Source organism: Sciurus carolinensis, chromosome X, assembly GCF_902686445.1.
Source record: "Sciurus carolinensis chromosome X, mSciCar1.2, whole genome shotgun sequence".
Classification (NCBI taxonomy): domain Eukaryota; kingdom Metazoa; phylum Chordata; class Mammalia; order Rodentia; family Sciuridae; genus Sciurus; species Sciurus carolinensis.
In genome coordinates, this window is record NC_062232.1 from 63,550,603 (window position 1) to 63,622,691 (window position 72,089).

Here is a 72,089-nt window from a genome sequence, read left to right on the forward strand (position 1 = left end):
CAATATTAATTCTGTCTATCCAAGAGTATGGGAGATCTTTCCATCTCCTAAGGTTCTCTTCATTTTCTTTCTTTAGTGTTCTGTAGTTTTCATTGTACAGGTCCTTCATCTCTTTTGTTTGATTGATTCACAGGTATTTTATTTTTTGGAGGGTATAGATTTCCTAATTTCTCTTGCCATGTATTCATCACTGATGTATAGAAATGCATTTGATTTATGAGTGTTGATTTTTTATCCTGCTAATTTGCTGAATTCATTTTTTGTTGTATAAGTTTTCTGGTAGAATTTTTTTGGAAGTTTTAAAGATAGAATCATGTCATCACCAAGTGTTAATAGTTTGAGTTCTTTTTTCCTATTTGTATTCCTTTAATTTCTTTCATCTGTCTAATTGCTGTAGCTAGATTTCCAAGAACTATGTTGAATAGAAGTTGTGAAAGAGGGCATCCCTGCCTTGTTCCAGTTTTTAGAGGGAAAGCTTGCAATGTTTCTCTATTGAGAAGGACACTGGCCTTGGACTTAGCATAGATAGCTTTTATCCCCCCCCCACACACACAACTCCTTTCTTTATTTTACCCATTCTCAGGTATTCTGTCATAGCAAGAGAAAATAGACTAAGATAGCAGTATTATATATATCCATAAAAATTTCCCAAACCTTCTTCAGTTAAAAAGACTTTGTATTTAAATTATATATCAACAAAAATTGCCTGCTCTAAAAATATCAGAAGAGGGCAAAAGATTCTAGAAGAGAAAATAAATGTTTCTAAGCCTTCTGTAATAGCCTTGGCAAGAGAAAATGAAATTCTGGATTCAGGTACTATGGACCAGAATGGAAAATATCAGATACAGCATATAGCAGGGGACAACATCTAGAGGACTTAGTAGTCAATTCTACCGAGAGGAAAAAAAAACAAAGAATTATGAATATTTTCAAGATATATGGTTTGATACCATAATTTGTGGATAATGGAGTCATTCTACAAGCACATTTTAAAAAGTGGTTAAAAACAAACAAACAAATAAAAAAGTGGTAAATATTAAAAGTTAAAGAATAAAATTATTTTTTATCTATTTAGTTTTTTATTTTACAGATTGCATTTTGATTCATTGTACATGAATGGGGTACAACTTTTCTTTTTCTCTGGTTGTACATGATGTAGAGTCACACCATTTCCATACTCATACATGTACATAGGGTAATGATATTTGTCTCATTCCATCAAATTTCCTTAGTTTTCCCCCCCATTTCTCTCCACAAATACAAACGTTCCTCCATTTTTCCCTTACCTCCACACCCCATTATATATCATCATCCACTTATCAGAGAAAACATTCCACCTTTGATTTTTTGGGATTGGCTTATTTCACTTAGCATGATATTCTCCACCTCCATCCATTTACCTGCAAATGCCATAATTTTATTTTTCTTTATAGCTGAGTAATATTCCATTGTGCATATATGTCACAGTCTCTTTATCCATTCATCTATTGAAAGGCCTCTAGGTTGGTTCCACAATCTAGATATTGTGAATTCAGCTGCTGTACACAATTATGTGCCTGCATTACTGTAGTATGCTGATTTTAAGTCCTTTGGGTATAAACTGAGGAGTGAGATAACTGGGTCAAATGGTGGATCCATTCCAAGTTTCTGAGGAATCTCCGTACTGCTTTCCAGAGTGGCTACAACAATTTGCATTACTACTAGCAATGTATGAGTGTGCCTTTTCCCCCACATCCTCACCAACACCTATTATTGCTTGTATTCTTGATATTAGACTTTCTCGTGGGAGTGAGATAAAATCTTAGGATGGTTTTGATTTGCATTTCTGTAATTACTAGAAATGTTGAACACTTTTTCATGTATTTGTTGATCACATGTGTTTCTTCTTCTGTGAAGTGTCTGTTTAGTTCCTTAGCCCATTTATTGATTCAGTTATTTGTATTTTCGTTGTTAATTTTCTTGAGTTCTTTATATATCTTGGAGATTAGTGCTGTATCTGAAGTGAATGTGGAAATGATTTTCTCTCACTCTGTAAACTCTCTTTTCACATTACCTATTATTTCCTTTGTTGATAAAAAAGTTTTTAGTTTGAATCATCCCATTTATTGATTCTTACTTTCAGTTTTGGAACTTCATGAGGCTGGTCCTAAGCAAACATGATGAAGATTTGGGCCTACATTTTCTTCTATTAGGTGCAAGGTCTTGGGTCTAATTTCTGTGGCCTTGATCCATTTTGAGTTGAGTTTTGTGCAGGGTGAGAGATGGAGGTTTAATTTAATTTTGCTGCATATAGATTTCCAGTTTTCCCAGCACCATTTGATGAAGAGGCTATCTTTTCTACATTGTATATTTTTGTCACCTTTGTCTAGTTTAGATAACTGTGTAATTTTATTGATGTGTTGAGTTGTGTTTATTGATTTCCATAGGTTCAAACAAACTTGTATTCCTGGGATGAACTCCAATTGATGATGGTTCACTGTCTTTGTAATATGTGTTTGTAAGTTATTTGCCAGAATTTTATCAAGAATTTTATCAGGGATCTTGGTCTGATGTTTTCGTTTCTGGATGTGTCTTTGTATGATTTTGTTTTCAGCATGATCCTAGCCTCATAGAATGAGTTTGGAAGGGTTCTGTCCTTTTTATTCTCATGGAATATTTTGAGAACTATTGGTGTTAACTCTTTTTTGAAAGTCTGGTAGAACTCGGCTGAGAATTTGTCTGGTGTTGGGCTATTTTGGGTTGTAAAGCTTCCAGTGGCATCTTCTATTTCATTGCTTGAAATTGATTTGTTTAAATTGTGTATATCCTCCTGATTCAGTTTGGGTGGATCATATGTCTCTAGTTATATGTTGATGTCCTTGAGATTTTCTATTTTATTTGAGTATAAACTTTCAAAATAGTTTCTAATTATGTTTTGTTTCTCAATAGTGTCTATCATGATATTTTGTTTTTCAACATGAATTTTAGTAATTTGGGTTTTCTTTCTCTTTCTCTTCATTAGTGTAGCTATGGGATTATCAATTTTATTTATTTTTTTCAACGAACCAGCTTGTCATTTTGTCAATTTTTGTTGTTTCTTATCATTCAATTTCATTGATTTCAGCTCTGATTTTAATTATTTACTATCTTCTACTGCTTTTGGTCTTGATTTGTTCTTCATTTTCTAAGGTTTTGCGATGTAATATTAAGTCATTTATTTGTTGACTTTTCATTCTTTAAATGAATGAGCTACATGCAATGAACTTTCCACTTTATACTTCCTTCATAGTGTCCCAGCGATTTTTATGTTTTATCAGTGTTCTCATTTACCTCTGAACATTTTAAAAAATTTCCTCCCTGATTTTTCCTGTTATCCATTCATCATTCAATAACATGTTATTACTCTTCAGGTGATGGAGTATCTTCTATTTTTTATTTTACTGTTGATTTCTAGTTTCTATTATGATCTGATAGAATGTGGGGTAGTATTTCTATATTTTTGTATTTGCTAAGAGTTACTTCATGTCACATCATATGGAAAGGATCCATGTGCTGCTGAGAAGAAAGAGTAGTGGCTCAATGATGGATGAAATACACCATATAGGTTCATGAAGTCTGTAGTCTTGATTTTATTATTTAATTCTATAGTTTGTTTATTTTTTGTTTGAAAGCTCTATCTAGTGGTGAGAGTGTTGTGTTAAAGTCAACTAGTATTATTGCATTGTGGTCTATTTGATTCTTGAAATCAAGAAGGGTTTGTTTGATGTACATAGATGCTCCATTGTTTGGGGCATATTTATTTATGATTGTTATACCTTGTTAATGTATGATTCAGGTAAGTAGTATGAAATGTCATTCTTTATCCTGCTGACTAACATTGCCTTGAAGTCCACTTTATTTGCTGTGAGGACGGTAACCCCTGCTTGATTACACAGCCTAGGTGAATGATATGTTTTTTCCTAACCTTTCATCTTCAGTCTTTGGATGTCTTTTTTTAGAAGCTAACTCTCTTGAAGACAGCATAATGTTGGGTCTAGTTTTAAAATCCAATCTGCCAATCTATGTCTTTTGATTAATGAGTTTAAGACATTAACATTCAGGGTTATTACTGAGATATGATTTGTATTTCCAGGCATTATGGTTTATTTTTGGCTTTTAACATGACTTAGTTTCTCCTTTGATTGGCTTTTCCTTTAGTGTAGTTCCTCCCTTTGCTGACTTTCATTGTTGTTTTTCATTTCCTCCTCATGAAATATTTTGCTGAAAATGTTCTGTAGTGCAGACTTTCTATTTGTAAATTCTTTTAACTTTTGTCTATCATGAAAGGTTTTTATGTCATCATTAAATCTGAATGTTAGTTTTGCTGGATATAAGATTCTTGATTGGCACCCATTTTGTTTAAGAGCTTGATATATATTATTCCAGGACCTCCTGGCATTGAGGGTCTGTGTTGAGAAATCAACTGAAATTCAATTTGGTTTGCCCCTATATGTAATTTGATTTTTTTTCTCTCACAGCTTTTAAAATTCGGTCCTTATTCTGTATGTTAGTCATTCTCATTATAATGTGCCTTGGTGTAGGTCTGCTGCAATTTTGTACACTTGGGGTCCTGTAAATCTCTTGTAGTTAATTATCTATTTCATTCTTTACATTTGGGAAATTTTCTGATATTATGTCATTGGAAAGATTGTGCATTCTTTTGGTGTGTATCACCATACCTTCAATTATCCTGATAAATATTAAGTTCAGTCTTTTTATGTTATCCCATATTTCTTGGAAGTTCTCTTCTGTTTTCTTACCATCTTCTCTGTACAGTCAACTTCATTTTCAAGAGTATATGTTTTTGTCTTCTTTGCCTGAGGTTCTGTTTTCCAAAAGGTCTTGTATTTTGTCAATAGTTTTCATTGAATTTTTAATTTGGTTTATTGTTTCCTTCATTTTGAGGATATCTGCTTGTTTCATTTTATAATCTCTTTCTCTTTATTGAAGTGATCTTTTACTTCCTGTATTTTATCCCCGATACCATCCTTTATTTTAAAGATCAGTTTATGTACCAAGCTTACCATTTCTCGAGTTGCCCACTAACTAGTCCTGGTTTTTCAGCTCAAGAGGCCTAGGGTTTATTGCTTGGAGGGTATGGTGTTGTGCCTGTTGGTTGTTTCTATTTTATGCAATAGTTCAGGATGCAGGACTCCAGGCTGTCTCTGTGATTGCTGTGGGTAACCATGTACCACTTCTTTCTATAGGATTCCTTAAAGGTGACATAGAGCTTTGTGTCTCTACAAGCACAGGTTCTATGGCGTGGATTCTCCATGGGTAATCTCTAGTTCAAAAGTATTTCCTCTGACTGATGCAACTCACTGGGGTACTCTCCTTACTACTCAGTAAATAGACTCAGCTGGTTTGCCTGGATTGTAGCTTGTATTGGCTCAGGTTTTGAACTGAAAGCACCAGTTCCCTCTGCTGAATGTGACTGAGGCAGCACCCAATCTGTGTGCAAACAATGCCCAGGCACTCACTGGCTATGGCCATGGGTCAAGTTGGATGCCAATGCTCTTTGCTGCCTTGGATTCCCACAACTGTCTGCCTTGACTGACCTCCCACTGTGCATAATCATGATTTGAATACTTTCTCTTTAAGTTTCTTGGAGCTGAGTCAACTTCTCATTTTGGCCATAATCCAGGTATGATCTTTTTATGTCACCGAAGATTCAAACAGTTTTCCTCTTTGATGGGTCCCCCTCAGATTCCAGCCATGATAACAGTCACTTTGGGCTTCATGGGATTCAGTCCACTTCCCACCTTGCCTCCTGTCACATTATTAGCAGCAGCAATCCTAATGCCTTCCTTTTCTCAGTTTGGAGCAAAAACTGCCTTTCTGGTTGGATCTGAGCTCTCACTTTCTACTAGAGTGAATGATGGGTATTGATTTTGTCTCTGCCTGGGCTGTCATGGAGGCTTCGTGGAGCACTGAGTGAGATTTGCACTTCCCATGATGGGTATGCTCCACACCACTCCCCTTATTTATGGGAAGAGGGAGGAGGCTTCAGCAACTCTTGGTTATTATTGATCTCTCTAAAGATATTTCTAGATGGATTATTAAGTGATTTGACTGAAGGGGTCCCTCTGGTTTTATTTGTTGCTATTTGGAGGTGGGAATATGCTATACTGATTTGAAGAATAATCAGTTTTAGACTCCACAAAATGGCCATGGAGCCTGGCACAGCTTTCTATACATATTTTGGTTTCAAACTGCTCGATCTGATTCAAGGACACCACTGCCCCAGTCATGCTTTAATTTGGTCTGTCTTTATTTGCAGATGTTTTGGGGAGTGTGAGTTTATGTGCTCTTATGCTCCCCCTTTATATTTCTCTCTCTGTTGCCCTTCCCCTATCCCCCAATGTGGTCTGGGTTTTGGTTTAGGAATTCTGAACTTATTTTATATTCCAGTAACTGATCTTCAAGTCTCTCCAGGTCTCATACTTTGTAATATTGGATCTTGGAATATTTATTCTGTCACCCAACTATCAGATCAGCACTTTCTTCAGTGTCTACTTTCTGTGTTGTGGGAGATCTGAAATCACTGCCTATCTGCATTACACCATCTTCTAAGTCCTAAATCAGTAAAAAAATTCTCATTGATTTATGTCTAAAGGCAAATTGCCATTTTTCTCTTGCAGTTTTTAGATTTCTATTCTTATTACTTATGTTAGTCATTTAATTATACTATGTCTTGGAGATGATGTTTTTTGATTTTGTCTATATGGAGTTTTAACTGCCTTTTTTATTTGAATTTCTATTGCATTCCTAAGGTTTGGAAAATTTTCTAATATTATTTAACTGAAAATGTTGTGCATTTCTTTATTTGTACTTTGGTTCCTTCATGTACGCCAATGATTATTACATTTGGTCTCTTGATGTTACCTCAGATTTATTGAATATTCTGGTCCCCTGTTAACATCTTTTCTTTAATATTGAGTTTATTTTTTATGTTTATATCATCTGCCTTTGAGGACTGGAAACCAATCTTCAAAGTAATCTATTTTTTTGATGGTGCTTTCAACTGAATTTTTAATTTGATTTCTTAAGTATTTCATTGCCTGGATTTCAGTTTTGTCCTTTTTTGGAATTGCTACGCTTTTGTTAAAATGTTGTTTCACTTCCTGCTTATTGTCTCTTAGTTGCTTTCTTAGATATTTTTACTTCCTTTATCATTTTAATATTCAAGTTTCTAAATTCTTTTAGAAATTTTCTATACTGTGTTGTCCATGGGACCAGTTGTATTATGAGCTATTTGGAGTGTCTTTTTCTCTTGATTTTTCATATTTTTAGTATTTCTACCCATGTTCTGGGATAATTTCCTATTTTACTTTTATATATGAGACATTTTTGTGAGTTTTTTTCCTCTTTACTCTATGTCCTGGATTTCATGAATGTAAATCTCAATATGTTCACTCAATTAAATTGTTATTGTTTCCAGTATCTAATACCATATTGAGAGGAGATACTAGTCCAATTTATTATAGCTACTTCATAGCAATGCTTTATACTAATAAATCTTTTATAAAATTTATTAACATTATTCTTCAGTCACCCATTAATCTATTGTTCTTGGTCAGAATTTTTTAAAAATTATTTTTTGTAGTTGTAGATGGACACATGTCTTTATTTTGTTTGTTTACTTTTTATGTGGTGCTAAGGCTCAAACCCAGTGTCTCACATGTGCTAAGCAAGCACTCTGCCACTGAGTTACAGCCCCAGACCCTTGGTCAGGTTTTTGATGCAGGATATTTTTTTTTTCTGGGACTCCAGTTATTGTATAGTTCCTTATTGTAAGCTTTGATCCAAAGTTGTCAAACTTGTTAGGGGAGTCTACATGCAGAGTCCTGCTGCAGGGCTTTAGTTCCTGGTTGCCTGGACAACTCTGATGCCCCCTCTTTCTGGAGGTCTCAGACCATTTCCTGGGGTGAGTCACAAGCATCAGCCTATCCTTCAACCCTTTCTAGGCTTGGAAGAGATGACTAAAGGTTCACCGTATTTGATATGAATTTATTGGGCCTCAGTTCCTTCCTCACTCTGCCAGGTTCCTAACTTCAGAGCTCAGATTACTGTTTCAAAATAAAGAGTTCTTTGCTCTTCTCAGTTTTCTAGACTCAATTTGCACAGCTGAATAGCTGATTTGTTTCACTCTTTAGGAGCTGGTATGATGTTGTGGATACCTCTGCACTGCTTCATTCCATTTTCCAAAGGGATAGACACCATGGATTAAATGGGTGTCAAGATATGAATCTTTACGAGTAAAGAATTTGTGGTATGAGGGAAAAAGGAAGTGGAATATTCAAAAGGTGAAAGAAGGAAAGTGGAAGCAAGTTCAGGCATGAAGGGAGAAAGTGAATAAATAGAAGAGAGAGATCAAGACATTTTGCTATAAGAGATAAAGGGGAGAAATGTAAGAGTAATACAACAAGCAAACATGTACATAACAACAGCAACACCTCCAATGTCAAACACTAAATTTAAAAAAATAAGAAAATAAAAACAAACCCAAAAACAAAAAGAAAAAAGTTACCATTTCTCAGGAAAACAGGGATAGTAAAAGTTTACTATAAAGAAATAAGAAAATAATATATATATATATTTATATGCAAATACATGAATCAATCAGCAAAAATAACCATAAAAACAAATAAATATTGAATAACAAAAAAACAAAGAAATTATTAATTAAAAATGCTTAAATTTTGCTATTGAAGTAGCTGAATTTGAATATGTATATCCTATTTCAGACCTTCCATCTTTTCCATAATTCTTGTGCCATGCACCTCCTACAATAAGCCATGGCTTGGTGATTTTAAACCCAACCTGGTTTTGTGATTTTCACCACTATTCCTGCTGGAGTAAATTGGAAGTTTAGATCATTGAAAATGTTCTTAACTTCTCTGTTCACCAGTACAGGGCAGATGGGACTGGAAGTACCTTCTACTGGGATTTTTTTCCCTAGAAATCTTGAATTATTGCTCTTACTGGTTAGAAGTGGTGCAGAGATCTATTTAAGGGAATAAAAATGAGATAGTAGAAAAAAGAGGAAAAATCTAATTACTATATTAAATAAAAATTTAAAATTAGATAAATGTATGAGATAACTAGTAGTAAAAGGAAACCAAATCAACATAGAAGACAATACAGGTGAAAATTAAAAATGTCAAAGCATCTCAAACTTATCCTTGTTAATATGTTTAAGATTAAGAGTCTTCTTTCTTTCTGGTCCTATCAGTTTTGAAATTCACCATTTATCAGTGATGAGACCAATGGCAAAACCTTGGAGGCTATTCACTGACTGATTCTGAGCATAGAGGTGGTAACCAAACCACTTAGTTCTGTATTGGGATGTAGATCTATGTATTAGTTTTTTTCACATGTCTACTTTAGTCTCTTGCTTCAAAAAACTGCATGGATCTCAGGCACCACATTTTTACTTCCTCTTTGCCCAAACTTTCTCTCAGGGGAATCCTGTACACCCAATATTCTGCTGTGGTACTGTGAGCCAGCAAGTCCTCTAGGGATTGTGACAGGGCATCCCTAGCCTGGTGGCCAGATCCTTCCCTGGCTTGGATGGCAGTTATGTTTGGTTCTGGTTATTTTTTTGGAGCACTGGTAAAAGAACTGTGGACCCAGGGTTATTCATAAAGACTTCACTCACACTCAGTATAGACCTATGAGATAAGCGACTAAGGAAGAATGCTCAAATTCAGCAAAGGAGATAGTGAAACCTGGGAAGAATCACAGAACTGGGATGGTAGTATAGAAAATGGATCAAAGCACAATGACAACCACAATAGCAGCTTCCCATCATGAAGACTCCTCTTTGCAATGAGTAAATTTGAGAGTCTAAGGAAACACAGCAGTTTCAATGGGTTTGGTGCAAAACATGAAGAATACTACAAAAGAAGCTTGTAACAGTATTTCCTACATCAAAAATGTATACATAATTCAAATAAATAACTTAGTGATACATCTCAAAGACCTGGAAAAGAAAAGGAAAGCACAGACAAAATAAATAGCATTCAAGAGAACAAAGATCAAAATATAAGTAAACAACTTAGACTAAAAAATAATAAATAGACAAAGAATTGTTACTATTAAATGATGGAAAGGTCAATAAACCTTTAGACTGACTAAGCAAGAATAAAAGAAGAAAAATATAAACTTATAAACCAAAAAATAATTCAAATGATACCATGAAAATAAGAAAGATAATTACATAATACTATTAACAATTATATGCCAAGAAATTAGAATCTGATTTAAATTACCTAAGTACATATATTAATAAACCACAGTGAATCCCACTGATAGGAATATCCATGAGACACTAATTTAAAAAAAAAAACTGTAAGTGAATAGCAAAATGATCAGTAGACTAGAGTGAAGGGAATATGGGGAGGGAAGAGGGGAGGGAAAACAGAAATACTGGGGACTGAATTAGAGCAAATTATATTCCAAGATTTTATAATTATGTCAAAATACATTGTAACATTAGGTATAACTAAAAAGAAGTGATAAAAATAATAATAAAAGGAAAATCTACAAAAATAGATAAATTTCTGGACACAAGAGGCCTGTCAAAACTGAAGCATACAGGTACAGAACATATCTATGAGATAAGTAAAAAATAATGAATTGATTCTCTAATTAAATCTTCCAACAAATAAAGGCCCATTTCTAGATGGCATCACTGCTGAATTCTGCCTAAATATAAGGAAGAACTCAAATTTCAAAATTCATTTTATGAGGCCAACATTGCACTGATATTGAATTTGATAAGAACATAAAAAGCAAAAATGGAAAGAAAAGAAAGAATAAAAGTGAAAAGTAAACTATATGCTAGTATCCCTAATGAAACTGTATGCAAAAATTCTCAGCAAAATATGAGCAAACCAAATCCAATAGCACATCAAAAAGATAACTCAGCTTGATCTGTTGGAATTTAGACAAGGAATAGAAAATTGGTTCAACATACACAAATCAGTAAATGTAATACAACATGTAAACAAAATAAAATACAAAAATCATATGATTTTCTCAATAGATTAAGATAAGGCATTTGATAAAATTCAACATCTCTTCATTGTTATATAGAATAAACATTACTCAATATAATGAAGGCTATATATAATAGACACCATCATCATGAATGGGAAAAAGCTAAAAGCTTGTCTTATAAGATCCAGAATACAGCAAAATGTTCATTCTCACCACTTTTAATAATGGAATACTTATTCAGAGCAACTAGGCAAGAGAAAGGAGTAAAAGTCATACATATGGGAAGGGGGAAATCAAATTATCTCCTTTCGTAGAATATGTGATTTTATCTTGACCTTGTTGGCTTAGGATCAGACTTCCTTAACAGGACACCCATAGCACAAGAAATAAAAGCAAAAATCAATAACTGGGATAGATTCAAACTAAATAGCTTTCTCTCAGCAAAGGAAACTATCAGCAATGTGAAGAGAGAGCCTACAGAGTGGGAGAATATCTTTGCCACTCATAATTCAGATAGAGCACAAATTTCCAGAATATATGTAGAACTCAAAAAACTCTACACCTGGGCTGGGGAGATAGCTCAGCTGGTAGAGTGCTTGCCTTGCAAGCACAAGGCCCTGAGTTCGATTCCCGGTACCGCAAAAAAAAAAAAAAAAAAAAAAAAAAACTCTACACCAAGAATACAAATAACCCAATCAACAAATGGGCTAAGGATATGAACAGACACTTCACAGAAGAAGATCTACAGGCAATCAATAAACATATGAAAAAATGTTCAACATCTTTAGTAATAAGAGAAATGCAAATCAAAACCACACTAAGATTCCATCTCACCCCAATTAGAATGGTGATTATCAAGAATACAAGCAACAATAGGTGTTGGAGAGGATGTAGGGAAAAAGGTACACTCATACATTGCTGGTGGAACTGTAAATTAGTGCAGCCACTCTGGAAAGCAGTGTGGAGATTCCTTAGAAAACTTGGAATGGACCTACCATTTGACCCAGCTATCCCACTCCTTGGCCTATACCCAAAGGACTTAAAATCAGCATACTACAGAGATACAGCCACATCAATGTTCATAGCTGCTCAGTTCACAATAGTCAGACTACGGAACCAACCTAGATGCCCTTCAAATGATGAATGGATAAAGAAACTCTGGTATATATATACAATGGAATATTACTCAGCTATAAAGAATAATAAAATTATGGCATTTGCAGGCAAATGGATGAAATTGGAGAATATCATGTTAAGTGAGATAAGCCAATCTCAAATATCCAAAAGATGAATGATCTCACTGGAAAGCGGATGATGACACATAATGGGGAGTGGGAGGGGGACAAGAATGGAGGAAGGAGGGACTGTATAGAGGGAAAAGAGGGGTGGGAGGGGTGGGGGTGAAGGAAAAAAATAACGGAATGAATCAAACATCATTACTCAATGTAAACGTATGAATATGCAAATGGTATGCTATTACTCCATGTATAAACAGAAACAACATGTATCCCATTTGTTTACAATAAAAATAAATTAAAAAAAATATAATGCCAGTTACAATAAATTTGTCTCCTTAAAAAAAAAAGAATATGTGATTTTATACATAGAAGTCCTACAGACTACTAGAACTAATAAATGATTTAAAGTTGCAGGATATAAAAACAATATACAAAAATCAGTAGCATTTTATACAACCATAATAATATTGCTGAAAAATAATTTTAAAAAATCCATTCACAATATCTAATAAAATAATTAGAATTACATTTAAATAGTGTAGTAAAATAATTCTGCAATAAAAATTACAAAATTTTGAAGAAATATTAAAAAGGACATAAATGGAAATATGTCTTATGTTCATGGATTAGAAGATAATATTGTCCAGAAGGTAATAATATTCAAATTAATATATAGACTCAATGTTATCCCAAATGAAATTCCAAAGACATTCTTGAACAAAAAACAATACCCATCATGCTATTCATATAAAATTTCAAGACACTCTGAATACCCAACCAAACCTTGAAATAAAAATAAATTTGAAGTATTATTATTTCTTTATTTTACAAGTGAAATCCATAGTGATTATGATTTTGAAATTATGGCAAAATGATACACCTACCAACACATATAGTGGAATAGATAACTTACAAATACAACTTCAAGTATGCAATTAAAAGATTTTTAGCAAGGGTGTCAAGATCATTCAATGAACATAAGATGGAATTTCATGAATTTGTACTAAGAAAACTGGATATCAATATAAAAATGATGTTGAACCCCTTCCTTAAGTCAAATACAAATACTAACTAAAATAATCAAAACTATAAATTATGAATTATTTCAAGAAAGTCAAAAGGAATTCTTCATGGCATTGGATTTGCTAAAGATTTCCTGAATATGACACCAAAAGCACAAGCAACAAAGGAAAAATAAATACAATTATCTTCAAGATTTAAAATTAAAAAAAATAGTCAAAAGTCAGATAGTAGAATAGATAGCCCTACTGGTCACCAGCTTCTCAAGGAGATAGAATCAAAACAACTGGAGAGAAGTTACTACCTGATGTTGGTAACTGTGGGAAGTCACTGAAATTTAGATATGAACAAATATGAAGTAAAACAAAGAAATTTGGAACATGAACCAGAGAGTGAAAATGAGTAACTCCACACCAAATTCCCAGTTTCTTGAGGGAAGCAAGGGTAGAAATGAAAAAAGAAAGATGACGAGATCTAGAAAACACATCTATCACCGGTCTCAGTACCATGAAGACAATACAGTTGAAACAGACAGTGGACCTGGAATCTGCATAGCATATGAGAATTAGTGAACTACTGCTTCCCAACATACAATCACTGTGTCGTATCAGTGGGCCATTTTGAGAAAGTTTTATCTGGGTTTACCCCTTTGGGAATTCAAGATCTCTAAATTTTCCTCTGTCTGGGATCCAGTAGCAAATGCCATACACTGATCCAACAGGTGTTGGCCTTGACAGCTAGTTTTGCTATGGGAGAGATTGTTTGAAACAAAACACCTTCAATTATTTTGCAATGGGAATATAATCTGTATCATTTACTGGACAAAGGTTTCTTTCCTCTTAGGAGTTTCTTCTTGGAGAAATATCTTGAGAATAAGACTCTACATGTAATCATCATGTGTAGTAGCTAAGTGTCAGATTCAGAACATCAGATTCAGAACGTCAGAGCACAGAGGAGTGGAGTATATGTGGAATTCACAACTACTCCATTTCAGTGCTGATGGTTGCAATTTCATACCATTTCCCAACCCCTGGAGTATGACAAGGGTCTGCTACAGTGACAGGCATTAGATCTGCCCTAGGAAGTGCAAAGAAAATAAAACCAGAGCAAAACACTACTGGAAAAATATTGCATTTCACCCCAGTCAGTTAAGAGATATTTATTACATCTTTCTCCACCCATAATACACACAATATGGTTGCCAGGAGAGCAATACAAAGAGCATTGTGAATAGCACACAACCTATACACAAAGCCACAAATGGCATAGAATGAAGATATTCTGAATAGAATGAGATAAACCTCTTTTCCTCACAAAAGCATCCTCCTTGCCAGAAAGGACACTAAACTTTTATATTAAGAATTTTTTGTTATTTCTGCTTAGTTCTTGTATTCTCTCTCTCTTCTTCTCCCTTGAATATTTAATATTCTTTTCTTTCTTTCTTTCCCACTCTCTTAGCATCAATAATAAAATCTTTTTTCTTTTCACTCTCTCTCTTTCTGTCTCTCCTTCTTTCTTATCCCCCCTAATTTTCACATATTTTTTCCTATTTTCCCTATTTCATTTGGTATTATTATTTTTAGCATTTTTTTATTTTCTCAAATTCTTATCTTAATTAATAAGTACCTTTCTGACATTTTGGTTCATTCTATTTTTTTTTTTTCAGGCTGAGCCAATGGCACCTTCTATTCATGATTCTGATCCTGACATTGGCTTGGAGGCAGAGAGGGCCCTCCCCTGATCTTCCAAAGTCCCTAAAGAGATAAAGGGACCAGTTGGAGGATGGGCGTTCGGGCACCCAGGGGCGTAAGTGTGTGACAGCCACCCCTATGGAACTCAGCAGGGACCACAAAGTTCCAGCCTCGGTTTTTTCTCAGAGCAAAAAGCATGGCATGGGGCTTGGGGGCTTCAGTCTTGGAGACAAGGGCAGGGTTGCAAGTCTGTCTTCTTGGCCTGGGAATATTTGGGATACCCCAGCTGAGCCATCCAGACACCCTTCTGGAATTGCCAGCTCTTTCCTTTTTCCTCAGTGGAAAGGAGAGTGGGTGGGAGGGCAAATTCACCCAGCAGGAGACACCATCTCCTCTCCGTGGGACACCCAGCCCCTCTCCTGGGCCGGACTCCCAGGGCCACAAAGGTGTATCTAGATCTCCATGTCCACAGGGCGAATGTTGCCCGTTTTGTGCTCTCGGACCCACAGCTCTCTGTCTTTGGCCGGGTCCACTTTTCAAAGCAGTTGGTCCACAGGCTCAACTGTGCTTTGGTTGAACATGTCTGTCTTGTGCTGCAACTATGTATACTGGCACAAATGTTGCCGGATCATCTCCACCCTCTCCACTTCCAGCTGCTCCAGCTCCAAAGCGGTGGTCACCATCTCTTCAAACCACTTGGACTGGGCCTGGTTGTGGAGGTCCACACAGCACGTGAGGTCATCACCAACCTGTGTGGACTTCCTCCATGCCTTCCTGATGTCCTCCTCAGTCTTGTTGCTCAGCTTGATCTCCAGCTGCTGGGTCTTCATCTCCAGGTCTCTCTGCCGCTCTGTGAGGGCTTTCCGGGCCTTCTCCACCGATGCATAGCGGTTGGAGATTTGCTTGCGGAGGTCAGTGATATGGTGGTCACACTTTTTCATGTCTTTCTTGAAGTTCTCACGAAAGTTCATTAGGGGCTTCTCTACCTCGCTGTGAAGCTTGGCGGAGAACTTGAGATGAACTTCTGCTTCATCTGCCAGGCTATTCTTCACCTGGGCCCATGCTTCTCCCAGGGAGCCTTCTACCTGTACAGCCAAGGAGTTCTGAGAGAGCTTAGCCAAGTTTTTTGCATATTCTTCTTCAATCTTTATCCTCTCTTGGATGAATTCAGACATTTCTTTCTGCATTTACTTGCCCTTCAGTTGCTTTTGGAGCAGCAGTTCGAATCCCACCTAGGTGCCATTGCCTTGGAGGTCTTTCTTATCTTCCCAGAAGTAGTCACAGTAGCTCCACTCAGTTGGCTTCAGCAGCTGCTGTTCAGGCATTGTGTCTGGGTGAGGGAACCTCATGCAATTTATTGTCTTCTCTGTGTGGTCACTTTTATTTTCAAAATTATGTACTTTGTCTTCATTGCCCAAGGTTCTGTCTTCCAAGTGGTCTCTGTTGGTGCTACTTTCCTTTGAATTTTTATTTTGGTTTATTGATTCCTTCATTTCAAAGATTTCTTCTCAGGATCTTTATCTCTTTCTTTAAGTTATCTTCCTTCTCCTGAAACATAGCTCTGATTTCACTCTTTATATGCTCCTTAAAGTCATGAAGCAGTTTTACTAAGTATATTCTGAACTCCTTCTCTGACATTTCTTCTACTGTTTTGTCAATGGAGTCTATAATTGGAGCATCCTGGTTTGTTTGGAGTGCTTTATTCTCCCCCTTTTTTTTTCATTTCGTTTGTGTGTCTTCCCATCTAGCCGTGGGGATCTAAGGTAGTACAGTTTCTACCCTGTAAATTTATAGTGTCCCTGAAGGTTTCCAGTACCTCACAAATCTGGGTTTCAGTTTCCATAGGCTTCGCCATGCCACAGTCCCAAGATTGCTCTTGGATTGCAGATGATCAATTAACTCTCATTCTATTTTTGACCATCTTTTTTCTATTGTTTTTTTGTGTCACAGTAGTATTTGCTTTTACTTGGTTATTTACATACTGGTTTTATTATTTTTAAATTATCACTTTGTTAATGTTGTTTTTTCTTTCTTAATGTTGCTGGGATTAAAAGTGGAACCTTTAGCACATTAAGTTGTGTTATGGGCTACAACTTAAGAACAGACTGATCACCACTGCCAAGTCCAAATTTGAAAGTCTTTATTAGTCAGCCAACTGACTGTCTCACACAATGCCCCCAAAATGGCTATGGGAAGAACAGCCCTGACCATAAGGTTGCAGAGCTTTTATACCATAATTCAGTACACCAATCATAAGTGCTCCTTGGTATCATTCAGTACTACAAACTAACATCATGAGATCTAAAATCATTAGCAGAGGGGGATGTGGGTCAAAATGACCTTATTTAGGTAGAAATTAAAGAATGGTTATTAACATCTACAGAATCACTGTTGACATCACATGGTACATTGTTTAGGAGAAACAGGTACATTGTTTAGGAAAAATAGGAATCAAAAATAGAACAATTTTTCTTTATATAAGAATCGCCATTTTGTGTTTCCAAACATGTTATGCTAAGAAACTGATGATGGGTACAGAAGTGGGGTGTTCTCATGGGAAAAGTATTTCCTATATGACATGGAGTCTCAGGGCAAAATGGAGTCTGTTTAGTCATTGCCCATATAGCCTGGCCTATAGAATTTCCATGGAGTCAAATATGTCAACAGACACGATGATGTTTTGCTTCTGAGCTATATCTCTAACACAGGTGTGAGAAAATGGAACTTAATACAGCTACAATATAATCCTGCTCAAACCTGGGAAAATGCTTCAATGTAAATGATAGAATAGAGTAGATTGAAAGTCTCAAGCAATCAACTCATCCCCAAGTAGGAATGCTGATTATTCACACCAGAGATCAACAGCAGAGCAACACAACTGACATAGATTACACATCTGTAAGTAACCTAAGAATTGTTAGATTCCATAACCTTTCAAAATGAATATCACTAACAAAACTGGGTGAGTAGACACAGAGAATGCACTCCATATATGAAGCTACCTAGCACTTGCCTATTTGAAATTCCATAGGATTCCCAAATTGATAGACCTATAGAAAAAGTGGGTCAATTATGTTTTGAAATAACATGCACAGTGTTACAACCTCTAATCACAATCAAAAGAAGACGTAAGAAAATTGTCTTAACTCCATTTGAAATTAAACTCTACACACAAACTGATAGCCCTGGACACTTCACTAAGAGAAGATTGCTCATTAAAACAGGTTCACATAAAAGTTGAAGAAAGTTGCATCCCAACAGATGTAACATAGAAACATAACATAAACAGATCTCAAAGTAGAAACATAAAAAAGTATGAAAAAATGCCAACATGACTCCTGCAATATCAAAAGTTCAGAAATACAAAAATGGATGAAATGCCAGACAAATATTTTGAAAGATTAAGTTTTAGAATGATCAAGTAATATTAAAAGTATTCAAATAAACAGTTGAATAAATCAAGGAAAAATGTAAGATATGAAATAGCATTTTAATAAAAACATAAAGATTCTGAAAAAGAAACAGAATTCTAAAGAAGAAAAGTTTAGTAGATCAAAAAAAACTTCAGTTGAATGCCTCATCAATAGCCTAGACTATGAGAAGGAAGAATATTACAACTTGAAGTATTAACAATCACATTTAGGTAATAATAAAGAAAAATAAATAAGAAAATGCATAGAACATACAGGATCTCCACATCACCATTAAAAGAACAAATTTACAAGTTACAGAATTAGACAAAGGAGTTAAGATACAGTTTAATAACACAAAACACCTATTAAATACAATAATAGCAAAAATTCCCCAAATCTTTGGAAAACACAGACTTTCATGTACAAGAGGCAACTGTTACCACAAATAGACATAACCAGAAAAGATACTCTCCAAAAGCTCTTATAGTTAAACTGCCAAATGTGGAAAACTAATAAAGAATATTAAAATCTGAAAGAGAAGAGCAAAGTCAAATTTAAAGACCTAGGAAATACACTAGAACCAATGAATCTGCTAGAAAAAAAATACAGACTCAACATTCCAACATTATTAGTGCAGGCACTGACTTTCTTTTTAAAAATATTTTTAGTTGTAGATGGACACAATACCTTTATTTTGTTTATTTATTTTTGTGCGATGCTGAGAATTAAACCCAATGCCTCACATGTGCTGAGTAAGAGCTCTACCACTGAGCTACAACCCCAGTCCTGACTTTCTTAAAAAGACTACTGAAGTGCAAGAAATAAAATCAAGAATAAATACATGGGGTGGCTTCAAATTAAAGAATGTATGAAAAACAAGGGAAACATTTAAGAGTGTGAAGAGAGAGCCTACATAATGGTAGAAAATCTTTGCCAGCTACTCTCAAATAGGATATTAATGTCCAGAATATATAAAGAACACAAAAAACTTAACACAAAAAAACCCCAACAAATAACAGACAATAAATGGGAAAATGATCTAAATAGACATTTCTTAAAAGAAGTAATATGCACTCTACTGTTCTGTATATCTAAGAGTACAAATAAAAGAGGAACCAAAAGAAATATATGTTGTTAGGGTAGTTCAGGGCTACTGGATGGGGGCAGGGCATCAAGCAGCCTGTGCATACACAGAGAAACAATGTAGCCTGCACATGTCCGAAGGAGCAACCAGTCCGGCCCTGACAAATGACCCCAGCCAATCCCAGGAGGACATGGAGTCCTCAAGCTTCCCCTCTCCCACCCCAGGGTTAGAAAAGCACAGCCCCCATAAGGGCCATGTTGGACTTCTCCGGCCCAGTATGCTGGTGGACTGGTGAACCTCACCCAAGAGTCCTTCCACAATAAAGTTTCTTTTTGATTCACATCTGGCCTGTCTGTTCTCCAGTTACAGTCATCTGATCTGGTTACCCCAGTCTTATCTTACATATGTGACCAACAAATCTATAAAAATAAATGTTTGACACTCTTAGAAAGCTATAAAATACAAATCAAACTACTGAGATTTCATCTCAGTCCAGAGAAAATTAAAATCATCTTGTACACTAATAAATAATAATTGCTGGCAAGGATGTGATGTACCAATTAAGATAACAATAAATAAATTGAAGGAAGACCAGAAGTTTAGAAGAAGAGGATTAGAGTGTGGCAAGAGGAGAGGGAAATGGGGAGTACTGGAGACTAAAATAGAGCAAATTATGTTAACTAAATATGTAAAAATGAGCCTCTCCTGTGGGTCATCATCTATGACTATCAAATAAAGGTAGGCTTGGTCAAGTTCTCAGACACAGAAATCTGGCTCTCAGGAACTGAAAATCACAAAAGATTGTTCCAGATGGCATGGAATATGTGGTTTCTCTGCGGTGCCTTATAGCCAGAATTTGCCTGTCCTAGATGTGACAGATGAACCTATAGAACCAAATGGCTTGCTTAACTCAACACCATCCTGTTTCTTACAGTAGAAGTTCCTACAGGTTCCACTTTGATCTGTACCACTATAAAAAAACCAAGAGTGGGCTCCACTTTTTGTTAGAGCCAGATCCTTTAGCATGGTTCAATCCTTCATGCCCCCTGATTCAAAAGATAATTGTCTCCTGTGCTTTTTCTATTACGTAATTTTCTTAGTGCTTAATTTACAGCCAGCCCATCCCTCTGACAGGAACCCTTTCCCTCACCCACACAGGACTTTAGGTGAGACTCACATTTACATATAACTATAACACACTAATAAAAACAAAATAAGTAATCAGAATGATGATAAATTTCTCATCAGTAACTTTAATTGCCAGGAATGTATAATATATTTCAACTCCTGAAAGAAAGTTCTTTCCATGAAAGATTACCAAGAAAAAAGCATGCTTCAGAATAGAAGTTATGAAGATAAGTGTAAGCAAAAAGAATTTGTGACCACTAAACCATCATTACAGAACATATTCAAAGAGATATTATAGTCATATGGGGAAGCATGGTAGACATGACAATAAGAGAATCAAAAACAATTATCCTCATTAGAATAGATAAGCAAATGAGAATTATGAAAGAATTAAACATGATTATTTCAATAAATTATCAGATCTCTAAAATGAAAAAGGGAGGATAAAACAAATATAGATTATTCAAACCAATCCAAGGAGAAACAACAAAATGATAGAAGGAGATAAATATTCTTAATAACCCTAACCCCAAATGTATATGGTCTGGATGCTCCAATTAAAATTCTAGCTGATTGGATTAAAAATATGATCAAACCACTTTCTGAAAGAAACTCACTTCACCATCAAAGAAGTACACAGACTAAAAATGAATATGTAATGAGTAATATTCTAATCACAGAGAATCATAAAGCAAGCAAGAATAACTATTCATATCTGAAGAAAAGAGACTTAAAAGCCAAACTTGGTCAGAAAAGGCAAAGAAGTTTGTAACATGTTGATTAAGGTAATAATCCAGCAGGAATTTGAAATTATTGTAAAAATATATGCTCCAAACATCACAGCTCCCAATTTTGTAAAACATAAACTATAGGGCAAAAAGAAAGAGAGAGTCATAGATATAACACTATTACGTAACGTAAATATTCCCACTATCACCAATAGATAGATCATCCAGAGGAGGGAAGAAAAATAACAACGGATAAAATCAGTTATATCACACTAGAATTAACAGACCATCTACAGAATATTCCATTCAAAAGCAACAGATAAAAATTCTGTTTGGCCCTCAAAAAATGTTTGCATAATAGAACATGTTTCGATTCATAAAGCAAAGGTTTAAAAATGCAAAGATATTTGAAGTAATCTTTTGCATCTTAGCAGATGATAATGGAGCAAAACTAGTAACAAACTGCATATACTAAAGAAGTAAATCAAGATATTGACCAATAAATTTTGAATAAGCAGTAGATAAATGAAGAAATAACTGGGGAAAATTTAAAATTCCTGAAATGAAATGAAAATAGAAACTAATAAAACCTGTGGAAGTTGTTTTAATTTGCATTTCTCTAATTACTAGAGATGTTGAACACTTTTTCATATATTTATTAATTGCCTGTATAACTTTTTCTGTAATGTGTCTGTCCAGTTCCTTGACCCGTTTATTGATAGGGTTCTTTGTAATTTTGGTGTAAAGTTTTGTAAGTTCTTTATAAATTTTGCAGATTAGTGCTCCATCTGAAGTGCATGTGGTAAAGATTTTCTCCCACTCTCTAGGCTCTCTTTTCACATTATTGATTGTATCCTTTCCTGAGAAAAAGCTTTTTAGTTTGAGTCCATCCCATTTATTGATCCTTGCTTTTGATTTCTTATGCTTTGGGAGTCTTGTTGAGGAAGTCTGATCCTAAGCCAACATGATGAAGATTCGGGCCTAATTTTTCTTCTATTTGGGGCAGGGTCTCTGGTCCAATTCCTAAGTCCTTGATCCATTTTGAGTTGAGTTTTGTGCAGGGTGAGAGATAGAGGTTTAATTTCATTTTACTGCATATGGATTTCCAGTTTTATCAGCACCATTTGTTGAGCAGGCTATCTTTTCTCCACTGTATGGTTTTGGCTCCTTTGTCTAGTAGGAGGTGACTATTTATGTGGGTTCGTCTTTGTGTCTTCTATTCTGTACCATTGGTCTGCCTATTTTGGTGCCATTTTTGTTACTATTGCTCTGTAGTATAGTTTAATTAGAATGACTATTATCAAGAACACAAACAATAACAGATGTTGGAGTGGATGTGGAGAAAAATGCACAGTTTTACATTGCTGGTGGAGTTGCAAATTGGTGCAGTCACTCTGGAGAGCAATGTGGAGAATCCTCAGAAAACTTGGAATGGACCCATCTTTTGATTCAGTTACCCCACTCCTTGGTTTATACCCAAAGGACTTAAAATTACCATACTATAGTAACAGAGCCACATCAAAGTTTATAGCAGCTCAATTCACAATAGGTAGATTGTGGAACCAACCTAGATGCTCTTCAACAGATGAATGGATAAAGAAACTATGGTATATATACAAAATGGAATATTATTCAGTCATAAAGAAGAATAATATTATGGCATTTGTAGATAAATAGGTGAAATTGGAGAATATCATGCTAAGTGAAATAAGCCAATCCCAAAAAACCAAAGGACAAATATTTTCCCTGATATGTGGATAATGATATATAATGGGGTGGTGGGTGAAAGAAGATTGGAGAAACTTTAGATTACATAGAGGGAAATGAGAGGGATGAAGGAGCAGGGGTATGACAGATGGTAGAATGAGACAGACATCATTACCCCATGTGCATGTATGATTACATGAATGGTATGAATCTATATTGTGTACAACCATAGAAAGCAAAAGATGTACCCCATTTTGTACAATGAATCAAAATGCAGTCTGTAAAAATAAAAGCAAATTTTAAAAGATTAAATATTAAAAAAATAAAACCTCTGGGACACGTAGAAAGATCTTATAAAAGAAGAGTTTATGAGTGCTTACAAAAAACTGAGAAATCTTAAATAACTAATGACATAGCTCAAGATTTTAGAAAAACAAGAACAAAGAGAACTCAGAATTGGGAGAAGAAAAAAGAAACAATAAATATCAGAGCAGAAAAAAATGAAATGGAGAATAAATTAATTAAAGAATCAATAAACCAAATTATTGTTTCTCTGTAAAGATAAACAAAATTGACAGACCCAAAGCCAAATTAATCAAACAAAACAGAGAACACTGAAAGAAAGGAAGAAAGAAAGAAAGAGAAAGAAAGAGAGAGAGAGAGAGAGAGAGAGAGAGAGAGAGAGAGAGAGAGAGAGAGAGAAAGAAAGAAAAAGAGAAACAGAGAAAGAAAGAAAGAAAATTAGGGTTGAAAAATGAGATACTTTGACAGCTGACACTGAAATCCATAGAACGCATGATGATGATGATGATGATGATGAAGAAGATGAAGAGGATAAGAATATTGCATTCCTATAAATCTTAAAAAAGAATAAATTTCTATGCACATATTTCCTCTTGATGTTGAATCAATAGAATATAAGTAACCTGAATGCCTGGATTCTACATTTCCACACACAGTGGCAGACTCACTCATAGAGTTTCTGACTCAGGAGTTCTAGATAATGCCTAAGAATGTATGAAACTGATGCTTTGGTTTCTATGACTACATATTGACAACTATTGATGTGGCCCAGCCCAAGGTGTGACAGGGGAAGAATCAGGCCTGGAGAGATATGACTGAACTGTTTCCAAGACTCACTGCCTTTTGTGTTTCCAGCCTTTCCCATGAAGATTGTAAGGGTTTGGGACGCCCAACGGAATGTCCTGACAAATACATCTTTCTTTAGATAAGAGTTGTTGGGATTCTACTCAGTTCCCATGAGGATTCTCCAAGTACCTTTTCTTCCCAGAGGAGCAACTCATAGCCTACACTTTCAGGAATCTGACTTTTTATAGAAGGTCCCCCTATTTAACTGAGTTATACTGCTCTGGGTCAGTCCCCAGGACTTGATAAGACAGGACTGCTGAAGGGGATCCCAGACCTTCCCTTCTCTCTTACAAAGCAAGCGTTGCATGTACCTGGAGCCTGGGAAGGTATTAGGTGGTAGGACTGTTTTTGCCCACCATAATCCACGGCTGTGCAACAAATCAAGTTTCGTAAATGCTTCTTGTGAAATTATAAGAAAAGGCAAATGGAAATAAACTGTGATATGCAATTACTTTACTTGTAAAAATAATTCTTAATCAGTTAGATGACTTGGAGAAGTTTTCTGGACTGGGACAAGTGTTTGAATTTCGGCATTCTGGCATCTCCTGGAAAGTGAAGGGACCTGGAGATAGTCCAGTCCCCTATATAATTACTTCACACCCTTCCTACAGTGAAGACTGTGGCACACCTCTATAGAAAAGGATTTCTCATTTTCAGGTACAAGTATTCAGTACTAAGGGACATGGTTTTATTCAATTTGTGTGTGTATTTGTGTGTGTGTGTGTGTGTGAATGATAGTCACAATCATTGCCTCTCCAATGGGCCGGCCTCTTCCTTTGAAGGCTCTGACCCTACCTGAAATTCCTCCAGTGGGAAATCTCTACTGAGAGTAAAGGAAAGTCCCACAACCTTTCTTCACATACTGGGATGTCCACTGGATAAAATCTGGTCCCAGGCACCACCACATAATCTGGAAACAATCTCATTTCTTAGGTAGATGAGATGATCATCCCTGGGCTGGTCTCATTTTGGTGACAGATAATTTTAGGGAAGCCATCATATTTAGAGACTCACTGACCATGTTCCCATCTTCACAGATATGCATGGTATTTAGTATGATAATGCCCAGGAAGTGTTAGCAGCAAATAAGACCACGGATTCATCCTGAGGCTTTATACTAAATGAGAACCTCAATTATCTATTTTGTGGGAATAAGAGTTACTCAAAATTTGCTGGAATCTGTTAGATATGTAATCTTTTTTCTAGACATCCATCATATGTGAAAATTATTTTTCCTAAAGAGTTTATACTTCTCACCAAGGAAATGGTTAGAAGCATTTGCAGAAGGCAGGTATCTTTGGATCATTTCTAAAGTTCATGCTCACTGTCTTTGGTCTGACCCAAGGCATATTATATTGATTATTTTTTCACAATGTTTTATACTCTGATTATTTGTAGAAAGATACCATCTGAGCTTTCATCTTAATGGCAAAATCATGATCAGCTGTTTTGATTTTTAGAGCTGCCCCTCAGTGTCACTTGTTTTATGGTGACTGACTCCCAAATAACAAGCATCTATGTGGTCCTCAATCTTATTAACTAGAATAGACTGACTGTGGAAAATAGAAGTGTTGTTCTATTATTTTGTTGTTCTAAATAGTTATACATGACAGTAGGATGCATTTCAACACAGCATACATAAATGGTGTATGACTTATCATTCTTCTGATTGTACACGATGTAGAATTACACTAGTTGTGTAATCATATATTCACATAGGGTAATAATATCTGAATCATTCCACAGACTTTCCTACCCCCAAAACCTTTCCCTCTGTTCACTCCCCTCTGTCTAATTCAAAGTACTTGTATTATTCCCCAGTCCTCCTCTGCCCCTTATTCAAAGAGAACATTCAGTTGTTGATTCCTTGGGATTGACTTATTTCACTTAGCAGATATACTCCAGCTCCACTCATTTACAGGCAAATGTCATAATTTCATTCTTCTTCAAGGCTGAGTAATATTCCATTGTGTATGTATACCATGTTTTCTTTATCCATTCATCTTTTGAGGGGCACCTAGGTTGGTTCCATAGATAAGCTACTGCGAATTAAGCTCATATAAACATTGATGTGGCTGCATTACTGTAGTATGCTGATTTTAATCCTTTGGATATAAACCAAGGAATGGGATAACTGGGCCAAATGGTGGTTTCATTCCAAGTTTTCTGAGGAAAATGGTTGCACTATTTTGCAGTCCCACCAGCATTGCATGTGTATACCTTTCTCCCCACATACTTGCCAACATTCATTGTTGCTTTTATTCTGCATAATTGCCATTCTGATAGGAGTGAGATTAAATCTTAGAGTAGCTGTGATTTGCATTTCTCTAATTGCTAGAGATGGTGAACATTTTTTCATGTATTTGTTGATGGATTGTATATCTTCTTCTGTGAAGTGTTTGTTCAGTTCCTTAGCTCATTTATAGATTCATTATTTGTTTTGTTGTTAAGCTTTTTGAGTTCTTTATGTATCATAGAGATTAATACTTTATCTCAGGTGCATGCAATAAAGATTTTCTCTTATTCTGTAGGCTCTATCTTCACATTATTGGTTGTTTCTTTTGCTGAGAAGAAGCTTTTTAGTTAGAATCCATCCAATTTATTGATTCTTGATTTAACTTTTTGTCCTTTAGGGGTCTTGTTGAGGAATCCAGTTCCTATGCCAGAATGGTTGATGGAGTTTTTGTTGTACTTTTTCATCTTTTATTCTTAGGGTCTCTGTTATAATGCGTAAGTCCTTGATTTGCTTTGGGTTTAGTTTTGTGCAGGGTGATAGATAGGGTTTTAATTTCATTTGGTACATATGAATTTCCAGTTTTACCAACACCATTTGTTGAAGAGGCTATCTTATCTCCAGTGTATGTTTTGGCAGCATTGTCTAGAGTGAGATAACTGTATTTATGTCAGTTTGTCTCTGTGTCTTCTGTTCTGTACCATTGGTCCACATGTCCATTTTGGTGCCAATACCATGCCGTTTTTCTTACTATGGCTCTGTAGTATAATTTAAGGTCTGTTATTTATGATGTCTTATTATTTACTTTTCTTGCTAAGAATTGCTTTGACTCTTCTGGTCTCTTAGTTTTCCAAATGAATCTCAGGATTCCTTTATCTATTTCTATGAAGAATACCCTTGGCATTATAATAAAAATTGCTGTAAATCTGTATAACACATTTGGTACTCTGACCATTTTGACAATGTTAATTCTGCTTATCCAAGAGCATGGGAAACCTTTCTATCTTCTAAGTTCTTCTTCAATTTCTTTCTTTAGTGTTATGTAGTTTTCATTGTAGAGTCTTTGACCTTTTTTGTTGGACTGATTCACATTTTATTTTTATTGTTGCTATTGTGAATGGGGTATTTTTCCTAATTTCTCTTTCAATCAATTTATCACTGATGTATAGGAATGCATTTAGGAACTATTAAAATAAACAGTAATGAAATACAGAAGATAGAAACTATTTTGAAAATGTATACTCCAATAAAAATATAAAATCTTGATGATACCAACAAATTTCTATAGACATATGACCTACCCAAACAGAATCAGGAGGACATTTAAACACATCAATTTCAAACAAAGAAATAGAAGGTACCATCAAAAACCTAACAATTAAGGAAAGTTCAGGAACAGATAGATTCTCAGCCCAGTTCTACATGATTATGAAAGAAAAATTCATATCAATACTCCTCAAATTATTCCAAGAAATTAAAAAGAAGGAAACCCTTCCAAACTCATTCTGTGAGACTAGTATTATCATAATACCAAAACCAGACAAAGACACATCAAGGAAATAAAACTTTAGACCAATATCCTTGATGAACGTAGATGCAAAAATTCTCAGTAAAATTCTGGTGAATCACATATAAAAATGTATTAAAAAGATAGTGCACCACAATCAAATGTAGTTTGTCCCAGAAATGTAAGGTTGCTTCAACATATGGAAATTAATAAATGTAATTCATCACATCAATAGGCTTAAAGACAAGAATCATATGATCATCTCAATAGATGCAGAAAAAGCATTTGACAAAATACAGCACCCCTTCATGCTCAAAACACTAGAAAAACTAGGAATAGTGGGAAATATCTCAATATTATAAAAAGTATATATGCTAAACTCGAGGCCAGCATCATTCAGAATGGAGAAAAAGTGAAACATTCCATAAAAGAACTGGAAAAAGAATGCTCTTTTTCACCACTTTTATTCAGCATCATCCTTGAAGCTCTAGTCAGAACAATTAGAAAAAAGAAATTAAAGAGATACAAATAGGAAAAAGGAACTCAAACTATCACTATTTGCAAATGACATGATTATAAATTTAGATGATCCAAAAAATTCCACCAGAAAACGTCTAGAATTAATAAATTAATTCAGTAAAGTAGCATAATGTAAAATTAACACCTATAAATCAAATGCTTTCTTATACATCATAAGTTGTTCTTATAATTTCTTGATGTAGTTACTTCCAAGTGCTCCTTCTTCCTCATGTCATAGAAGGGAAACTATTTTATGAAGATTATCAATAAGGGTAGTACATACCATCAGTACTCATTAAATTGAACCATAAATCATTATTGGTGTTTTAGTTACCTTTTTTGCCACTGTGACTAGAAGACCAGACAAGAAAAATTTTAGAAGAGGAAATGTTTACTTGGAGTTCAAAGGTCAACCACTTCCACTATCAGGACTAAAGGGGAATATCACTGCATAAGAATGTGGTGGAGGAAAGCAGCTCAGGATATGGTAATCATAAAGCAGAGAAAGAATTCTCTGCAACATACAAAGTATAAACCCCCAAAGGCACACCCCCAGGGACATATCTCCTCCAGTTACTTTCTACCCGCCTACATTTACCACCAAGGTAATTCCTACCAAGAGATTAATATACCAATTATGTTAATTTATAACCCAATCATTTCATTTCTAAACTTTTTTGCATTTTCTCAGACATTAGATTTGAGGGACCCATGATACTCCAATCATATCAACTGGAAAGGGGGGAAAAGAGTGACCATACTCTCATTCACAGTTATCATTCAACATTATTTATTTTAACATAATTGGAGATTTGTTTGTAGGGGATAGAGGTTGCCTAAAGCTGCAGAGCATAGAGTGAGCAAGGGGCTTCAGAACTCCTGTGGACGGATATAAGAATTAATAGGCCATGTCCAGACAGTCCTTAACAGATGTACAGTGATAGTTCTCCCCTCAGGGTTCCCCATCCACCACATCAGTAAATTGAAGGAGACTGGAGACAGGAGAAAGGTTGCCAAAGCATTTGGTTCTTTGAAAATGATGATTTCCACTTCTTCATTGTTTAGAGGTGTAAGGTTTTTCTCTTAATTTGGGAGGCAAGTATTTTGGGTCCTTCCTGATTTCCTCTTTCTTCCATAGATGTACATTCCACAGACTCAGCCTCCTTCTTTGAAACACTCTCGACCCATCCCCAGTAACTCCCTGGTTTCCAGGCTTGTTGAATCTCCTGCCCTTCCCAGCACACTATACCTTGTTATCGTTTGTACGTGATTTTTCTTTGGCTAGGCATAGCAATCCCAGTGTCACTTTATTTATTTATTTATTTAGTTAGTTAGTTAGTTAGTTAGTTAACTGGGGGTTGAACCTAGGGGCACTTAAACCCTAAGGCACATCCCCACATCCCCAGTTCTTTTTAATATTTTATTTAGGGAAAGGATCTTGCTGAGTTGCTTATAGCCTTGCTAATTTTCTGAGACTGACTTTGTACTCGAGATCTTCATGCTTCAGTCTCACTATCCACTGGGGTTACAGGCATGTGCCACCATGCTTCACTGGAACATTTTTACCACACATCTGAAGTATATGAGAGAATACTGGAATTTGCCCAAGGTCTTCTGAGCTTCAGAGGTACATTACTGAGCGATTCAAGTGCTGAGGAGGTTCCGATTACTGAAGACCAAGTGAGAGGTGACAGTTGGGGAATCCCCACTTATACAAAGGCCCTGATGTGCCTGGGTTGTATCACTTTAAAAAGCCAATATGAGATCAAGAAAGGGACAATGCCTTCCCTTGAAGGGATGGAAATGTGAACTTACAAACCACCCTGCCTTTTTCTACTTCAACCCTCTTTCTGGGCAGACTTTGTCATTAGAGGACTGAATCTGGTCTCAGTTTTGCCAGTGTGTGAACTGGACCAGTGGCTTCCCCTCAAAAAGTCTCAGTTCTCTTGTCTGTGAAATTGGTGAGGGCATGTGAAAATAATACCATCTGGGAGAGCTTTGTTGAAGAATAGATAAATATGCCTGGTGCACATTAAATGTTCCTGATCAGAACTTAGCATGCACTGCAGTTTTTTGTTGCTAACACTATTATTGCAGTTTTTGTTCAAAACTAACACGATGCATTGAGAAAATATATACTGTAAGTAAGATTATAAGCTTTGATGTCAAACTTTGGTATCACATAAATGCCAGTTCCTCCACTTGCCTGCTGTATGACCTTGGAATGTCACTGAATTAAATTTCCTATTTTACAAAATAGGGATCATAATTCTATAAACCCTTGTTGATATGCACTGATATAAAGGTGGACTGTAGACATGAAATTGCTGGGTGTGGTTGCATCTGAAATGTGTTAATGGAACATGGATGGAGAAGGAGAAAGGGAAAATCCAGGATAGGACCAGACAGAAATTTCACTTTTTATAAACATCTGTTCTGCATGGTTCTCTTCAAGGAATATGCATGCCCTTTGTAATAAAGGAAATAAATTCCCAAAAGTGGTAAATTTAATGCAATAAGGATAGTACCTTCCTCTCAGAATGTTGAGAATATGAAGTCAGTTAATACATGTAAAACTATTAGAATAAAATGTGATAAATCCTGAGTGTTCCTTGTTATATAATATTTTTTAAAAACAATGAAATTATGATAAGTTTTATAAAATGGATAAACCCTGGAAACATGTGAAGTCAGATAAGGCAGATAAATAGGAAACTATTTTATGATTCCACATATGTGAGGCCCCTTGAATATACAATTAACATTAAAAAGTAGAATTGTGATTTATAAGAACTAAAGGGTGGAGGAAATGAAAAGTTTCCACTTAATGGGTTGGTGGTTTAAGTTCACAGTGACAAAATTCTCTGCCAATGGATAATGTTAGTAAATGCACCAATTTATGAATGTAATTAGTGTTGCTAAACTATACTCTGAAAAATGATTGAGATGGTAAATTTTAGATTCTCTAAGTTTTGACACAAAAATACACAAAACAAAAAAGAAGTATTAAGCAAAATGTGAAAATATTACAAATTAAATACATGAAAATACAATATATCAAAAATTTTCATACTGTCAGCATAGTACTTAGTGAAAAATGTAAAGAATTTAATATTTATGTTAAAAATTAAAAGATATCAATTAATCATTCTAATTTCCACCTGAAAATCAAGAGCAAAATAAAAACAAGGCAATAATAATAAATTAAATAAAGAGTACAAATAAATATTGAAAATAGAAAAATAATAATGGAAATCAAATCAAAACCTTGTTTTTAAAATAAAATAATAAACCCCTAGAAAGATTTATGAAGGAACAATGACAGCAGAGTGATCATTATCAGAAATAAATGAGCAAATATAACTAGTCTCTACAAATATATTAAAATAATATTAAGGGTATAGTACAGATAATTCCAAGCACATACATCCAGATGTTTAAATTATAGATAGTAAACTTATTGTTGGAAAAGCATAAACTACCCCAAAATACCTAGGCATGTAAAACAAATTGAATTGTCTTTTAAATATCAAAATAATTGAATTCATCATTTAAAACCTCCCGAAAAAGAAACCCATAAACAAAGATTGTTACACTGTAGAAATCTACCAAAGATTGAAGAATGGGCAATTCCACAGCATTCCTTCCATTATGTAGAAAATGAAGGGTTGTTCTTTAAATCATCATATGAGATGAGCATTTTTCTTATGCTAAAAACAAAACATTAAAAGAAAATACATTCACACACCCTCATGAACATATAAGTGTACAAATCCTCAAATAAGTACCGGTAAATTTAATCCTTCCATATATAAAGATAATCAAGTGACATTCATGTAAGTTTAGCATTTGAAAGTTAATGAATTTGACCATAAAAACAGAATAAGGAAAATAACTTACATGACCATATCCAGTCACCACAAACATACACATTAAAAAATTTTATTCATGATAAAAATATTCATTTGTCATATAAACATGAGCAAACTAGTAGTAGATCTAAAATCTAAAAGAGGAAATTTTATTCACAATTTTAAAATGACCCTCAAAATTCACCTCAGTAGTAGAAATGCTATATAATTGTTTGTTCTGGAGTGCTGATGAAAACTACAGTAGTGATTAGATATCACTGCCACAATTTGTTTAACTTATATAGAAAAGGAGAAGGTATTTTGATGATGTAATTAAATATCTAATCTGAAGATCTTACATTAATAGAAATGAATATTATGGTGAGTGATCCCAATTGATCAGGTGAGATTCTTTTTCAGAGAATATAAAGATTCAAATCCCTCTCTTTTTTTTCCTTGGAGAAATAAACTTTAATATTGCAGAGGGATAATGGTTATAGGAATCAGTCATCAGCATATAGGAAATACTGACATCAGTTGTACAACCACAGTAAAATGAGTTAGGCCAACAGTCATCATGGAGAAGAAGAGCTTCAAATAAAGTCAGACTCAGACAAAATTTTACCCTGAGAAAATTAAAAGGAAAAAAACAGCATATCTGTACTTGGAGGCTGAGATCTCAACATAGGAAGTTTGAGGAAGACACAAACATTCACTGTAAAACAATAGCCAAAACAATTTTGAAAAAGAAGAAAATTGAAGTGTTTACATCAATTTTAGTACTTAACATACTGGCTAAAGAAAGCAATATATGTGTGATTAGTAAAGTATGTATATGTATGTGTGTATATATATATATACTGTATATATATGTATATATACATGTATGTCACAGTATCCAGTACAGAAATAGACATACAAATATAACCTATTCATATTTAGCCTAGATTCATTTATCTGAAAAAGTTTTATCACCAAATTATACTGGGAAAAACTGATACTAATTTACAAAATCAGAAAAAAACAATATTGACCTAAAACAAATAGTATACACATAAATTTGGTCCAAGTGGGTCATAAATACATTTATAAAACATATAATATAAAATTTTTAGAATACTTAGAATTTTTTTATGATTTAGTTACACAAAAAATTCTTAGACATCACTCCAAATGCACAATACATAGAATAATATTAACAAGTTAGCTTCATCAAAATTAAAAACAAATATTCTATGAATAATGCTATTAAGACAATAAAAAGGCAAAATACAGACTGGAGATGATTATTTACAAATGAAATATCTATCAAAGGACTGACTTTCAATGTACAGGTATTGTCCCTCTCAAACATTTCTAGTTTTGATCCCAAGAATGCTTCTGGATGAGATCATCACTTGAATCATTGAACTCAATAAATTATATTGCCATCTTCATTGTGGATGGGCATCATCCAATTCATCAAGGATGTGAATGGAGCAAATAATAGAGGAAGGAAAATTTAACCCCTTTAGCTTTCTGCCTGTTTAAACTATAATACCTTACCTTATTTTTTTCCATTTCCAAGACTGAAACTTTCACCATTTCACCATTTCACCTTGGAAACTAAGCCCTTGCCATAGTTGTTTCCCTTGGCTCAGAGCCACATTATTAGGGAGAAATTCCAGATCTCAGATTCTAATGGGGAGTGAAAAATAAGTGAACTGTTCATTCACCATTATGACTTCATTTTTTCTTGTAAGCAGTCTTCCTGAGGCACTACTTTCATATCCCTTGCCATGGAAGGCTAATGGGAATAGAATATGGTAGATAACTGGGGGATATTCAATACAAATGAACTGAGTGAAATGATACTGTTTCAGAGGAACCACTATATAGGAGACAGCAAAAAGAAAAATAGGTTACTTGCTCCTGAATAGAAATAATAATAAAATATTTCTTATTAATAACATATGCACACATATATGGAGAAGAAAAACACAGAAAAGTTTGACAGGTTATAAATATCTCTCAGTAGGCTAATGGATGAAAGTTGTATCCTGCAAAAAGCCAGTATGCATTATAGAAGTTCCAGAAAGGGTAAATTGTTAAGAAAAATAAAAGCCATTATAAAGAATAGCTTCAAAAGTAAGAACTTCTCAATGCTAGGGAATTAAGTAGATGTGAAAATTCATGAAGTCAAAAAGATCCTTAACATGAAAATCCACTAAATTGTACACTAAGGCATATTAAATAGTCAACTTGTCAAAAATAAAAACAATTTTTTTTTGAAGCAGAAGAGATATTGGCCAAATTACATTATCATATTGTATGCATATACAAATATGTTACAGTTGATCTCATTATTATATACAACTATAATGCATCAAAAATACATGGAAGAAGGATAATTGAATGAAAAAAAGAAAGCAGCAAGAAAAAATGACTGATAACACGTCAAAAAAAAAATTCTTAAAAGCCTTGGAGTGTGATTCACCGAAGAAACCTTACAGACCATAAGGGGTGGAATGATGTATTTAAAATGCTGAAAGAAAATATAGCTGCTCAACATATAATATCCAGTAAATTGTTTTCAAAATTGAAGGAGAAATCAAATTTTTGCTAAAAAATAATGCTGAAGGTTTTTATCACAACTACACCTACTTGAAAGAAATGCCAAAGCAACTGCTTCAGGTAAAGGAAAAGATGCTAAACAGCAATGCAAAACATATGAAAATAAAAAATTTTGATATATCTATATCTATATCTATATCTATATATTAACCAAATGGGGGCAGAACTCAATGGATCAGCAATTCTTTTTATTATCAATCAACAGTGGGGCAAATTTTCATGAGACTAAATGGCAACTGGTTACAGGAAGTCTCTGAGTTTTACAGGGTTTAAGTGAGACTTCAATCATAGCAGAATGCATCTGTTGGGCAGTCAGGGAGAACAGTCGTGAAAGATCAAAGCCCATTGTTGCTCAGAAATGGTTAAAGTCCTTAGCACATTTTTTTTTCTTCCTGGGACCCATTGTCCTCTTTTTTCTCTCTGGGGGTTGTTCCACTTTTCTCCCCTGGGGGCTGTTGTTTTCTATATCCTTCATTAGTATATAATTACATGTATATATAAAGATTGCAGTATCACTGTTATTGTGATGTGTTAAATCTTTAATTCTAGTATAGAAATGAAATGACAAAAAGTTAAAAATATGTGCAATTATAAAAATATGTAAACTAATACACATTATAAAATATGATAATTATTACATCAGTAATGCTATGTGGATAGAAGTAAAGGTGCAAAGTTTTATATGATATTTAAGTTAAAGAACCATTTTGAAATAAGTTGCTATTACTCTTATTAGTATTTTATGTAAACCTCATGGTAAACACATAGCAAATACCTATAAAGGACATACAAAAAAATAACAAAGGAATCAAATCACATTACTATCCAAAAGTAAAAAATAAAACAAAGGAGAGAAAGTTGAGAAAAGGGACAAAAGAACTACAGAACAGGCAGAAAAAACATATTACCAAAAATAAGTATTTCTATTTAAATAATTACATTAAAAGTAAATGTATTTAATTCAACAATCACAAAGTCCAAATTGATTGAAAAGATTTTATAAATGAAACAAGATACACTTATAGGCTCACTATGAAGAATCACATAAGGTTTTAGGTAATACATAGGCAGAAAGTGAAAGAAAGTACAAAGATATTTCATGTTATTCTCAACAATGAAGGCCTAGGATGAAGAAAATGTAATATAAACATATACTGTAATATTTAGTTATAACAAAGAGAGAAATCAATTACATCCTACCACATGGATATTCATTTAGGACATAATATTATGTGTAGTATGCCAGCCACTGAACAATAAACATTGCACAATTCTGCTTATATGAGATACAAAAGTAATCATACTCATCAAAGCAAAAAGTAGAATGATGGTTTCAATGGCCTGGTGATAACTGAAATGGGTATTTTCTGTTCATTGATTATAAATTTTCAGTTATGCAAGATGAAGTAGCTCAAGAAATGAGTTGAACAATGTTGAGTATATATATAGCAATGGTCTATGTTACTGTAAAATTCAAGATCAATCTCATGTGTTTTCTTTAAATGACAAAAATATTAACTACTAATATGTAGATACTTTAATATTTGTCCTTGTTCTATAAAAATAGCCTCAAGAAGGCATGGTTCAACATCCTTTGAAAACCATATTTTTTTGTTTGGTTTTGTTCTTGGTAGCAGTCATTGCACACAGGGTTGCTTAACCACTATGCCACTATGCCACTATTCTTATCCTATTTTATTTTGTTTTATTTTTAGGTTGTTTTTGGAGACAGGATCTCACTAAGTTGCTTAGGGCCTTGCTAAGTTAATGAAGTTGGCTCTGAATTTATGATTCTCCTCCCTCAGCCTCCTGAGCCACTGCATTTACAAGCATGTGCCACAATGCCTGACTTTGTAAAATCTTTTAATAAGCAAAATACTCTTCCCACCACTCTTTAAGGAGGTCTTTGTCAGGTACAGAAACATAAATTCATAGTAATGTCTTACATCAAAATAAAAAATCACCTGTTTACAATATCGATTCCTTCTGAAACAATTTTACAGGTTTCTGTGTCACAGTTACTTGAATACTTGAGAGAACTCATACCCCACCAAATATTAGTGAATATATTTTCCTTAATTTTGCCTTGGTGTACCATCTAGAGCAATGTAATAAGGACAGTGTAAAATCTTCAACAAACATTTATGAGAACTATCACTCGGAATACATATTTGATGATTTATCTTGAAACAGCCTAAAGTTTATCTAATGAGTTTTTTCAAAATCAGCCAGTACTTCATAAAAGTCAAATTTGTATATAGAGCTTCAGACCCATGCAACAGTTTCATACCTCTTACTGTCCAAATTATACATGAACAACTTACATATATAGAGCCAGAGTAATAAAATGCAATAATATATTTAAAGACCCATTAGAGATTCCAGCTGAGTACTAATAAACTCACATACTGATCATTGAAACTCATTTTATTTCCTGTTTTGTTTGTTCATTTTGCAAATCCGCTTTCACTCAGACATTCTATTATGTTTTAAAGTCATTTTCTTTGTCAGCTTTAAATAACTCAATTAACAAGCAAATCCAAATGTCAACGTTTCATTTCACCAAATTATTTTTATGCAATTGAAGAGATCACAATACACAAAACTTATGATCCTCCTAGAGAGAGGCAGTGATAATAGTACATACAATAATAGTCTGGCTTCAAAAATTATACTGATCTCAAGAGTCGCTTAGAGCACAGCATAAGATAGTCTTTTCTACTTCAAAAGTCTCTAACATATATATTTTGAAAAAACTATAGTATTTATATTACATATGGAAACTGGAAGTTTGTTTCTAAACTAATGAAGTTAAAGATCACTAAGGAATGAACATGTACATGAAAAAACAAGGTCCAATATATAACATTTATAAGAATACCACTTTTGCCCTAAGTACACATACATACTGAGGGTGAAGGGATGGGAAGAGATATTCCATGCAAAACAGAATACTTATGGCTCTATATATACTACAAAAAAAAATTTAAGTCAATCTGTTATAAGGGTTCAAGAATATATCTATGCAATGAAAGAAGGTTCAATTCATTAAGAGGGTATAACACTTATAAACATGTATGCACCTAATATAAGAATGAATATATATACAATATTAGGTGTATATATATATATATATATATATATATATATATATACATATATATATATATATATAATATTTCCTAAACCGAAAACTGAAACAAGAAGTAGATAGTGATACAATAATAATATGTTACTTCCATACCATTCTCAATAGATGCTCTTAATGGACTGATTACAAAGATATAATATAAAGAAGAAAACAGCAGGCTTAAATAATATTGTAGATTAAATGTACCTAACAGAGTTAGAACACTACAGAAATATTAAGTTCATATTCTTCTGAAGTACTCAGGGATCATTCTCCAGATCATAGATTGTTCAACTCTTAAAACTGAAGAAGGTTGCAATCATATCAACTAATTTTCTGATAATAATGATATAAAAATAGAAATCAATAACAAGGGAATCGAAAATTCACAAATATGTTTAAATTAAATATTACGCTCATGAATATACTTTTGGTAAAAGAAAAAATCAAAATGGAAAAAATATAGATGCAAACAAAACTAGAAACATACAATTAAAAAGGTGTGGGGATTTATATTATAAACTTTAGTCTTAAAATTGCTTTTTTCCTGTTCCAGAGAGATATCTGTATTGTTTATTTCTCTGCTAATTATTTCTATGATCCATTTCTGATTCAAAAGTGTATCATTTATTCTCCAGGTGTTAGAATTTTCTTCTTTTTTTTCAAACCTTGTCATTCATTTCTAATTTAATTCCATTATGATCTGATACCATGAATATTTATATATATTTTTAAAAGCCAAAATAGGAAAACATCAAGTCACATTTAGAGGTAATCAAATTCAGATTTAAACTGTTCTATCAACCCATAATCTAAAAGCCAGGGTGGCTTGGAATAATACTTACGAAACCCGGAAAGAAAAGGTGTGCTAAACAAGATTACTATTTCCAAAAGAAACCCGCATTCAGTGTTGATAATGAAACAAAAACCTTCCATGATAAGCAGAGACTAAAAGAATTCACAATCCTTAAGTCTACACTATAAAATATATACTAAATAAAATATTTCATGCTGTGTGAATAAAAAATGAAAATGATAATAAGCAGAGAGATCAATTGCAAAAGAAAAGTAGACAAACAAAGAATAATCAATTCAGGATTAAGCATTCAAAATAAATTAAAATATAAGGAAACAAAAATAATCTTCAATAATAATATTAAATGTAAACTTATATATGCTTTAATAAAAGTACATTGATTGGAAGATTGGATTAAAAAACAAGATCCCACAATAGCCTTAAAAAAAATAAAATACTTGGGAATCAATCTCACAAAAGAGGTGAAAGACCTCTACAATGAGAACTACAGGACACTAAAGAAAGAAATGAAAGAAAATCTTAGAAGATGGAAAGATCTCCCATGTTCTTGGATAGGCAGAATTAATATTGTCAAAATGGCCATACTACCAAAAGTGCTATACAGATTCAATGCAATTCCAATTAAAATCCCAATGACGTACCTTACAGAAATAGAGCAAGCAATCATGAAATTCATCTGGAAGAAGAAGAAACCCAGAATAGCTAAAGCAATCCTTAGCAGGAAGAGTGAAGCTGGGGTATTGCAATACCAGAACTTCAACTATACTACAAAGCAATAGTAACAGAAATGGCATGGTATTGGTACCAAAATAGACAGGTGGATCAATGGTACAGAATAGAGGACACGGACACAAACCCAAATAAATACAATTTTCTCATACTAGACAAAGGGGCCAAAAATATGCAATGGAGAAAAGATAGCCTCTTCAACAAATGGTGCTGGGAAAACTGGAAACCAATATGCAACAGAATGAAACTAAACCCATATGTCTCACCCTGCAAAAAACTCAACTCAAAATGAATCAAGGATGTCAGAATCAGACCATAGACCCTTCATCTTATAGAAGAAAAAGTAGGTCCAAATCTTCAATTTGTTGGCTTAGGATCAGACTTCCTTAGCAGGACTCCCATAGCACAAGAAATAAAAGCAAGAATCAATAACTCACATAGATTCAAACTAAAAAGCTTTCTCTCAGCAAAGGAAACTATCAGCAATGCAAAGAGAGAACCTAAGAGTGGGAGAAAACATTTGCCATACATCCTTCGGATACAGCACTAATTTCCAGAATATATAAAGAACTCAAAAAACTCTACACAAAGAATACAAATAACCCAATCAACAAATGGGCTAAGGAAATGAACAAACACTTCACAGAAGATCTACAAGCAATCAACAGACATATGAAAAAATGTTCAACATCTCTAGTAATAAGAGAAATGCAAATCAAAACTACCCTAAGATTCCATCTCGCCCCAATTAGAATGGCGATTATCAAGAACACAAGCAACAATAGGTGTTAGTGAGGATGTGGAGAAAAAGGTACACTCATACATTGCTGGTGGGGCTGCAAATTAGTGCAGCCACTCTGAAAAGCAGTATGGAGATTCCTCAGAAAACTTGGAATGGAACCAAATTTGACCCAGCTATCCCACTCCTTGGCCTATACCCAAAGGACTTAAAATCAGCATACTACAGAGATGCAGCCACATCAGTGTTAATAACTGCTCAATTCACAGTAGCCAGATTGTGGAACCAAACTAGATGTCCTTCAATTGATGAATGGATAAAGAAACTATAGTATATATATACAGTGGAATATTACTCAGCCATAAAAAATAATAAAATTATAGCATTTGCAGGCAAATGGGTGCAGTTGGAGAATATCATGCTAAGTTAGATAATCCAATCTCAAAAAACCAAAGGACGAATGATCTCACTGAACAGTGGATGATGACACATAATTGGGGATAAGAGGGGGACAAGAATGGAGGAAGGAGAGACTATATAGAGGGAAAAGAGTGGTGGGAGGGGTGAGGGGGAAGGAAAAAATAACAGAATGAATCAAACACCATTACCCTATGTAAATGCATGATTACACAAATGGTATGCCTTTACTTCATGTACAACCAGAGAAACAACATGTATCTCATTTGTTTACAATAAAAAAAACAAGATCCAGCCATATATTATTAAAACTATATACTTATTTTGTAAATTATATATTTATAGAAATTATATGGATTTACAGAATATATATATATTTACACAAATAAGTATAAAGTTATATATTTATTCTATAAATTATATACTTATTATAGGCATTCTAATTATAATGTGTCTTGGAGAGAATTTTTTTTGATTTTGCATATTTAGGTTTATGTGTATGTTTCTTGCATTTGGATTTCCATCTCATTCCTAAAATTCAGGGATAAATTTGTCTTTATTTCATTGAAAACATTTTGCATTCCTTTAGTTTTTCTATTGGGAACTTGTTCTATCCCAATATTTCTTAAACTTGGTCTCAGATATCTTGAATATTGTGGCCAATATCTCTTCATATTTTTAATTATGAATTTTATTTTCAAGATTATTTACATACTATTACCTATAACTATAATGCACTAATAAAAGCAAAAAAAAATTCCCCAAATATCAACAGATGCCTGATAATATGAATACCCCCTTATTCCTTTGGTCAATATTTTCTGCTTTGTTATATTGCCATGTATATCATGTTTACACTATTACAATTATTTCACTAGAACTGTAATGTGTGCATCTACTCCTCACCCTGGAAAGACCTTCCACTGGAATGTAACCATAAAGTTTTGGGACTCCTCATAGCAGGAATGAGGCAATATATGCCTAATTATTCAGTCCTTCCAGCTTTTTCAGGCTTTTATGGTGCATGGAGAAAAAAATTCAAATTAAGTATTTACATTTCTTTGTCACATATATTAAAAATAAAATAGAGACTTCCCACACATAGATGGATGTTTACATGTGGCTTTATGAAATAAAGCACATTAATGACATAAATGTATTTTTTTCTGTCTTCAAATATCTATTTTCATTGAAATACTTTTAGAGATGTAACATATGCTAATAGGTATTATATGCACTTCTACTAGGTACACATTCCACATTCAGTTAAACACACATCAGGTTACTCTGAAATATTTAATAGATAAATTGTGAGTAATCAAGGAAGACTTAAAAGGGTGAAAGATCAAACTATTTTCTTAGTCTTATTGTTTACATACCCCACCCTTGGCCATGCTTCTACTACTGTCCGTTCTCTTCAAATATTGCTTCTACATGCATAAGGAGGTAAAATGCAAGTATTGAAAGGAAAGTGGATATCATGAAGAGATACTTTAAAGGATAGAACAGATGAAGAGAAATGATAATGATATCTCTATTCATTATTGTCTCTCCACACACAAAAAAATCAGTTTGTAAATCTGTGTATCTTCTAGGTGCAAAACCTCATACTTTGTGCATTTAGGATATATTTTGAAGCAACAATTAGCTAGTTTACTACTATGTGCTGAATTATATACCCAACTCCCAATTTGTCTATATTTGGAGATATGGTTTGTAAGGAAGTAATTACATTTAAATAGAGTTAATGAGGTGGAGCCCATACGGTATAGGAATAGAGTCCTTAAATAAAAATAAAAGAAAGAGAAAAAGGACATCAGGGAGATCATGCTTTCTTTCTCCCTGCCATGTGAGGACACCGTGCAAAGACAGACATTAATAAGCCAGGAGAAAGCCCTGACCATAAACCAAGTCCTACTATAACGGTGAGAACATAAATTTGTATTGTATAGGCCACCTATCCTATAGTATTTTGTTATGCCAGCCTAGGCTGGTACATAAAACTTTAATTTATTGATCTCTTGGTGGTATATCTCATTATCAAAGTCTCCCTGTAAGATTTCTCCATTTTTTAAATTTTTAAATATTATGGTATTAAAGCATAGATAGACTCAATTACTTGAACAATGTGAAATATCCAGAATTCGATAGAGTTGGAAATCAAATAATAGTGACTGACAGGCCATGGTTTCAAACAACATGGAATATTAAGCAATAAATTTCATGAAAAAGTAAAAATATTCTACTCCTCTAAATATTACAAAACAGACATTATCAAACAATGAAATTTCCAGGGACAACACATCAAAATAAATTAATTAAAATAGGTAACATGGAAATAAAATGCATCTTCACATTACCTACTTGTAACAGAAATTAGATAATTAAAATAAGTCCTTTTAATAGTTCTTAAACTCTTGGAGGGAAATATAGGAATACCACATTAAGATATAGGCACGGGTAATGATTTTCTGAATAGAAACCCAATAGCTCAGAAAATAAAATCAAATGTTAACAATGGGATTGTATCAAATTAAAAAGTTTCTTCTCTGAAAAGGAAATTTTCAACAAAGAGAATATAAAACTTTTAAAAGAATATATTTGCTAGCTATTCATCTGACAGAGGATTAATATCCAGAATATGTGAAGAACACAAAAACATAAAAAAGTACATACTTCAATAGAAATTGGGCACATGATCAGAATAGACACTTCTCAAAAAGAACTACAAATGGTTAATAAATATATGAAAAATATTCAGCATCTTTAGTCATAAGGAAAATGAAAATCAAAAGTATCTTGAAATTCTATTGCACTATAGTCAGAATGGTTATTATCAAAATAAAAAAAAAAACAAACCAGCATGGTGGCACATGCCAGTAATCTCAGTGGTTCAGGAGGCTGAGGCAGGAGGATCACAAGTTCAAAGCCAGTCTCAGCAAAACCATGGTGCAAAGGAACTCAGTGAGACCCTATCTCTAAATAAAATACAAAAAAGGGCTGGAGATGTGGTTCAGTGGTCAAATACCCCGGAGTTCAATCCCTGGTACCAAAACCAAAAATAAATAAGTAAGTAAGTAAGTAAGTAAGTAAATAAATAAATAAATAAATAAATAAAATGCTTGTGAGAATGTGTAGAAAAAAGGAATCTTCACACACTATTGTCAGGAATGTGTACTAGTATAGTACAGACACTATGGAAAACAGCATGAAGGATCCTTAAGAATTTAAAACTAGAACACCCATATGATTCAGGTATACCACTCCTGGTTGTATATCTAAAGGAAATGAGGTAAGCATGTAAAAGAATTACCTGCATACCTATCTTTCATGCAGCACTATTCCCAATAGTCAAGTTATGTAATCAACCAATTTGCCTATTCACAAATGAATTAATAAAAAACAAATGTGGTATAAAATACAATGCAACATTATTCAGCCATAAAGAAGAATGAAATCATGTCATTTTCTGGAAAATGTATGAAACTTGATGCCATGCTTTTAAGCAAAAGTAGCCAGACACGGAAAAATAAGTAACTTTTCTATGTGGTAACTGACACCACCCCTCCCCCCCAACACACACACATAGATGACCTGAAACTAGAAGAGGAACTATTGGGGAAGAATAGTGGAGGGAGTGCTGAGACAGGTTATGGTAAGAGATTAAAGGAGAGGGTGGATATGATTAAAACATGATATATCATTATAAATATTAATCCTAATTGCATAGATTAATGAATTTCATTGAGACGTATTTCCAACTCTCATAGCACATCCATAAATTACTTAGAAACATCATTCAGAATAAGTGGTACATTGTATAAAAATTATTTCTTTAAAGGACAAAAGTAGATTGTATGTGGTTCCTACATTCATGGTATTTCAGTAGTTCAGAAAGAAGTCTATAGTAAGTAAACAAGGTTCAAACACATTAAAAATGGTGACAAATAGAGGTGTAAACAAGACGTTAGAGTTATTCAAAGGAAGAGATCACATTCATTTGAGGAATCTTTAACCTATCATGGTAGACAGATTTATGAGTTAGCTAAAACTGAATTTAAACTACATTTGGTTATACTCCACTAAGCACCATGTTAGCCTCTGTTCGACTCATCCAAGAAAATTTATTTTGTATGGTATAGGTGAATGATGGAGATTTTATTGTATATTGATGAGAATAAAGGAGAAATACTTTACTGTGAACCTCATACTGCAGGCATTTTAGTAATCCCAAATAGATATGTTTGCATTCTCTTAGAGTACCTCCCTTTTCAACTACCACCTTGTCACTTATCTTTTTCTATGTATTTCCCCATCAAAACACAACTATATTCTATTCCAGCCCATTCTTAACCCTATGTTCCTTGGACATTCTATTGACCCTTCGCTGTTGGTACTGTTGGGAGATGTGGAAAACTTTTTGAGGTGGGGCCTAATTAGAAAGGATAGGCCACAAGAATATGACTTTGAAGGATATATGTTGTATCTGCCCCCTTCTCTTTCATTCTCTTTCTTTTAATTTCTCTATTTTGGTTACTACAAGGTGAGCAGCTTTGCTTTAATATAACTTCCATGATGTTGTGCCTCACCAAAAGCCCACAGCAATGGGATCAAATGATCAAGGACAGAAACCTCTGAGAATGTAAGCCTGAAATAAATTTTCTTCTTTTCTTTTTCTCAGGTATTTTGTCATAGCAATGAAATGGTGTCTAACAGAAGTCTTTATGAATATGCACCATAGGAAAGCATGATTTGCAAAAAATATTTAAAAATGAAGAGGAAATAATAGAAGAAAATAGGATGGACATGGGCCTTAAGGGTTAAATAAGAGAGTTTTATATATTTGGAAAACATTCTAGGTGACATTAGAAAAGATGTTAAACTAGGAGTATCTCTAAAAGAGAAAAATTCTAATCCTGAGTACAATAAACTCTTCATTCAATTTAAATTATTACGCTAATTGTACAAGTGTTTGGGATATGTTGTGGTAATTCTATACATATATAGTGTATATAACAATAAAATCAGTGTACTTACTATTTCCACTTCCTTAAATATTTTTTTTAAAATTTTTCTAATATGTAACAATTGCACATATTTATGGGGCACAGTGTGATATTTAATACATTTATTCAATATGAATGGATAAAATCAGAATAATTATAGTTTTTCCTTACCATCTTCGTATCATTGTTTTGTGTACACAGCCAGAAAATTTGTGATCAATGAATAATAGCCAGATCTGGTGGAAATAAGAGGGAGAAAACACTAGGGAGAAGAGACTGGGGGACTATATATGAGTTAATTGTCCAAAGCACCCAAAATGTGAGAGAAAATATCTGCCTTTCATTTCCATATTCATTGAAAAAATTATCACTGATCACCAATTTGGTTAGTTTCCAGAGATAGAAATGTATCAGAAATTCCAATCTAACAAATGGATGATGTAATTACCATAAGTGAAAAATAGGAGAGGCTTAAGCAGCTAGTATGAGCTACACAGAGCCAGGGAAGAATTAATAAGTACATATCACAGAAGCCCAGTGCCTGCCCTGCATACTGTGCCTCCCCCAACTACCACCATGTTGGGACACCTCTGCCACCACCTTTGATCATCCCCACCACCTCTTCAGACATTTTTAGTTTGGGAACCTTTCATCTTGGGACACCTGCCAGGGTCTAGAAGCTCATTATCAATGTACCTACCGGTTAGCTGCTGCTTCCACCACCAACTTGGGATGTGGCCAAGGGATAACAGTCAGGACCTGAAAGATCATCAACAAGGACCCTGCAGGCTTGGTTACATATGAGATGTCTCTACTAGGTATGTTAATAGACACCATCTTGCTCCAGAGGCAGGAGAGAACCTGGCAAGGGGTCAGTCTGTGGGAAAAGAGTTTGAGGGCATCTTGATCCCAGCTCATCCAGCCAACCAGCCACCCAGATCCCAGAGATTACTCAACCAACACTTGCTGGGACTCAACATCAGACTGGTACATGACTTCACCCATCACTAGGTCTGACTGGTTTGGAAATCAACAGGGTCTTCTGGCCCCTCAATTCCCAGTATCCTAGCCATCCCTTAGTCACCAACCAGGCCCAGTGCTGCAGCTACACGACTGGCCCACAGCTTTCAAAATCTGGTCCCGATTTGTCCAGTAAAGAATGCTTTTCAGAGACAGGCACATAGGACCCAGTGCTCAGCCCTCAGGACCTCTGGGGTGAGAGGTTCCTGATTGGGAAATCCGATGGGCAGGGGCAGGAGAGATAAAATTTAAAGACTAAATCATAGACTAGGAATTTTGGGTTCCACAAGTGAGGAAAGGGGCTAAGACTAGGTTTCTGTGTCACACAAGTGGACCCCAAAGGAGAGTCCTGGGATGCAGTCTTCCAGAGGGACTGGCAATTGCTATACCTTTCCTCCAGGAGTCCTGCCTCCAAATCGAATCCTCCCACCTTAGCGGGAGGAATTACCAGCAAACTCAAGACAATCCTGCATATCAGAAGAAAAGGGAAGTAGAGAAGATATTGAACTCCAACAGAGAAAAAACCTGTTCAGTTCTTCTTTAAGACTCTTTTTTCTTCCCTTTTTTTCTTTTTTCATTTTCGCTTTCACATCCCCATCATTTTTGACATCAAGTACCTTTCATGCATCAGGCTACTAAGGACCAGGAGGTTTGAATAATATATTATAGTTTTGTTATAGGTCCTTTGTTTTAAACATACTCTCTTTATTTTCCTCTTATTTATCTGTTTGCTCAGTGTCTCTTTCTCCCTTTTCTCCTGCTAACAACCAACTTCTTTTGGTTCTTCTTCCACTCTTCCTATGATCTAGTACCTCTATATTCTCACTTCTTACCTCATCTTATGTACTCTTCCTGCCAAACTTTCTTTGTCCACTATTAGAAATTGTAGGCCTTTCTGCAAACCTGCTGCTTATGGTGTAGATACTAATCAAACTCATCATCTCAGTTTATTACAACAATACTGTTTTTGTCTTAAGAGGAACTATTTGGTTTAAGACTGCATATTTTTGCACTGGTGCTGTTAATATTGATCTCTCCCTTAAATACCAGGTATTGGAAACCTGTAGATACTACAAATCTATAGGGTGAAAACTATAATACCTTGGTTCTGCACTGATAGAGGGGAAGATTATGAACAACATGAAAAAACAAGGGAAGAATGTGCCCCAAAGAAATAAGGATGCTATATTAATAGAATCCACTGGAAACACAGTAGAAGAAATGTCAGAAGAGGAGTTCAGAATGTACATAATTAAAATGATCCATGAAGGAAAGGAAAATATAAGAGAACAAATGCAGGCAACAAAAATTTCAATAAAGACTTAAAAGACCAAATGCAGGAAGCAAAGAATTATTTCAATAAAGAGAGAGATTCTGAAAAAAAAACAAAGAGAATTCCTTGAAATGAAGGAAGCAATAAACCAAATCAAAAACTCAATAGAAAACATCCCCAATAGATCACTTGGAAAATAGAACCTCAGAGAGTGAAGACAAAATATTTAATCTTGAATGTAAAATTGCCCACACAGAGGAGATGGTAAGAATCATGAACAGAACCTCCAAGAATTATGGAATAACATGAAAAGACCAAATTCAAGAATTACTGGGACAGAGGAAGTCTCAGAGATAGAAACTAAAACCAAGTCATGTTAAAAACAACAACGACAACAAAATCCAAAGTGCCCAGGAACACAAATCATATCTCAATAATAACCCTTAATGTTAATGGCCTAAACTCATTAATCAAAAGACATACACTGCCAGATTGGATTTAAAAAGAAATCCAACAGTATGCTGCCTTCAAGATACTTATATCATAGGAAAAGACATCCACAGATGGAAGGTGAAAGGATGGGAAAAAACATACCATGCGCACACACAGACTCAGTATATAAAAAAAAAAAAAAAAAAAAAAAAAACAGAGGTTTCCATCCTCATAAAAGATAAAGTGAACTTCAAGCCAAAGTTATTCAGAAGAGATAAATAAGGACATTTCAAACTGTTTAAGGGAATCATAAATCAACAAGACATAACAATCATAGATAATTATGACCCAAACAATGGGGCATCTATGTACGTCAAACAAACCCTTCTCAATTTCAGGAATCAAATAGACCACAACACAATAATATTCGGTGAACTTAACATACTTTCTCACCACTGGATAAATCTTCCAAACAAAAATTGAAAAAGGAAACCATGGAATTAAAAAATACAATCAATAATTTAGACTAAAGAGACATATATAGTATATCATATCCATCAACAAGTGAATACACTTTTTTTCTCAGCAGCACATGAATCCTTCTCTAAAATAAACATATATTATGCCACAAAGCAACTCTTACCAAATGTAAAAAAATAAAGATACTACCTTCCATTCTATCAGATCATAATGGAATGAAATAAGAAATCAATGATAAAATAAAAGATAGAAACTACTGCAAAACCTGGAAAATAAATAATGTTCTATTGAATGATGCATGGATATCAGAAGACATCAATCAGGAGATAAGAAGAAAATTATTAGAGGTAAATGATTACACCAATACAACAAAATCTCTGGGACATTATGAAAGCAGTACTAAGAGGAAAGATCATTGCATTGAGTTCATTCAATAAAATAATAAAAAGTCAACAAACAAGTGACCTAAAATTACTTCTCAAAGATCTAGTAAAAGAAGAATAGATCAACACCAAAAACAGGAAAGTAAAGGAAATAATTAAAATTGGATTTGAAACACTGAAATTGAAATGAAATAATTAAAAAAATTGACAAAACAAAAAGTTGGTTCTTTGAAAAAATAAATAAAATTGATAAACTTTTAGCCACATTAAGGAAGAGGAGAGAAAAAACTGAAATTACTAACATTTATGATGAAAAAGGAAATATCACGATGGATGCTATTGAAATACAAAACATTTTGAAATTATTTTGAAAATCTACACTCCAACAAAATATAAAACTCAAAGACATAAACAAATTTCTAGAGACATGATCCACTCAAACTGAATCCAGAGGACGTGGACATTATAAATACTTCAATATCATGCAATGAAATAGAAGATGCCATCAAAAGCCTACCAACAAAGAAAATCCCAGGAACAGAATGATTTTCAGCCAAGTTGTACAAGACCTACAAAGAACTAATACCAATACTTCTCAAAGTATTCCATGAAATACAAAAGGGTTTGGCAACCCTTCTAAACTTATTCTATGAAGCTACTATCACCCTGATGCCAAAACTAGACAAAGGCACATCAAGGAAAGAAAACTTTTGACCAATATTCCTGATGAACGTACATGCAAAAATTCTTAACAAAATTCTGACAAATCATGTACAAAAACATATTAAAAAGATAGTGCATCATGATCAAGTGGGGTTCATCCCAGGGATGCAAGATTAGTTCAACATATAGAAATCAATAAATGTAATTCATCACATGCATAGACTTAAAGTTAAGAATCATGTGATCATTTCAATAGATACAGAAAAAGCCTTTGACAAAATACACTATGCATTCATGTTCAAAACACTAGAATAAAGAGGGATAGTAGGAACATACCTCAACATTGTAAAGCCTATCTATGCTAAGTCCAAGGCAACATCATTCTAAATGAAGAAAAACTGAAAGTCTTTCATCTAAAAACTGGAACAAGACAGGGATAACACACTTTCACCACTTTTATTCAACATTTTCTTGAAACTCAAGCCAGAGCAATTAGACAGAGAAATGAAATTAAAGGGATATGAATAGGAAAAGAAGAACTCAAATTATCCCTATTTGTGGATGATGTGATTCTATATTTAAAGGATCCAAAAAATTCCAACAGAAAACTTCTAGAACTCATAAATGAATTCAGCAAAGTAGCAGGATATTAAGTCAACACTCATGAGTCTAATACATTTCTATTCATAAGTGATAAATCTTCTGAAAGGAAAATTATTAAAACTACCCCATTCACAATAGCTACAAAAATAATATACTTGGGAATCAATCAAACAAGAGAGGTGAAAGATCTCTACAATGAAAACTACAGAACACTAAAGAAAAAATTAAAAACTTAGAATATGGAAATATCTCCCATGTTTTGCATAGGCAGAATTAATATTGTCAAAATGGCCATTCTACCAAAGGTGCTATACAGACTCAATGCAATTCTAATTAAAATCCCAATGCCATTCCTCATAGAAATAGATAAAGCAATCATGTACTTCCTCTGGAAGAATAAGAGACCTCGAATAGCCAAAACATTACTTAGCAAGAAGAGTGAAACAGGTGCTATAAGAATTCCAGACCTTAACTTATATTACAGAACAAAAGTAACAAAAACAGCATGTTAGTGGCAGGTAGTAGGCAGGTAGACCAATGGTACAGAATAGAAGACAGAGACAAACCCACATAAGTACAGTTATCTCATACTAGAAAATGGTCCAAATAACATACAATATAGAAAAGATAGCCTCTACAACAAATAGTACAGGGAAAACAAGACATCCCTACATAGCAAAATGAATTAAACCCCTATCTCTCAGCCTGCACAAAACTCAACTCAAAATGGATCAAGGACCTAGGAATTAGACCAGAGATCCTACACCAAATAAAATAAAAAGTAGCCCCAAATCTTCATCATGTCGGTTTGGGACCAGCCTTCATTAACAAGACTCCCACGGCACAAGAATCAAAAAAAAAAAGAATCAATAAATGGGATGGATTGAAACTAAAAAGCTTTTTTTCAGCAAAGGAAACAACCAATAATGTGAAGAGAGAGCCTACAGAGTGGGAGAAAATGTTTACCACACACACTTCAGATATAACACTAGTCTCCAGGATATACAAAGAACTCAAGAAAATTAACAACAAAAATACAAAAAATCCAGTCAATAAATGGGCTAAAAAACTGAGTAGACACTTCACAGATGAAGAAATACAAGTGATCAACAAGTATATGAAAAGAAGTTCAGCATCTCTAATAATTAGAGAAATACAAATCACAAGTACCCTAAGATTTCATCTCACCCCAATTAGAATGACTATTATCAGGAATACAAGCAATGATCAATGATAGGTGTTGGCAAGGATGTGCGGAGAATGGTACACTCATACATTGCTGGTGTGATTGTAAATTGGTGCAGCTGTTCTGTAAAGCAGTATGGAGATTCCTTAGGAAACTTGGAATGGAACCACCATTTGACCTAGCTACCCCACTCCTCGGCGTATACCCAAAGGTCTTAAAATCAGCATACGACAGTGATGTAGTCACATTAATGTTTATAGCAGCTCAATTCACAATAGCTAGATTATGGAACCAACCTAGATGGCCTTCCATAGATGAATGGATAAAGAAACTGTGGTATATATACACAATGGAATACTACTCAGCCATAGAGGAGAATAGAATTATGGCATTTGCAGATAAATGAATGGAGTTGGAGAATATCATGCTAAGCAAGATAAGCCAATCCCCAAAAACCAAAGACCAAATATATTTTCTCTAATAAGTGGATGCTGATACACAACAGGTGTGTGTGAGGGTGTAAGGGAAGAATGGAGGAACTCTGGATTCTGTAGAGGGAAATGAGGGGAGATTAGAAGGCAGGGGTAGGAAAGATGGTGGAGTGAGACGGACATCATTACATATGTACGTGTATGATTACATGAATGGTGTGACTCTACATTGTGTACAACTAGAGAAATGAAGTTTTACTCAATTTGTGTACAGTGAATCAAAATGCATTCTGCTGTCATGTGTAACTGAATAGAACAAACAGTAAAAAAATGTGTATCTCATTCAAATATGATTCTATATGGAGCCAGCACATGTACACGAACAGATAACAAGATAGAATAGAATTTCACGTCCAAAAAACTTGTCTAAATGAACCATGAAAACAAAGATGCCCAGGACACATAATTGAAAGTAAGGTATAAAGTCGTAAGATAGGAGAGGGATTCAAGGAGAAAACAATATGGAAAAGGGAATCACAATGATGGATCATGGGAAGCAATTTATGCAATTCAAGAGAGAGTATGTTAATACCCTTCTGTAATTTTTACTTTTATGTGTCACTCTGACCAGATTGAAGGATGTCCTTATAGAAAAGAAAACCATTAAAAAGTATTTGTAAGTGAAGGTGGTTCTGGAAGAGATTTTCATTTGAATTGTTGGGTTAAGCATAAAATGTTACACTGACCAATGTGGGTGGACATTATGTAATCCATTCAAGTCCTAAATATCATAAAAATATGGAAATAAGAAAAATTTGCTCTGTGCTTGTGTTGAGAAATCTATATTTTCCTCTCCTTTCATATTGGTGCTCCTGATGCTCAAGCTGTCATACTCAAGACTGACAAACCTTTCACTCAGCTGGTTCACAGGTCTTCAGGTTTAGACTAGAAATAAACCACCAGTTTTGCTATGCTTCCAGCTTAAAGACAGGAGATTGTGAGAATTGTCAGTCTCAATAATTCTGTGAACTAAACCATCATAATGAATCTCTTTCTGTTTATCTGTATACATTATACATTGTTTAGGATCTGTTTTATAGGTATTTTCATGTTCTAGTCAGGAGGTTTGTGCTTAAGTTCAATGCACTCAAGAACATGGGAACAAAGAGACAGAAAACACCCTTCAACTAATATGATTTCATTGAATTGTGGTCTGGTTTATTGATCCATTCAAGTTACATATGAAATATTTCTTTAAACTTGTTGATTTCATATTAAATGTGCACAGAAGAGACATCTTTAACTTAATGTTAGTGTGTATGAAATTCTATGTCCTAATAAGTATGAAGTGTCTGAAATTTTTCCAAGATCATTAACTTACCTGTTATCATTTTCTTGAAATATCCCTATGAAAATAAAATCATTACTAATAATATTTGGAGGTAACACAATGTTCATGGAGGTCAAGTAAGTTTAATAGCTAACAAAAAAGAACTTGGGCACCAGTCTCTTTGAAAACAGTATTTTAGCCACATATGACAGGACCTTTCCTGTACCACCCAGATTTTATACTATAATAAGTATATTTGACTGACATATCTGACTTACAGCCACATTGCTGTAAGTTTGTTCCCGGACAATGACTGATTACAGTGGGAGTCCTAATTTAGGCCCATTTCTCCAAGACACCTCTACTGGGCAATATTAACTTTGGTACCACCATTAGCCTGCCTAAAATTTTCTTGTAAACAAAAGATGTTATATTCCGAGAATCCACCTTCTTTCACCCTATCCTTTGAATGGTGTCAAATATGCATCATAGAGTGAAAACTTTTCCAACCTATTAATAATTTCTTCTTTTTTTTCTATCAAGGCTTTTTGATTTCACTCAATAAAGTTCTTGCATATCTAATTCCATCCTGGCAACTGCCAAGAGGACCCAAACTGTTATAGGTGTTGACATGAAGAAAGGGTTTGTAGATTTGGAATTATTTGTGGAAAATTGATTCTTTTAGGTAAAAAGTGGGAGTCTAACTTTTGATAATTTCATTGGTAGTAACTTTTTTCTAGGGTAGCAGAATACTCTTACAGTTGCAATGATTAAAACATTTGAAAGAACTTAGCAAAACAATGATTACAGTGAAAGTGGGGTATGTGTATTGCCAAGTGGCATTTATAATCTGAAGAAGGAAAATGAGAAACTGAGAGCACTCAACCAATAGCTAAAAGATAAGTGTGAAAGGTAGATTGATTTGTTGGTACCTAATAAAGAGACATATTTCCTGCAGTGAAAAAGTACACAAAGGCAAGGGGAAGATACTGGATTTAATAGTAAAACATATTTTCAAATATTTAAATTTTCAGCAGGTAAGTTATGACCCCTGAGAAAAATTAGTATCTTAAATGTGGGATGAATATACATAATTGGATGCTTTGGAGGATTTTGAATCCAGACCTTCCAGGACCAGCTGAGCTTGCTAATGTTACCACTGCTCCCTAATAAGAGCTAGCATTTCTTTGATGAGAACAAAGGACAACTGGGAATGAAGAAAACCTAGAGATAGGGTGAGTCTTAGAATATCGTAGAAAAAGGAAATCTTAGATATGTTAAAACAATTGGATAAAGGTCTGAGTTTACATTGATATCTGGAGACCCAAAAGATAGTTGCAGGTTCCTTTTCAGAATGCAGGTCATCTCAGAGTTAGGTAACAAATGAAGTCCTATCTAAAGATCAGTTCAAAGAGGATCATCTGTACTTATGGACCTACCTAGCAGAAATTCTCCCACTCTGTTCCCAAATATATTACTGGAATCAATGTACTTTCAATTGAAATAGACTCACATTGAGTTTTGGCCTATTGACTAAATGTTATTGAAGATTGGAAGGCTAATGGAAACTTCTGAAAGTGCATTTACAAGATCATAAACTAAAAATAGAAAGTTATTTCTAGGAGATATAGATATTTTAATCATTTTGCATTCTGTGAGGTATGGTGATATCAGATGCAGAAGGCCAAGACAGAAAACAAGAAGAGGTTTTTGTTTGTTTTTTTGTTTGTTATATTCAAAATTTCTAGGGGAGAACACAGACAACAAGCAGGGCCATTCAATGGAAACACCAGTTTTGGCCAGGAGGTAGCAGAATTTTGTCACATGTGTCAAAACATGACCTATAGCACTTCATCATGATATAGAAATGATAAATCTGGAATCAAGCCTGAAGTAGATCAATAGGTATAAAAAAGCTTGATGAGAAGACATCCCAAACATTCATGTTATTCATTACATTTGCCACTGCACCTATTATCTCACATCCATGGTAATAGTCTATTTCCTGTATGATTAGCTAAAGGAGGAGGAAAAACTTAGGTTTTGTTTACAGATGGGTCAGTTCCATGCATGGTGGTAATCCAAAAAGGAAGGCAATTGCAGTAAAACCATATTAAATATTTACCTTGTTTTATGGTTTGCATGTGAGGTATCCTTCAAAATGTTCGAGTTAGACGATGCAAGAAAGTTTAGAGGTGAAACAGATTTTTAGAGTCATAATCTAGTCAATTAATCCATTCATAGATTAATAATTTGACTGAAAGCAGGGCAGGACTGGAGGAAGGAGGTTAGTGGTAGTGTGTCTTATGGATTCTATATTCTGTCACTGGCTCCTCAAACCCTCTCTCTCTGCTTCTCTGCTGTCATTAATTAAGAATTTTTCATCTATCACATCCTTGTCCATGATGTTCTGCCTCTCTTTTGCCAAGTGCAATGGAGTTAGCTGACCACAGACTAAATCATTGAAACCATGAGAAAAAATATTTTTCTTTTATTCTCAAAGTTGTTCTTGTCAGGCTGTCAGGTATTTTGGTCACAGCAACCAAAAACTGACTAATACCTAGACAGATACTGAGAAGTAGGGTCCTTATCATGACTAACCTGACCATATATTTCAGAAAAATATTAGAACAGATTTTGGAGAGTCATTTAGAAAAGACTGGAGATGCAGGCAGGAGAGAACTTAGAATGTTGTAAGCAGAGCTTAATGAGCAATTCTGGTGGGAGTTTAGAAGACCAGAATGAATGCAGAAAATACAGACCGTTTATGAAGTATCAGAGGGGAATGAAGACTCTATTCGGGATTGGGCTAGAGGTCATTCATCTTCCACTGTGGCAAATAACATGCAACATTTTGCACATGTCTTGAGAAATTCTACTGACTTTAAGTGTGGTGGACTGATTAATTTGGCAGAGGAAATGTTAAGGCATTATGGCATTCAGGTGGTGTCATGGATGTTGATGTCAGATTTTAGTCTGGTTTATGATGAGAATCATAAGCAGAGAGAAGAGCAGAAGGATTTTTAAAATTGCAGTTTGGCCAGAAGAGTGCATGCAAACTGGGGTTAAGGAAGCTGTGGTTGTTGAGATTACCACTACCAAAGGGAAACTAAGTAACTTGTATAGAGAGGATAGGAAAGATACCTTGAGGGCATCTCAGAAATCAGCAAGACTACCCTTGCAGGCTTACGGGTGTAAAAGTGAAAACTCATTTAAGAGAACTTGGGGGTACCCTCCTCACAGTGGAGGCCTAGGAAACTTTCCCCCCAGTATTTATCCACCAGGCTCAACTTCCTAGGCACTAAAAGGCTGCTTATAGCCATGGTCCAAGGTGGGCTAGTCGCAGCTTAAGCTGGCAACAGATGTTGGTATCATACACATGGCACTGATTGTGTGGGAATGCAGGATGCTTGAGTTAGGAGGTTATGGAGGTTTCCACCAAGATTTCAAAAGAAGACCTTGGAGGCAGTATGTAGAAATTTTGGAATCCCTGTGGACATTCCTTGAGATGCTTGAATCTTTGAGAATGAAACCAAAACTGCAGTGGATAACCCCAAGATTAAGAGATGCCAGGAATATAGAATAGTAGAATATCTACTGGATGAAGCTGAAACTTGTGCTCTAAACAGAACCAGACTGAGAGAGAGAGAGAGAGACAGAGAGACAGAGAGACAGAGAGAGAGAGGAACAAAGAAAGAGAGAGAGACAGAGAGAGAAAGAGAGAAAGAATATGTGGGCTGCAACTCACAAGGCTACAGAAGCAGGGATTCCCAAACCATTTGGAGATCATACCTTAACCTCATTTTTCCCAGATGCTGGATGTGGAGATAAAGTACTTGTTTGCCCAAGCAGGTTTTATGTTGCTTTGACTCCGTCCTTTCTTGTTATTCTCTCTTTCTCCTTTAGGAATAGGAATATTGACTCTGTGCCATTATGTATTGAAGTATGAAATCTGTTTTTGATCTTTACAGGGGCTCATAGCCAAGAATTTGCCTTGAGTCCCAGCAGACTTTGGACTTAGACTTTTGGACAATGCTGAGACTTTTAAGACTATGGGTACTCTTGGACATGGATTAAGTGCATTTTGATTTGTGAGATGAACTGGAGTTTTTGGGGGGCAGGGATTAATGTTATGGTTTAGATATGAGATATGCCCCAGAAAGTTCATGTTAGAAAATTTAGAAATGTTCCTAGTTCAAATGCTAAGATTATAAGAGCAGTCAACTAATCAGTAAATTAATCCATCTGACGGAGTAATAATTCTAATTCCATATGGGGTATGACTAGATGAAGTGGGTCTCAGGGGGCATGCTTTGGGAATTATATTCGCTCTCCCTGGATCCTTGCTCTTCTTTCTGCTTCCTAGGTACCATGAACTGAGCAGCTTTCCTCCACTGTGAACTTCTGTCGTGATATTCTGCTTCACCTCAGGTTAGAGCAGTGGATTTAGCTGACCACGGATGGAAACCTCTGAAACTCTGAGCCCCAAATTTTTTTTCCTCCTCTAAGTTGTTTTCGTTAGTTATTTTGGTCACAAGGATGAAAAGCTGAGTAACACTTTTTGAAAAAGTTCGAAGTAGGCAATCCTTCATTTCAATTGATTTTTGAATATTGTTAAGCCCATTATACACTTTGTGCAAAAGGAAAAGTGGCTTAAGGTGAGACTGTGTATTCATTGTTGGAGAGTTGATAATGAAGATAGTAGACTATTTGTCCCATGTCCTGGAAGAACAAAAACAGGGAGATCTGAGAATAGTGGGTCTGTATTAGTGACTTGTGGATGGATGTATCATTGTTGATAGGTATTGTAAACTTTTAAAAATTATGTTAATGCTTATCCAAAAAATCCAGTTGGAAAGAGGCACTGAACAAAAATTAGACTAAATGACACAACAGTTGACATTTACCTGTTTTATTCTGAGCAATCCAGAACTAGGATGGGTACATGAATGGAGTGGACATAGTGAAAAAGAATGGAGTTACATGTGGTCCTAACAGCATGAAATCACATTTTCCAAGATAGAATCAGTCAGGGATAACACACAACATATCTTTAAGAATGATTTGGCATAATATAATTCGAGATTAGCTTTCAAATGAAGAGTTGAATTTTCTGGCTAAATGCAATGCTCTGATAAGATGTGGTCCCATCCTACATGACTTAGCATGAATATGAGGAAATCTCTATGATATTGTGCTGTGTGCTTAGAAGCACCAAAGAATGGAAACAGGAATGGCCACATTTATTGACATTCTCGGTAGCTCAGTGGAGTGTTTCCAGTTTCTCCATTCTTAGCAATAATAGGTATATAAGTTCGTGGGTCTTTGTCACCAAATCAAGCACAATTTTGCTGTGAGAAAACAAAGTCCTATTGAACTATAAGCCATATTTTCTGCCACAGTACTTGGGATTCATTATATCCAGAAACCAACAGGTAAGAAGAGGAGTTGTCATCTTTACAATAGGAAGATGTAAGGCTGCTTTTATACAACAGGGGTATAAAAGAATAAATGTGGAACCTGGGATGTCTACCTGGAAGTTAGTTGAAATTCACTAGTTCTAATGTAATTATGAATGAACATATGCAATAAATTCTACCTGCAAAGGTTATGCTTATCAAGGATTCAGACAGCTTAAAATGAAGGTAGTACTGAAACCATCAGACTAAGGCAACAAAACATACAAGAAATAATAGCTCAGGGATCAAGAAACATAAAATCCATAGTGGAGGAGGGAAACAAGGAGCATGACTTATGGCCCTTACACCAAAAGCAATGAGAAGAACTGTAGTTCATTCTACTAGCTTCATTGTTTTAAGTTTCATCTCAGAAACTGAGTCCAAAGCTATGATAGTTTCCTGTTATTGCAGCAATACATTATTACAGAGCAGCTTAAAAAGCAAATTTATTATCCAATTCTGCTGAAGGTCAGTTGTCCTAAATCAGTTTCAATGGGCTAACTTTTAATGTATCTATAGTATCATTCTTTCAAGAGGCTTTAGATAGATTCATTTCCTTGCCTTATCCAGCTTCTACAGGCTGCCTGAAAAACTTTATGCACGTTCCCTTTTGCATAATCAAAGTCAATTCTATAACAACTTCAAGTCTCTGACTCTGTGACTTCAGCTTGTATTGTCACATTCCTTCTCTCTTCCTCCAACATCACATTGCCTATTCTTCCTCTGATTACACAACCACATCTCCTTCTTTGACTCTGATTTTCCTGACACCCTTTATAAACATTGGACCTGCTTGGAAAATCCAGAATTATATACCTAGCTCAAGATTCTTACATTAATTGCATTTGCAAAGTTATGAAATATAAGATATTCAGTTTCTGGAGATTAGCATTTGGGCATCAATGAGAAAAGGGCTTTAGATTCTGTCTGCCACAGTCCACACTCTGGCCACTAAAGGGTAATGTTCTTTCCACATCCAAAACACATTTACCTTATTTAAAAATCCACCACTTGGGGACTGGAGTTGTGGCTCAGTGGTAGAGCGCTTGTCTAGCATGTATGAGGCACTGGATTTCATTCTCAGCACCACCTATAAATAAAAGAATAAAAAAAATAAAGATCTATCAACATCTAAATTTTTTTTTTAAATCCTCCACTTATTAGACATGAAATGTTGTAGAATCTGTTCCTCAGAACTTTATGGGGAAGAAGAACTCTGTGGTGTGTGGCATGAATTTTTGAAGGCCATGAAAATGTCACTAAAAATATCCTTCTGGGAAGTACAGAAAATTAGCAGATCGTACATCCACAAATTCCAGATTCACCATCACATTTGTGTTGAGACAAGGTTGCCGTTTTAAATCTAAAACATACAGAATTTCAATTCAAAATTAAACTTCAGGGCTGACATTGTGGCTCAGTGATAGAGTGCTTGCCTAGCATGTGTGAAGCACTGGGTTTGATCCTTGGCACCATATAAAAATAAATAGATAAAATATAGATATTGTGTCCATCTACAACTAAAAAAAAATTAAAAAACAAAAGTTAAACTTGAATTTCAGAGTAAAAATAAATATAAGTCCTTTGCAATATTTAGACTACTTGGATACACTATGTTTATTATTTATACAGAATTCAAGTTTGATTGAATATATTGCATTTAATCTGATAGTCCTATCCATGATAAGACCCTCTATTTCCCTAAGCATACACTTTCTTCTTGTGTTTATGTGAATTTTAATTGAGTATAGAAACATTTCTGTAACAAAATCCACATGCACACTTCATCTTCTAAGGCAAAAAATAGCTCATTAGATATTTATGTTTTAAAATTCAAATCTAAAGATTTTACTGTACACTTATTGGCTTGTAAGTCTCACTGCTCAATGAAGGAGAGAGTTTGACTTGTAATTAAATGTACCTTTTTTTTTCCTGGAAAGAAGATTTGCTTCTTTTAATATGATTCAACTTTTAAGGACTGAGAATGCAGAAGATGACAGCAGGTGAATATGAGAAGGTGATAACTGAACAAAGGTCATATTTTTCAATAGGATTTCCACACCTTTCTCAGCATTTTATAAACCAGGAGAGATGTGCCCTCTTTATTTCAGCTACACTTTAAGATGGCATTAAGGATAATCCAGAAATGAAAATAAAATCTACTGACCTTAAAGTCCCACTATTTACCTTTTGTGTTATTCTTTCTCTGTCATCACTACACAAAATGCCTTGCACATTTTAGTTTCCTCTTCTTTTTTTCTGTGAAATTCAACATCTGTAGCCCTCCTTTTCCTATATGCAGAATAATGTTTAAATCTTCCTCTTACTGTTCACTACTCTCTTAGTCTAGACTTTTAGGATCTCTGCCTTTGTATGTTTTTCTCTGATGAACTTCATATACTAAATAAGAAAGAGCGAGTCTCTCGTGTTTTTTTTTTTTATGACAAAACATCAAGGATCTCAAATAAAGTTACCAATACTGTTTTGCACCTGAAATAGTCAAAGAATGAAATGAGAATTTTCTCTTTCAGGGATACATCTGGATACATTACTCTGTCCTCTTCCTCTCTAGCAAGTCTAATTTTTTTTCACACATTATCAGCTGCCTGGAAAGCTGCTTTGTTTCTCAGTTCGACTTTGTGCATCTTCCTAAGTATGTTCCATCACAAATTTTTATTCTCTAATAAATGCATCTCAAAAATAAGATTCAGGGTAGGATAACAGAATAGTTATATACAGGAGGACTTCAGACCGATAGACCTATTTTAGCCCAAAAAGGGTCAAAGAATTTAGTTTAATTAAAACTTGGGAGATTTCATGTTAAAATCTATATTGCTGAATTTTCATGAATGCTAAGAATATCTTTCAATTTTAAACACAGGTCGGCACATGGTAACTGGGACTGATTTTCATTTCTCCAAGTTTCTCAACATGATAACCAGGTTTACTTTATTCATTCATGCAACATTCCATACACTTCTCTTCTAGGACTTTGGTTTTTAACCCCTGATTTACTTTAGTCTGAATCACCTCAGGGAATCCCAGACTCCCAAACAGCTATCTAAACATAAGTATTTCACCAAGAGATCCTATGAAGTATAATTTTCTAGGACTCAACTCCAAACTTCCTTTTCCAATGCCATACTTTTCAGCTCCTTTTGTTTTGTTTTACTGAGTATGTTTTTCCCTCTATTTATTCATAATATCTCCATTATCTTTTTTCTCTTCCAAAGTCATTTCTTTGTAATTTCTTAATCCTTCAGCCTCACAAACTACATGTTTTCACTATTGTCTTCTATCATTCAGACTCTGACTAATCCAGAGAAAATATTTATTTAATTCATATTATCTATTTTCTCCATCCAAGAGTATAGCTAGTGATAGAAAGATCTGTTCATTCCATTACTATTATCACATTTTTGTGTACTTCCCCAGAGCTCCACATATTTACATCTTTAGAATCAATAGAATTACAATTTTGCATTCTTGAATAGAAACAGCTATCCCAGAATATTATTCTAGTATCATATCAAAAAGAATTTTAAAGCTGTGGACATCAATAGTTAATAACATTATACTCCAATATTTTACAACAGATATCTGTTCTTTGTTCCTGCTCAATGTTTATTTCCTCTTCTGGTAGTAGTACCTAAACATCCTTTTAGGGAATCATATTCCTTTACACTCTTAATAGATGATTCTGGTGAGATTAACTCCATCCTCAAACGAAAGGTACATATATGACACAGATCTGGTTGGTCAATGCATTCCATCTCTGTGACTGTGACAGTAATGATCAATTCAGAATTTGTCATTAACCAAATATGTTCCATTATTGTTCAGTCTCAGGATATCCCTGGATGCTTTATATACACTAGGGATTACTAACCAAAAGTGAACAAAATGCAGAGAACAATAGAGGGGCTGGGACTGAGGAATAAGACAGAGAGAGAGAGAGAGAGAGAGAGAGAGAGAGAGAGAGAGACAGACAGACAGACAGACAGACATAGAGACAGAGAGAAGAGAATAAAATGTTAGTAGCACAAATTTAGTTTTTTGCATAAGTCAAACTGTGCAGAGTTCCCAGTCATTTTCAGTCATTAGACATTTGATTAACACACAATTTTGGGACTTCAGGATCTTTACCTTATACAATCATAAATGCCAACTCTTTGCTCATTCACGAATTTAACCATTTCATGATTGGGTATTTAATATGAACTATTTTTATTTGATATGTACTTTCAAATTACAATATTTATCATGCTATTCTCTCTCCAATAAGCCACCAATCTCCCCCAATTATATGAATACTAGTGGCAGAGGAATTTGTGTATTCTGGCTACTCATTGATTATTTCATTTCCATGGTGTCACAATCTTGAATATTTTTTGTAATCGTCTACACTGATTAATACATGTTTATCTTTACAGATCTTCTTCTACAAGGATTTTCTTTTACCTCAATCTTAGTGAATGTACATAAACATGTTGGAGGGGAAGGACTTAAACTTCAATACATTAAAGTTGATACACCAATTTTATAAAAGTGGAAAAAAGAGAAGTTAAGAAAAAGCAGAATTTAATATCCTACTATTCAATGTGCCTCGTGTTTCTGCCTGATATTTATCTTTGTTATAGACCATTTAGTTTTTCATGATCTTGTGTGACTCTATCATTTTATTTATGGATGGACAACCTTCCTCATATCCTCCCTCCCAATCTCTGCTCCATAATTCATTATGTGTTTTCACTTTTAAGTTTTCAAGTTGAGTCCTTCAGACACTTAATTGTACTTCCTTATATTTGGTCTGCCCTAGAAATGTTCTTTAACCATATTTATGCTATTGACAATACCACCATATATGCAAGCTGAAATTTAGGCATTTGTTTCCTTACTTAAGCCCCTAATTATTAATCCTGTCTTTAAACTATCTTTTTGATGCATACTACCAAAAGCCAGTAGTACTTCACTAATTCCTTGACCCTTATATTTTATAAGATGCTTCTTAGGCAAGTTTTCATCAATTTTACCTTAAAAGCAACAATGATTATAAAATATAGTTTGACTATGACTTAACAACATAGGGGATTAGGTTTTCTTCACTCCTCCTGGGCAACCAATGAAATTGCTCAAATTAATTTTTCTTTTACATTTGGTTGATTGACTACTATGCACATTTTGTGAGAAATCACATATGAATACACATCTCTGTTTAGCAACTGTAATTCTCAAATAATTTTGCATGATCATATGGTCATTATCTTTATTAGGGACTGATAACATATTAGTTGCTAATTGGGCATTGCAGGTGTTTAACAAAAACAAGAAGATAATAAATTATGTGTGTATTCATTTATTTGTTCTAAAATATGATTTTAAAAAACTTTATTTTGTTTATTTACATATTCTTTGAGTTTCAGCACAGCAAACATTAGGAAGATATACTAAACACTAGTGTAGCTCCAGTTTCAAACAGATAATTGATGATTAAAAAATGAATAAGGTCTTTAAAAGAAAAGATAGAGAAAATATTATTTTGAGGCATATTCCCTCAGCCTTTGCCTTTGACATAGAATACTACTGGAATTGTTAGGCAGAACCTGGCAGACTTGTATCTGTGTGTGGCTCTAGTAAAAGACACACCTGCCAGACTTGTTTCTAGTCAAGCTCTCCTTCCAATTCACATGTTCTCTAGAAGCATATTATTTTGCTTCTAGGGTTATTTAGGAAATACATGTATCTTTAGTTTTTTAAAGAAAAATTGTTGTAAGCAAGTTGTAGCTTTTATTTTCACTTATAAAATAACTGTTCTCTATTTAGAAAATCTAGGGCTCATTGGGTGATTTCATGATAATGCTAGTTCTTTCTTTTTCTTTCTTTCTTTTTTTTTTTTTTGCTTCCATCCTATTATTTTTAATGAGCAGTTGAGTAAAAGTTTTATTATAAAGATTGGGAAGATGGGAGTGCAAGCAATCTCAGAGAGAGAGAGTAAATCATCCCATTGTTAAAATATATTTAATTTCTAGCTCCAGAATGGGACCAAGTAGCAGGAGGGATTAGGGCAAAAACAATAGCATCTCTTAACTGAGACACAGACATCCTGATCTTTTCAGAATCCCTGCTTGAATATCATTGGCCAATCTAGTCTGCACAATTACAGAAAAATGCAGTTTTTTTTCTGAACAGTATCGTTTTCTCAAAAATACAGGTTTACTTATTAATGAAGAAGATAAGAGTTGATATTTGTAGGCAATTGGGAGCCTTTTCCATAAGAATGGAGTTGAATACTATACTCATGCAATTACTTGGGAAAAGGTTTAAAGCTTTCCTTTCCTCATTCAATGGAAAGTAATGCCATTTGTTATTATCCTACTTTGGCCCATGCTCTTCAGCTAAAATGGTTTTTATCTATTTGGATTGTTAGTTATGCCTTGGTATCTGAAAAACAACTGCTGTTATAGAGAAAAGTTTGCTATAACCATTAATATTTGCGTACATCTAAATTCAATGCAAATTTATTTCATTTATCAAATTAGTATTTTGTTCATATTAGTGGACAATTAAAGGGAGACACAATGTGGTTGCGTAACTTGAATAAGCTCTTGTAGCTCACCTTCAGCAAGCATGTAGGCCAATACTGATTATTCATAGTCCAATAAATTCTATATTCTCTCTCTCTCCTCTTTTTACACCTAGACTCTAAGAGAAATTACTTCCAATATTTTGTCTTTCAAAAAAATGGTAAATTGAACATATTACTTGTCAATATGCTTATATTGTAGTTTTTCTTAAATTGAAAGTTGATTGGAAAGACATTTAGATCTGCCAATTAAGAGGTATTTTGAGAGGGGAGAAGGAAATAGGAAAGACAGTAGAATGAATTGGACATAACTTTCCTATGTACATATATGAATACACAACAAGTGAAACTCTACATCATGTACCTCAAAAGTGGGATCCTACTTAGAATAAGTTATACTACATGTATGTATAATATGCCAAAACATACACTACTGTCATGTATATCTGAAAAGAAAAAATAAAAAAGAAGAAAGAGTTATTGCTAAGAACTTGACTGATTAAGAACTGATTATGTACTAAACTCATTCTCTACACAATTAGTTTATTACTCTTTTTCACATCTACTTCACAGAATGGTGATGAGAAATGGTCTAAACATTTCAAAAATTTGTATTTTATATCTATTTCTACAATTATGTCCTTCATTCATACACCAACATCTCTCACTTGAACTGTTATAGTAGCAGGTCAACTAACCTTCCATTTTTCACCATACTACCTATTCGAGTTTATTTTCTGTGTTCAATCTTGAATGATACTTTCAAATTGCAGATATATATGTTACTTCACTTCCTAAATCTTTCCAGTGGCTTCCTATTGCTTTGGGTATAAAGGCAAAATACCCTTACTTGGTGTAGTGTTTTTCTTACCTCATGCCACACCTGACTACAGGACCTTAGAACATATTAGTTTCTTTTCTCTTTCCCCTACCTCTGTCTTACTCCAGATAGTGACAGCTCAACTCTGAAGATACCAGTTCAAAAGGCAATTTTTCTTCAATGTCTTCCATGATGACCCATGAACAAAGTTAATTGGAACTCACATCAAATGGTAAAATAACTTGTGATTCTATTTAGTAGTTTCTAAAACAGTTTACAATTAAAAATGCTTCTCTTTGTTTATAATTATTTCATTAATGTCTATTCACTTGTTAAACCATAAACTTTATGCAAACCTCTTTGTTGCCTGCCATTATATTTTTTAACACCTTCCAAAATGCCTGGAATATAGCAAAATTTTTTAGAAAAAATAAGTATGCAATATAATGTAAATGATTTTTTGCATTATGAAATGCAATAATTCAAATATGACTATTTTTATCATTGTCATCATCATCAGTATTGTAGTATCTTTAGGTGCATCCTTCATAGTGCCTAGCATAGAGCTAAGCCATATAGTATATAGTGAATTAATGTTTGTTCAAGAGGGAAATTACCAGAAAAATCAACTATTCAGTGATAGAATAAATTAATATTAAATCACAAGTAGACCAAAATGTCACAGTTATTTTAAGAGAGAGAGAGAGAGAGGGAGAGAGAGAGAGAGAGAGAGAGAGAGATTGAGAAAGAAAGAAGGTATTTCAGCTAGCTGCCAAAGAAATTTGAACTATCAAATGCTAGGGCTTCATGGTAGAAGAAGTGTTAGGAAGACAGTGAAGATAGGAGGACATGGAGATCTTGGTACAGCAAAAGTTAGACTACTTAGGCCAAAGAGCTAAGAATTTCATTCTCTACACCAATAATGTTATTATTTTCTATTTATGCTTAATTTTGAATGTACTGAGTAATATTTCTAGAATGCTAACCAGTCAAATAATGAGGCTCAAGAAACTGAAATACACACAAGGTAAATTTTGATGGTGGAAAGAACAGAAATATCCAGAATTGTAGTATATGTATATAGAGTTGGTCTGTTTTAATAGTCTACACTCTGGGCCCCTGGCAGATAAGAAAATGTATAAGGCCATTTTTTTTTGCTATTTTAGTTAAACAATATATAAAGGCAGAAGAGGTTATAGGAAGAATAATTTGGACGGGAAGAAAATATAAAATGCCAAGAACAATTCGTCTTAAAATTTTTCCAAATCTTAAACTAACCATATTATCCCACTGGATAAAATAACTATACCAGGATATAGAATTTCATGGGAATCAGCCCAAATGAAAATTTCACATTTGTTTATATCTCTGCTCCTATTTTCAAAATATGATTTTATTTTCTCTGAAGTATGAACATGTGATTTGAAACAAACCTCTGTGAATCACCTTTCTCCAAGTGAAACTTAAAGTTATCCCACTGGATCATTACAAACTTGTGAGAATTAGAGGCTGTGGAACCCACGGATATGGTGCCATATCACACAATAATTAGAATGAATTACAATTTTTGAACCCATCACTCAGCCCAGAAATAATAACCCCGTTTCATATAATTATTACTAATATTACCATCATTGTTGTTATCATAATACAGAATACTCAAAGATGGCAAGTGGGAATAAAAACTGTATGTCAGGCATGTTATCAAGACAATTTCTCCTAATAAAAAAGATAAGAGACAAACAGTTGAACTCTTTTCATAAGTTTACTTTGATATTTCTAACTTGCTTTTTCACATATGTTAGTGATTCATCATCACTCTACAACAAAGGAACTTCACATAGAAGAATTAACTCTTCTTGAAAGCCTATCCTGGATAATGATTTCATTTTTCTGTAAGAAAATAAAACATAATATAATTTTATAATTTGAATTTTAAAATGAATCAACATTAAAATTACCAAATCTCTCTGGAAAATTCCTAAACATCTATAATTGTAGCTGGGCATGGCATCACACACCTATAACATCAGAGGCTCGGGAGGCTGAGACAGGAGGATAGCCAGTTCAAAGCCAGTCTCAGCAAAAGTGAGGTGCTAAGCAACTTAGTGAGACCCTGTCTCTAAACAAAAAACAAAATAGGGATGGGGAAGTGGGTCAGTGGTTTGTACCCCTGAGTTCAATCACCAGTACCCCCATTGCCCCCATAAACTATAATTTTACCTTGTTATAAATCTTAGCATATGTAACTATAGACAAGAATTTTGGAAGATAGTCATGTAAAATTATACTATTTGTAAAGTACATAAACAAATTTTATAAAGTAAATGACAAAATTGAAATTTACTAAAGTAAGATTACATGGTTATACCATCTGTCAGATTAATAAAAACAAAGTAAGTTAAGATGAAACTTTTTGCATTAATTAAAATAAATGTTTTAGATCTCTACTACCTTCCAGGAACTGTGCAAGGCATTTTAAATATGATGATGAGAAAGGCAATACTTTTTAATTCATGTTTTAATAGAATGGGGGTGGGGGAAACAAGTAATTTGACTAATGCAACTCAATATTTAAAGTGTAAATTGCTGTTATATTATTACTTCTATTTTACAAGTGCAATATTAAAGTTCAAAATGATGAAAGAGTTTACAAGGATGGCAGTAGAATGCAAGTGTTTTGTTTAATAAACACTGCATTGTTGTGAGTAGTGTTGTATACTGGTAAGTATTGGGTATATTGATGTTTATGGCAGTGTTCAGCTTGCTTCACTGGCTGCTTCAAGAGGAAGTGAAGTTTTGAGCAAAGGGACTAGAAGTGAATTTTTTGCTGCCATGACCATGTCATAATACTTCCTTTCCATAAAAGAAACAGTTTGAACTAGAAGTTTATAAAATGCAATATTTTACAATTGAAAAGTAAACATCAGAGGTGTATAGATATTAGATCATGCAATATTTTTAATTAAATAATTTTAATATACCATAAAATAATAGGGTTTTTGCTTGGACAACAAATTGTGGGAGTGCCTTAAGGAAAGAATAATTTATTTTCAAATGGCATGTGCTACTGCTTCTGAAAAGAAAAGTATTTATATCCATTAAAAGTATGAAACCATCTTTTTGTCACTATCCTAAAACTTTTTTTTTCACTTTATTTTTTTAACCCACTTTTTTTTGTTTTTAATAATTTTTATTGTAAACAAATGGGATACATCTTGTGTCTCTATTTGTCCATGAAGTAGAGGCATATCATTTGTGTAATCATACATTTACCTAGGGTAATAGTTTTTGATTCATTCTGTTATTTTTTTTCTCCTCCCCACCCCTCCCCCCCTTATCCCCCTATAGAGTCCCTCCTTCCTCCATTCCTGCCCCCTTCCCACCCCCTATATGTGTCATCATCCGCTTATCAGCGAGATCATTCCCCAATCAACAAACGGGCTAAGGATATGAACAGACACTTCACAGAAGAAGATGTACAAGCAATCAACACACATATAAAAAATGTTCAACATCTTTAGTAATAAGAGAAATGCAAATCAAAACTACACTAAGATTCCATCTCACCCCAGTTAGAATGGCGATTATCAAGAATACAAGCAACAATAGGTGTTGGAGAGGATGTAGGGAAAAAGGTACACTCATAAATTGCTGGTGGGGCTGCAAATTAGTGCAGCCACTCTGGAAAGCAGTGTGGAGATTCCTTAGAAAACTTGGAATGGAACCACCATTTGACCCAGCTATCCCACTCCTCGGCCTATACCCAAAGAACTTAAAATCAGCATACTACAGAGATACAGCCACAACAATGTTCATAGCTGCTCAATTCACAATAGCCAGATTGTAGAACCAAACTAGATGTCCCTCAATTGATGAATGGATAAAGAAACTGTGGTATGTATACATCATGGAATATTACTCAGCCATAAAGATTAATAAAATTATGGCATTTGCAGGCAAATGGATGCAGTTGAAGAATATCATGCTAAGTGAGATAAGCCAATCTCAAAAAACCAAAGGACGAATGATCTCACTAAAACTGTTTTTAATTCATTTATCATGTAACAGGAGTCTACAGTTTATTTGGGAATGACTTTACTTCTCTTGCTGTCTTGTCTTTACTTAGTATTCCCGAAATGGAATCACATTAGCTCTGAGGAATAGATAACATGTATCTCTAGAAGTCATAAATAGTACAATCCTGACTTCATTCAGGATATTTATGGATCTATATGCTGCCAGTATACAAAAACATCAAAATTCTCTAAAAAATCTGTTTTCAATTTCTAATAATGAGGAATTAATGCACAGCAAATTATTGACAGAATATCTGAGATCTAGCTTACACAATGGGCTCCTTCAAATGGCTACTGCAATAAAATTCTCAACTCAAAAGCATGTGATTTCTGCTAGGATTAGTAGAAAACTTGAGAGGACCAATTAAAAGTACACAAGAGTAAAATTCAAATGATAAATGTTTTTTCCCAAACTAACATGAGTTCATCCCTTGTCATTAAAAATTATTTTTTTTCTAAAAAATTAGAGATAAATGAAACCAAGTAGTAAGAAATAAGTAGAAACATGTTCATTTGAACAATTATTTTTACAGAATATACTTTTAAATTTTTTTAGTTTTTCATTACAACTATATATAATAGTGGGATTCTTTATGCCATATTTGTGCATACACATAACTTGATCAGAATCATTCCAAAGTCCCTCCTCTCATTATTACCTCCTCCCTCACATTGATCCAATTGCCCTGCTCTATTGATCTCACTTATATTATTATTACTATTAACATTTTAATTAGTACATCGTATTCATATATAAAAGTAGGATTCATTGCAGTATTTTCATACATGGAAAAGGCATAGTTAGATTTCATTCTCAATTCTTCCCGATGACTGGAACTTGTCTTATCCTCTCAATCTCCTTCTTCTACTCTTTTTTTTATTCTCTTTTCAAGATAACACTTTTTAATTGTTTGTTTTTCTCACTCTCTAGCTTCCACAAATGAGAGAACACATTCAACTCTTGCATTTGTCTTTCTGAGTCTAGCTTATTTTATTTTATTTTATTTATTTATTTATTTTTATTTGCAATATTGATGTTTTTACATTCATTTTAATAAACAAACAAAAAAGTTCATTATACTTGAACTGACTAGGAACTAGTTTTAATAAGCACACATAAAATATTCAATATATACATATGCAAACAAAAATGATTATAATAAATTCAACTTTATGTTTTTTTTTTTTTTTTTACGTTTACATAGGGCAATGATGTTTATTTTTTTTCCCTTCCCCCCCACCCCTCCCACCCCTCCCACCCCTCTTTGCCCTCTATACAGTCCTTCTTTCCTTCATTCTTACCACTCTCCTTATCCCTAACCCTAAACCTAACCCTAAACCTAATGCTAACCCCTCCCACCCCCCATTATATGTCCTCATCCGCTTATCAGCGAGATCATTCGTCCTTTAGTTTTTTGAGATTGGCTTATCTCACTTAGCATGATATTCTCCAATTTCGTCCATTTGCCTACAAATGCCATAATTTTATCATTCTTCATTGCGGAGTAATATTCCATTGTATAAATATGCCACAGTTTCTTTATCCATTCATCAACTGAAGGGCATCTAGGTTGGTCCACAATCTGGCTATGGTGAATTGAGCAGC

The 72,089-nt window shown here is 34.2% G+C and overlaps 1 pseudogene; it reads right to left on the reverse strand.

Annotated features, from left to right (window-relative positions):
* Positions 1-15,423: 15,423 nt before the first annotated feature.
* Positions 15,424-46,578, reverse strand: LOC124971521 (growth arrest-specific protein 7-like; annotated as a pseudogene).
* Between the last annotated feature and the right edge of the window lie 25,511 nt (positions 46,579-72,089).